General features: G+C 36.0%; 1 pseudogene; it reads left to right on the forward strand.

Annotated features, from left to right (window-relative positions):
* The first annotated feature begins 28,529 nt into the window (after positions 1–28,529).
* On the forward strand, positions 28,530–54,274 carry LOC125079806 (regucalcin-like; annotated as a pseudogene).
* The last annotated feature ends 17,815 nt before the right edge of the window (positions 54,275–72,089 follow it).

Below are 72,089 nucleotides of genomic sequence, written 5' to 3' on the forward strand. Positions count from 1 at the left end.
GGCAGTTTGGGTCAGAACACAGGCCAGGAGCATGAGCTTTAAGGTTTGTACTCTAGATTGTGGGTCTAAGTTAGGTGGAATCATTATCCAAAAGTGGTTGAAAATGGAAAGAATCAGAGGTTTAGTGAATTTGGGAAGGGAATGCATAAACTCCGACACTAAAAACATCACTCTAATCATCAAGCCTAAATGAGGAAGAAGAGCTAAGTATTAAAGTCATGGCCAAACAGTTGAATTCTAGGCAATACTTCAAAAAAAAAAAAAAAATAGAATGTGGATAAAATCAAAGCCAACTGTTTTAAACATGGCTGAAGTCTTTCAAGCTCATTTCTTCCATTGCCTTATGATCTATTTTAAGTGTTTAAGCTGAACTAAATAGAACAAGTTTTGTTGTGTTTTCTTTTGGGATGTTTGTTTTTTTGTTAGAATCACTATAGTGCAGTGCCATCTGTGATGAGAAAGACAACTTTTGTTTTTTCTGAGGTGGGCCTAGAGTTAAACCCACAAAAAGTTAATCACCTCCACCCCATCCACCTTTGAGATAATAAATCCTTGCTACCCTGCTCTCGATCTCCAGATGGCTCATGACCTAGGATGGAGGACTGCCCTTTTATCAGGACACTGCTCACTCTTCCCCACCCAACCCCATTTATGGAATTTGTAAGTAATAACACTTGTGACTTTACTTCCTATCTGCGGATGTATTGAAACTGTGCCTTCAATCAAAAGGACCCCCAAGGTTTTCACTTCTCTAGAGTGGAAGTTCAGATGCAGAAGAAGATACCTGCCAATCACCTCTGGATGGCTTGTGTCTACTTAATCAGCTGTTCATCATCTGTATATTCTTTTTTTTTTTAAGTTTATCTATTTATTTATTTGAGAGGGAGGGGGAGAGCACAAGTTGAGGGGGGGGGGGCGAAGGGAGAAGGAGAAGCAGATGCCCCACTGAGCAGGAAGCCCCATGAGAGGCTCAATCCCAAGACCCTGGGATCAAACTGAGCCAAAGACAGACATTTAACTGCCCTAGCCACCCAGGCACCAACCCCTCCCTTTTTGAAAATGTTTTTAATTATAATTGCATATTCTTAATTCAGTCAGCTCCAGCATCCTAATATATCAAGGCACTAGAATTGTATCCTATATAGACCTACCTGAAGAGCCTTTAACAAAGACAGATACCTGTACCCTAACTCCTGAGATTTTAATTCGACATAAAATCTGCCTTTTATTTAATAAAGTCTTTAAAATTCTTGGTGACATTTTCCCATCAACTATACTGAGAAAAAATGGTATCATTGATAAAGGTATAAACTTTGAGATCGGATTGCCTTTGAACTTTAATTTCACCACCTATTAAATATGTGATTTGGGACCTTTCTAAATAATTTTCATTAACTATAAAATAGGTTAAATAATAACTGCTTCATTATTTTAATGGTGAAGTTAGGTGACATACATGCACGGCATGGAATATGGTTTACATTAATATTATTTTTTAAAGTTTTTATTTATTTATTTGACAGAGAGAGACAGCAAGAGAGGGGACACAGACAAGGAGAGTGGGAGAAGCAGGCTTCCGGCTGAGTCCCTACATGGGTCTTGATCCTAGGACCCTGGGGTCATGACCTGAACTGAAGGCAATGCTTAAAGACCGAGCCATCCAGGCACTCTGGTCTACATTATTTTATAGATAGCTATGAACATAGGTGGATCAACCTTGTTCAACAAAAAATAAGAAGAAAAAGAGGACACATGGAGGATGTAATTCTACCCCAAACCCATATCCTGAGTTTGCCTGATTCCTTTTCAGTATATCTTCTAGGTGTCATTTAGGGCTTCTTATAAACTGGATTTTAGATCTGAAGTTTAATTAGATTATGTTCAACATGTTTGGGAACACTGAAAATTTAATAATATAGGGAAAAATATTTTAATCATCTTTCCCATGTGTTTATTAGCAGTAGGCATTATGAAGTATCTATGAACGATTATAAATCTCACCATCAACTATCACCTTGACTCCTCCTTCCAGAAAAAAAAGCACTTAGTCTCTGATGCAAAACAACAACAACAACAACAACAACAATAATAATAATAGAATTTGGTAACTCCAAGAAAATATTACAAGTTCCATAGAATCATAGAATATTCACCAAATACTTTTTCTTTCCTGTGTTTCCTTGTATTTGAAGTGAAAGGCAAATGAAAATGGTCTTAAGATTCATGGTAGGGGGTTCAAGTGACAAAAATATGTCTCAAAAATTTAGTGTAAACAATTAAGTGGGTGTGGAGTCTCCTTGCTATTCATATATAAAGTGAATTGTTACTTTTGTGTATGTACATTAGCTTGTTTCTACCTAATCATGGGGTCGTGAATGATAATTTCTTAAACTGACATCCACCTTTATAATTTTACATTCCCTGGGTCTCTAAGTATGGAATCAATTTTCTTAAATATTTGGTCAATTTAGTGAGAAAAGTGACACTGAAAAAGAAAGAATTTAAGAATAGTTTGAAATCCCGTATAAGAGTGAAAATGAACTTTTGTGATTTTATCAAGATAAAAAGCTTCTGCACAGCAAAGGAAACAGTCAACAAAACAAAGGGGCAGCCCACGGAATGGGAGAAGATATTCGCAAATGACAATACAAACAAAGGGCTGATATCCAAGATCTTTAAAGAACTCCCCAAACTCAACACCCAAAAAACAGATAATGTGTCAAAAAATGAGCAGAAGACGTGAACAGACACTTCTCCAAAGACATACAAATGACTAACAGACACATGAAAAGATGTTCAACATCACTAGCCATCAGAGAAATTCAAATCAAAACCACTTTGAGATACCACCTTACACCAGTTAGAATGGCCAAAATTAACAAGACAGGGAACAACAAATGTTGGAGAGGTTGTGGAGAAAGGGGAACCCTCTTACACTGTTGGTGGGAATGTAAGTTGGTGCAGCCACTTTGGAAAACAGATCTACCAAAAAATTAAAAATAGATCTATCCTATGATACAGATGTAATGAAAAGAAAGGCCATCTGGACCCCAATGTTCATAGCAACAAATGGCCACAGTTGCCAAACTGTGGAAAGAGCCAAGATGCCTTTCAACAGACAAATGGATAAAGATGTGGTCCATATATACAATGGAATATTACACAACTATCAGAAAGGATGAATACCCAACTTTTGTATCAACATGGATGGGACTGGAGGAGATTATGCTAAGTGAAATAAGTCAAGCAGAGAGAGTCAATTATCATATGGTTTCACTTAATTTGTGGAGCATAAGGAATAACATGGAGGACATTAGGAGAAGGAAAGGAAAAGTGAATTGGGTGAAATTGGAGGGGGAGACAAACCATGAGAGATTGTGGACTCTGAGAAACAAACTGGGTTTTAGAGGGAATGGGGGTGGAGGAATGGGTGGCATTCCTTAATACCCATGGCAGTGGGTATTAAGAAGGGCATGTATTACATGAAGCACTGTGTGTGGCACATAAACAATGAATTTTGGAACACTGGAAAAAAAAAAAAAAAAGAGTGATTTTCAAAGTAATATAAAGGCCCATAGGTGGGCTTCAAATGCCCTCCTGATAAAACTCCAATTGGATAAATAAGCATATCTTTTCCATTTTTACTGGGAAATTATGCATAATTCTATAGTCATCCATTCATCATATTACAAAGATCTACCTTCTGGTGAACTAAACAGTTAATGCTTGCTAAAATATAGTATTCTTAAGCTAACACAGTCAATTAAGTGCTTATGAGTATTTTTGTGTTTTAAATAATATAAAGCCCACTATATAACTTATGTTACCTTACAACAAATATAAGTTTAATAAAATTAGTAGGTTGTTGTTTATATTGCATTGTTTACATGTAAATATATGAATTCAAGTTTTCTAATAGTATACATATTTAACAATTCATGTATGTTTCTTTCTAATTTATTTTTCTATTGAGACAAAGGTATACATGGGATAGATGGTCTTTTGAGTTTGAGAACTGACAGACTGGAACCAGGATATCTGTGGTTTTTTTCTAGACCTGATCATACCTCTATGGGGTAGTGTGAGCCTTTGGGCAAATAGCTTTAATCTCACCCCCTGTAGGAGTCAAATTTTTCACCTGCAGTTTGAGGGGACTGAACTGAATGATCTTTGTTTATTGCAGATTTATATTTCTGTGACACTACAGATTCATAGGAGATGTATCGGGTGAAAAAAAAATTATCAAGATAGCTAATTAGATCAGCCTAATGAGAAACAAAGTAACATCAGTAATGTGTTGTGTTCACAGTTGTGACACTGCTGCCACAAGCTACTTCTCCCTTTTAATAAAACTACTTGATTTCAAGTTCCTATAAAGACAGTGATACTGTGTCTCATTGCAAAAGATATCCCATGTTTAAATCCTGAATGCTAGCGAACAAACCTGGAGAGGAAACATGTAAGAAAGTACAAATGGAAATATCAATCAAAAACAACAACAACAAAAAAACCCCAAAAAACTATACTAGCAACCAAATGTGGCACTTTTCAATTCTCATCAAAATATTATGAACATTAGTAGACATTTTGGCAATCGTTTAATGTCATGCATCTCAAACTGAGGCAACATCCCCAGAAGGAACATTAAATTACAATATGGAGTATCAGCTGGGAACATCAGATTTTCAATGATTCTGTGATGAAATTCTGGACTTCTGTACTCTTAAAATTAAATCAGGAGTTGACACTAGTCAAGTTTTCTTCTTCTTTTTTGGGGAGAAGGAGGGTATGGTGGGATAGATGTTGTCTGTATATATCATGAGGAATGGTAAATTTGGTACTTCTATGCCTTTGGGGAACCCATTGGAGCTAATGTCTCATAGAGAAGATAATGTGCCTCAACAGTTTCAGAGGCTCATCTAGCTTGTCACCTTATTAACCTGTGAATTATTAATTTTTTATTACACAAAATCTACTGCTCCTCAGAAACCAATTTATTTTCTTGTTGAACTAATGCTTGATTGAATATTGGCTTACAAAGATGGGGCCAACTATATAGCTCCATCTCCCAACATAGTGAATTCCTTGATAAAATTTAAAAAAAAAAACATAAGTTCTAGGAGTTATTTATTTTTGTAATATTCTTCATTTAACCATTTATAGAACAGTATGTCTTAAATTCTAATTTCAGTTAGAAACACTGAAAAGCAAAGAGAAGAGAAAACAGAAAGATAATAGTGTAAGTTTGAAGTCAATTTAAAGGAAAAGAAAACAGGGGCACCAGAGTGACTCTGTCTGTTGAGTGCCTGACTCTTGTAATTTGGCTCAGGCCATAATCTCAGAGCCCTGAGACTGAGTCCCGCTTGGGCTCCACACTCAGTGGGGAGTCTGCTTGAGATTCTTTCCCCCCCCCCTGCCCCTCTCCCTGCTCATTCTCTAAAATAAATAAGTAAATCTTAAACAAAACAAAACAAAAAAATAATCTGAAACCAGGGAGAATTTTGATAGGCATGGGATTGTCCCTGAGACTCCACACAGTGATTTGACAATGAAATGATGGTATTCACCAGAGATAAGTCTGTATTAAGTCTAGCTGTCACTCCAAAAGCTTAGGATATACCTATCTACTTATTTTAGATATGGATTTTATATTTGAGAATATTCAAGTGAGTCTAAATTCGCCAATTTTTGTGATCTCTCCTGCAGTGACATTTAAAAATCACATATACACATTTTGAATAAAAATTATTAGAATTGTTGGCAGCTAAAATGAGAATTTTTGGCTAGGGACAAAGCAAAGATATTAAAACTAACATATAAACATTGATCTTTTTTTAATATCACTTTCTGAATTAGCTATAAGATGAAATTCAAGTCATAGGAGAAAATTTGGTAAATCTTGAGGCTTTGTGATATGCACAAATATTTTTTGACTCAAGAGGAAGCATATGTTGTTTTAATAAGTTGTACTCATCACAAAACACTATAACAATATAACTTTTATGTGCACAAAGTCATTTTGGATAATTGGTGAAAAGACTGGATTTAACTTATCTTATATTTGAATGAAATAAAGACATTCATTTTCATTGGTCAAAATGATGAGATCTATAAAGATATGTTCTTTTTCTAGTATTTCATAATAAAATAATTGGTAAAGAATCTTTCAGGTATATATCAATATCATACACTATATCTTCTAGAAAAACACACATAGACCTATACAATGATATATAAAAGTAGTGAGGTAGCAGCTTGAATCAATGGAATTACACAGTTTGAAGACATTTTTAGTCATTCCATTTTTCATAAATACTTTGTCTCAAAAATCTCTTTTTCTATTTTCCCAACGTGCTCTATGGGATGGAAACGATGATAAAATTATTAAAAGAATCAGGAGTTTGGTATAGAGAACAAACAGATGGTTACCAAAGAGGAAGTGGATGGGTGAATGGGTTAATAGGTGAAGGGCACAAACAGTACACTTACCTTATGAGCCCTGAGTAATATATGGGAGTGTTGAATCACTATATTGCACACCTGAAATTAGTAGAACACTGTATGTTAACTACACTGGAATTAAAACGCAATTTTAAAAATCCATAATGAAATAATGAAAAAATGATTTGTGTATTTTTATTATAGGCTAATCTGTAATAAATAGGAGCCTTACTCTGTTAACCAAATGTACAATGCTTTAGCTGGGGAGATTGAGTTTTGGAGATCAAGTTTTTTTTTTGTTTGTTTTTGTTTTTAAGATTTTATTTATTTATTTGCCAGAGAGAGAGAGAGAGAGAGCACAGGCAGGCAGAGTGGCAGCAGAGGCAGAGGGAGAAGCAGGCTCCCCGCCGAGCAAGGAGCCTGATGTGGGACTCGATCCCAGGACGCCGGGATCATGACCTGAGCCGAAGGCAGCGGCTTAACCAACTGAGCCACCCAGGTGTCCCTCGAGATCAAGTTTTAATTGTTAATTTTCTTAAGAAAAAAAAAATCACTGTAGTAGGTAAACATCTGTATTCGGTAAATAGACACATACCATATTAATGAGATAGTGGCTTACAGAGTCATTAAGATATTTTCCCCCAAGTCTGGATAATCTCGTATTGGGGTTAATGGAGAGGATGTAATCAGCCATAGTATCTGGCTTGCTAAAATGTAACCCGGAGGCTGCTGGGGGCGAGGAAGGTTTTGGAGAAGGGCGTAGGCCTTTGGAATGCTGGAGCCTGCCTGACCACTCCTTCCCAAAGAAGCTTTCTTAGCCCAAAGGGCCACCCTGTGATCTAAGAGAGATATGCATTGTCCTTTAGGCTATGTTTAGTAGAACACGGAGATTAGCATATTTTAGCTTCTCATAAACAGATGCCCTAATTTCTAGTAAGACCCCTTGTCACACATCTGGTGCCTGAGAAACACTGATAAGGATTTGTGATTATCCTGAATGACCAATAAAAGTAGGAGTAAAGGGGCGCCTGGATGGCTAAGTGGCTTGAGCCTCTGACTTCAGCTCAGGTCATGATCTCAGGGTCCTGGGATCGAGTCCCACATCGGGTTCTCTGCTTGGCAGGGAGCCTGCTTTCTCCTCTCTCTCTCTCTGCCTGTGTATCTACCTACTTGTGATCTCTCTCTGTCAAATAAATAAATAAAAATCTTAAAAAAAAAAGTAGGAGGGGCGCCTGGGTGGCTCAGTGGGTTAAGCCGCTGCCTTCGGCTCAGGTCATGATCTCGGAGTCCTGGGATCGAGCCCCGCATCGGGCTCTCTGCTCTCTCGGGGAGCCTGCTTCCTCCTCTCTCTCTGCCTGCCTCTCTGCCTGCTTGTGATCTCTCTGTCAAAAAAAAAAAAAAAAAAAAAAAAAAGTAGGAGTAAAGAAGAGCAAAGGGTCTTCATCTCTGAGCGTTGACCCCCTTGCCTCCTCTCTTTCACAGCAGAGTTTAGGGTAATCTTTCATCCATCAGCGCAGGGATTGAGGGCCATTCCTGGCAATCTTGAGCCAAATCGACATGGCAAATATGTAAATTTTTGCAACTCGATGGAAAATATATATTTTCAAGAGTTGGATAAAGGGAAAAATATTTTATTAGGAGCTCACCAAGTGTCAGGCTCTGCAATAGGCATTCAAAATAGAAAGTTAATAAGATACAACTATTATCAAAGAATAGATTTCTTCTGTTTAATATGAGAAAATATTTAAAATTAACATATTTATACAGCAGAATTGAAAAAAAAACTTAAATTTTTAATATAGTACAATCAGTATAATGATAAAAATAGTTTTACACCCAAGTAAAACAGAGCTGATTTTTATAAGCTTTGTCTGCAGAAACAACCCAATGAAAGCTTCAAAGTAGAAAAAAAAAAAAAAAAGCTTCAAAGAAGCAATTATAAGGAGATGATTTTGAAGGCTCTGCTGAACTTCACCAGGAAGATGCCTAGGAGACTGTTTTGCATAACTGGATCAACAAAAGAATTAAACAGCCAAGTAATTTTAGGCAGTGCAAATTACTATTACTACTACTATTATTATTAATTATTATGGACTAGTGTGCTTGGGAATAAAAGCCAAGTAGACTTTTGGGAATTGAGTCTGAAAAACCAGAATGGTAATCTAAATATCTCTGACATGCCAAGGCAGCTGAATCTTAAATGTGATGGGAAACCATTGACTGATACAGAAAGGAATAACAGAATTAGATTTGCATTTTAGAAAGATGATTTTGTTAGTATTTAGAAGAGCTTAAGGAAGGAATCATCCAGTTAAGTCCTATGCACGACCTCATTAGCCTTAAAGATGACAATGGGCTTATTTACAACCATCACAATGGCCATAGAGCGTATCATAAAAAACAACAATAATAATAATCTTAAGGACTCTCTCACATGGTTACACTTCACTCCAATGGCTCATGGAAAAAAATGTGTTGCTTGGTAACCTGTATAAGATACAAATCTCATGGCATCAGCTTAGATGGAGTTAATTATAAAAAGTGCTTTACAGCATTAAGAATTAATATTGGGGGCGTGGTATGATAATTGCAACATGTCTCATAATCTTTATTTTTGTCTTACAATCTTGCATGGGAAGTTCAAGGAATCAATATATCACACAACCCCACCCTAAGCAGTCTTTTCCTCCTCATCTGCCAATCCAAACATTAACTTGTAGAAACAACAACAGAATGGCCTTCTTAGTAGTCAGACTATGGCAGTGGTTTTTCATCAAAACACAAATTATTACTATATAATGCAGTAGACACCTGGTATTCAGTCTAGGAAAACAACGATCCAAAAAGGGAGAAGTGAGAACAAAAAAGAGGGGGAAGTTGAGTAAATGCCATAAAAGATATTAATTTCAGGGGTGCCTGGATGGCTCAGTGGGTTAAAGCCTCTCCCTTTGGCTCAGGTCATGATCCCAGGGTCCTGGGATCGAGCCCCGAATCGGGCTCTCTGCTCAGCGGGGAACCTGCTTCCTCCTCTCTCTCTCTCTGCCTGCCTCTCCGCCTACTTGTGATCTCTGTTTGTCAAATAAATAAATAAAAATCTTTAAGGAAAAAAAAAAGATATTAATTTCAGAATATCAGATTTCAGTGTTTCTTTCTAAAAATAAAGTCACTGTAAACTAAGTGAGCCTTCAGTCCAGGAGAGAGTTGATAAAAGCTGCACTGAGGCGTGTTCTACATAAACAGTCCATTTTCAGGTCCTTTGAATCTTGCACCGAGCTTAAAGCTGTAACAAATGTTGGAATTCTTTTTTTTTTTTCCTTTTTTTTTTTTAAGAGACAGAGAGCAAGAGCTTGTGAGTCATCAGGGGAGAGGGAGAGAGAATCTGAAGCAGGCTCTATATCCAGCGCAGAGCCTGACATAGGGCTCGATCTCAGGACCTTGAGATCATGACTTGAGCCAAAATCAAGAGTTAGATGCTTAACCGATGAAGCCACGCAGGTATCCCAACAAATGCTGAAATATTCTTAAATGGTGGGTAGTGGGAGAGGGGCTGCCTTGGCCCTACTCTTGGTCACATCTGCTCCTTTCCCTCCCACTGAAAGCAAATAACCTACATATTTCCAGATGATAGGTGTCTGACTACTCCACTAAGAATTCCATCACAACATGGGGGCAGGGAGCTGATAGCTCACATCAAGACAGGTGTGAGCCAAGAATCATACTGAAAAATTTCTCATATTACTGACTTTCAGTATTTTGGAAATTACTAAATGTAATGGAAAAAATCAATGAGAAGACTTGCATATAGTTCTAAATCTGGTCTTCTACTTTCTAACTTTGTATCTCTGAGAAAGAGAGAGATACTTGTATATCATTTATTTTGTAGCACAAAAAACATATCCGTAAATCTTAATGTGATTGATTTTAGCTCAACAATTTATCTCTGCATGTATATTTTAGATACTAAGAATGTGCAAAGATATGCTTATAATTAAATGACAGAATTTTTATATCTTTAATATAATGTTGAACCTCAGTTTTAAATATTAATATATTTACTAGTTATCATAGTGATTTCATACTGAGCAAAGGTAAATTCTGATATAAAATAAAAGAACCACAAAAAAAACACAAAAGCCCTCTAAAAAGCATAACTGAAAATTTTCCAAAGCCTCATTGAACTTTGAATTTTCTTCATAATAGTTTCACAATCCATGAAATATTAGGAGTATTCATTCATTCATTCATTCATTTATATGCTTCTTCATTCACTCAGTCACTTGCCAAAATCTTGAGCTCACCATGTGCTGTCACTGATACAAAACTGAATAATATGTTTTCTTTGATGAAAAGCACATTGGCAATTCTGACAAAAGAAAGCTGATAGCAAAAGAACAGAGACAAAAAAAAAATTAAAATTAGGAACAAGACACAAAGAATGTAACAAACAGAGTGCTTAGTACAAGGACAAAAAAGGTGTTCACATGTCAATACATTGTGAGGGTAAACTTTCATATAAAAATGTGTTCAAACAGTTGTTAGCCTTGCATTAACTTAATATAAATGTGTAAGGGAAGTTGCATTTAATTAGAATCTATTAGCACAGAATTATGATTCTCAATTTACTGAGTTTCGAAGAGGTTAAAAAATTTGGCTAAAGTCTCAAAACTACAAAGGATGGTCAACTAGTATGAAACACCCAACTTTTCTAATTTCAGAGCCTCTATCCCTTGAGCACTATAGCTTTTTAAAAAGGAAGTAAGAAATTGTTAGGTGTTTGTCGTTATCAGAAGAATGCACTTAGGTAGAATACATTTCCCTCTGGCACTGCCAGATAAAAGAAGGCTACCATATTGGTTAATCATGTCAATACTAACAAGGATTTTTAAAATGTCTTAAGGGAATGTTTGTCAATGCAAACACTTATGCTTCTGTTACATCTTTGAGTACAATGTGAAAGGTTTCACTTAATCTCCAATTGGGCTTCTGCTCCGACTTCTTTTCCTCTCTCTCTCACCTTTTAATATTCCAGTAATTTTAAAATATGGAAAGTTCATGAAAACAGAGTTCCTACAAATGCTTCCCTCAGTTTGCCCTAATGCTAGCATTTACATAACTGTAGTACAAGGATCAAAACTAGGAAAGTAATATACAGTATTGCTCATGACTAAACTACAGATCTTACTCAAAATTCCCTGGTATTTCCAATAATTCCTTTCTTTGTTATTTCAGGATCCCACGTTGCATTTAGTTTTCATGTCTCTTTGGTCTACCCCAATCTGTGATAATCCTTCAGCTTTCCTTGTCTTTCACAAATGACGCTGATGCTTTTGAAGAGCGCTGGTAGATATCAAATTCTATATTGTAGAATTTATTCCACAATTTGTGTCTGTCTGATGTCCTTTTCATGATTAGACTGGTTTTACACATTTGAATAAGAATACAAAAGATGTGATGTTTCACCCTTTTCACTACATCATATCAGATGTCTTACTACTCATGATGTTAAGCTTGATCATTTAGTATCTTTTAGCTAAACTATCATTCAGTATTTGGTATATCAAGGTATTGTTTTCTGGGTTTCTTCACTGAAAGCTTCTATATTCCCTTTTTTATTAATAAATATCTTGGGAGTGGGGCACCTGGGTGGCTCAGTCAGTTAAGCCTCTGCCTTCGACTCGGGTCACGATCATGGAGTCCTGGGATCGAGCCCAACGTTGGTCTCACTGCTAAGAGGGGAATCTTCTTCTCCCTCTCCCTTTGCCCCTCCCCCTGTTTGTGCTCTCTTTCTCTAAAATAATAAATAAAATCTTAAAAGAAATAAATATCTTGGAAGAAGATATTTTGAGACTATGCAAATATCCTATTTTTCCTCAAAATCTCCATTTCTTAGCATGTGCATAACATTGGATAAGTTACTTAAATTCACTGCCTCAGTTTCTACATATTTAAAATAGAGATAATTATCACATAGAGTTTTATAAATATTAAATAAAGCATCTCATATAAAGAGCTTAGAAAAAATGTTTTGCACATAATAAGCATTCATTGTTTTTCTTTTAAATGTCAATGTTGTACAATCTGAAGGATTAAAAAAAAGTTAAAAAATACAAGAGCACAAAAATTCTGATAGGCCTAGGAATCATGAGCAGTAGGAATCATGTCATCTTTGAAAGATGGAAAGAAAGCTGGAATGGTGGGAGATAGAGCAGAGAGAAGAGAATTCTGAGATGAAGCTGCAGAGTTTAGAAAGGCCTTATAGCAATGCCTTGGCCTAGGGCATTATTTTATCCTAAACAAATATAAAAGATCCTAAGGATGGGCGCCTGCGTGGCTCAGTGGGTTAAAGCCTCTGCCTTCAGCTCAGGTCATGATCCCGGGGTCCTGGGATAGAGCCACACATCGGGCTCTCTGCTCAGCAGGGAGCCTGCTTCCTCCTCTCCCTCTCTGCCTACTTGGGATCTCTGTCTGTCAAATAAATAAATTAAATCTTTAAAAAAAAAAAGATCCTAAGGATGGCCATTGAACACTTTTTTAAAAATTTCTTTTAAGATTTTATTTATTTATTTGGTAGAGAGAGAGCATGAGTGGTGGGGAGGGGCAGAGGGACAAGCAGGCTCCCCACTGAGCTGGCAGTCAGATGCCAGGCTAGATCCCAGGACTCTGGGATCATGACTTAAGCCCAAGGCAGATGCTTAACCAAATGAGCCACCCAGGCGCCCCAGCCTTTTAACAATTTTAAAACCCAGCAGTAATATGGTCTGATACTTAGTTTAAAAATATTCCATCTATAATCTGGGTAGTATTTTGAAAGTACAAAAGAAAACCTGGCAAGATCAGTTAGGATATCAAAATGTTGGATATTGGACAGGAATGACTACAACAGAGATGAAATGTGAAACAAAGCTAGACATCTTCCATTATAATGCATTCCTCTCTTGGCAATTTCTCCTTTACAGGAAAGTGCCAGCTCTTTGCCAAAACTGGGCAACCGGATGTTACCCTGGTATAACTCATTCTGGTTATAGAATGTGAAATGTCTGATTTTTCCTATTTTACCTTCATAGTAATCCCATGGCATAGTACTGTTATTATATGGATTCTACAAATAAGGAAACTGAAGTTCAAAAGGTTAAGTCATCCAATACCATCCAGACCAAAACAATCTAATCAATTACCAAATTTTGTTCATTCGTGTCTGAAGTATTTCTTTTCCTTTCCTTTTCTTTCTTTTTTATTTCTTTCTTTTCCTTTCCTTTTTTTTTTTTTTTTTAAAGAAAGAATTTTAAGCAGACTCCATGTCCTGTGCAGAGCACTACACAGGGCTCAATCTCACACCCTGAGACCATTACCTGAACCAAAATGAAGAGTCAGTTGCTTAACCAATGGAGCCACCCAAATGCTCCTGTATCCTCAGTATTTCTTAAATAATGTCTCCTTTCCTTCATCTCCATGGCCACTAGTTTGGCTTGGGCTTCCCCAATACATCCTCCAATTTTCTTCTAACCTAATTACTTCCAGCATTGCTGTTCTCCAGCCCGTTTCACATTTGAAACCAGAGTAGTTACCCTAAAGATCAAATCTGGGTATCTTCCTCCCCTCCTCAAAACCTCTTCTTGCTTTTCCATGGCTCACAGGGCAAAGAGCAAACACCATAATGCTGATTAATTCACTCAGACCCTCTCCAGCCTCCTCCACAAGCAACCTCTCTCCCCACTTTTCCTTTTATCCCTATCCCTCTCACTTTATCATTCTGTGTGACAACCAGTCACAAGAACTTGCCATTCCTCTGAATGCACCCTACTCCCAGCTGGTGGTACTTGTGCACACTGGTAACCCAGTCCCTGGAACTTTCTTATTCCATTTCTTCACTCAGGCACATCGTTTCATGGGCCTGGATTTATTGATGAATTTTCCTTTTCTAGGAAAGCTTCCATTTCTCAAAAAAACTAAATGTATGCCTCTTAGGTAATCCCATATACCTTGTACTTACACCTATTACTATGGTTAATACTATATCTTCCCTATACATTCTTCTAGGAATCCTATTCTCCTTCCTCTAAATGGTAGCTTCTTCAAAAGCAGGGTAGTGTCTATCTTGTTCATCATTGTATTATTAATGTCTTATATAGTGTACGTTCCACAATACGTGCTAAATATAGAACTCTAATTGGTTTCAACTAGGATGGCTGAATAAGTCATTTAAATAATAAATATACACACAAAATAATCGCAGTGTTGATTTTTCAATAACAGCATAAATAGCAAATACTAGTGAAGTTAAGGAAATTTCAGAAATGTTTAGTATGATAGGCATATCTCTATGTGTATAAATCAATAAGTTGCAAAAACCAATTTAAAACATATTTACCCATCTGAAATAAGATGTACTTTTCTATTTCTCATTCCAATCTCATTCATGAATATCTATACAATGATGACCACCATTAAAATATGATGCGAGGCTCCAATTGTTCTTTTATACTAACAGTTTAGAGAATGACTTTCTGTTAGCTCCAAATTCATGGCTTTCTATTTTTACTGGATTCCCCTTTCCAGATGCAAGAACTAGAGTGTAATCAATCATGGTTACTGATCTTTAGCCCCAGCATTCCATAATTTGGTTGCTAAAAATTCTTTTATTCCCCTGGAACAGGTAGATTATGAGTGTGTTCCTTGGCTCATTGGACATGAGCATGAAGTGGTGTGAACAAGAGGGTAACATGGAGAGACAGCAGGTCTGGCATTAGAAGTGGCAGCATCAGGAGTCTCAGCAGGGGTGACAGCATTTCGAGACACTTCACAAGCATCATGTCATGAGTCCAACCTGTTCAGGTCTCTCCTGCCTAGGGAGGCTGGTTCTTGATTAATATCAAGTCAAGTGTTTTGTCCTTGTAAGGTTTTACTTAGTAAGCCTGAGGTTAAAGATGATTTTTCCTTTTATCTGTGAATATTTTATCCTTCATTTATAGACAGAGGGTCTTTTCTCACACAAGAAAATTCCAGTATGCTAAACCTCTTTTGATTTAACAGTCGTCTACTAAAAAGGATTAGATTAACAAGATAAATTCAGGGGCGCCTGGGTGGCTCAGTGGGTTAAAGCCTCTGCCTTCAGCTCAGGTCATGATCCCAGGGGCCTGGGATCGAGCCCCGCATCAGGCTCTCTGCTCCGCAGGGAGCCTGCTTCCCCCTCTCTCTCTGCCTGCCTCTCTGCCTACTTGTGATCTCTGTCTGTCAAAAAAAAAAAAAAAAAAAAAAAAAAAAAGATAAATTCAGTAAAATTATAGATGAAGATAAAATAATTTATATTTGGTGTCCATATCTAAGAGTGAAATTGAGTTCTTTTTCTAAGCTGGATTTTTAACATGGAAGGAACTGTAATCTGTCACTGAAGCCAGGTGGAGCATGTCCCAAAATTGTCATCTTGATAGGGTAAGTAGCTGTTGTATGATATGCATGAATAGAAGTCCTGTAAGTTAAGATATTAGCTGTGTGATCTTAGCCAGTTCACTCAAATGCTTCGAGCCTGTGTGTGATCTTAGCTACCTGTGTGATCTTAGCCAGTTCACTCAAATGCTTCAAGCCTCAAATGCCTTGGCAATAATCAACTATGTTCCTGTTGCCAGAAACAGACAGACACAGTTTCTCTTTGATGATGGGAGTTTAGTATAAAGCTATGTGGTGAAATGTCATGGAATGGGAAACTGTGTTAGCAATTTTATAATAGCACCAGTTCTGGAATTTCAAAACTAGAATGAGGTAGCTGTGAGAGGAATAGAAAAATAATTAAACATCACATAGGATGAAACCAGTATTCTTATTATTAATACCTATTATTAATATTGTCAAGACATATGATTTAGCTAGGCAAGTTTATCACCATGCAGTAGGACCATCCTCATTAGAGACGGTTTTATACCAAACCATCTCATAGGCTATTGGCTTTTACTATGATCTGTCTAAACAGGTTGCCTTTGACTCACAAATATATTCTTCCTATAATGAATTATGGCCAGAACAGTAGCTTCAAATTCACTAATTGAAGCTGATAGGTCATTGTAATTTGTTCAGAAAAAAAAAAACATTTGGGGGCAGTTTCCTCAGAAAGGACTGAGTATGTTTTCCTTTTGATAAAAGTACCAAACTCATAGGTTGGCCATTGATATTTATATATTTTTATATATACATATATATAATTTTATATATAAAATTTTATATGTATGGTTTATATATACAATTATACATATATAATGCATATATACTTAATTATAAAATATTAGGGGAGATATGAGTGATTATTACATCATGCTAAACAAGAGATTTTTAAGAGTTTTATGTGTTTTCTAATGTATTATCAGCTATAAACAAAGAATCTCATTTAATGGATTAAAATATATTTGATTTTAATTATTAAGATCCCAATTAGAGTCACGTTTTAAGTGAAAAAGATTTTATGGAAATCAGTTATGTGATGTTATTTGCTCAATGTAGTAAATCCTCCTTATTTGTGATTTCTGTATTTGCAAATTCATCTATTCGCTAAAATTTATGTGGAACTCACGCTTCCCTCCCTTCCCCACCACCCCCACACCTGCCGCCCTGAACACATGAGTTACTCTCAAGTCACTTGCAAGCGTTCCCAGAGTAAGGAAACTTTGGAGTTGTCCCTGGGGGGATGCGTTTCCAGCTGAGGTCAAACAAGGCTCTGCCCTCTTGTTTCAGCTCTCCTGGGTGACCAAGTGTCATTTTGCTGTTTATTTATTGCCACATATTTTGCTTGTTTGTGCTTCCTCTTGGTAATTTTTGTTGTTTAAAGTGGCCCTCCTGTGTAGCACTGAGGAGCTAGCTACTGTTCGAAGCATAGGGTGTCTGTGATGTGCCTTCTAGGCAAATACGTGGATCCACTTTGTTCAGGCATGAGTTACAGCACCCTTGGCTCTAGGTTCAATGTTAATGAGTCAACCACATATTAAATAAGTGTCTTTAAGCAGAAACACATACAAAATAAGGTTACATATTATTTGGTTGATGAAAATGTGACCAGAGCCTCACAGGAAACTAATCCCGTATCTTCCCTAGCATAAATGACTCAGCATTCACTGAGTCACTGTTTGCAGTGACTTTTATAGATCACAACTATCACATGTTTTTTAAATTGACTATATTGATTTCATTGACTGTATGTTCCTGCATGGCACAGAATAACAGAGTAAGCAAATAATGATTTGTAGAATGAACTTACCATCATGAACTAAGATTTAAGCTTAATTTATATAATGGCAATCACAGTAATAATAAAAGGAAATTTGGGAAGTGAGATGGAAAGAGCAGAACAAGGTAGGGTGTTGAGAGTGAGGAATGTAACCTCCTCGTCACTGACTGAGTTCCAGGTGAACTTTGTGTAGAACTCAAGCACAGAGCCATGTTTTAAGTAAGTATTTTGCCTGTCTGTCTCACTTAAGAGACCATGGATTTCTTAAGAAAGGGGACCATGCCTCACTTAGGAAATCTGAGTATATACAAAGCCAAGACATAAATGAAGTTGGCAAAATTATGGTCATCATCCATATTGCAATGGCTCTTCTATGCCTTGCTGAAATAATCCCTCCAGGGTTTCTGAGACTCCTAGTAGATATGGAGTCACTTAGCAAGAGCTCCTTAACACTTCTGGCTCACTTGAGTTTCCATGAGGCCAAATTTATTTATTGTTCACTTCTGTGGCTTTGATCCTCTTTCCCTGTGGACCACACCATCTCTTGACTCTGCTAAATTTCCACACATCACTATGGATTCTTACTGACATATCTGATACCAGCGCTGTTTGGTTTGGGCAGTAGTCCCCCCACCCTGGGCACTGTTGATGAATTGGCCCAAACCCTCTGCCACTCTCTGTGTTGGACACTGTTGCTCTATATTCCATGTACTGCTCTCCAGCCAGACACTACACAAACAACTGTCTTCTAGGTGTCAAGGTTGAGTGGTATTCTGTGGTTCGGGAAGTAGAATACACTTCTCATTTTGCTTCTACATTTCATTAAAAAGGCAACATAGAATTGCTCCCTGAATACCAGTCTTATAAAGTTTTCAGTAAAAAAACAAAAACAAAAACAAAACAAAACTCCTTGCTTTTACTCATACTCCCCTCTCACTAGAACTCAGTAGAAGTCTATGGGCCATTGATAATGAAAGAACAAATTATCTATACTATCTAAAAAAACTTTTATTCAACCCTGGATTATGATATCTTGTTCCAGGTCCAAAATGATACAGAATTGTGGTTCAGAGTGTAGGTTCTCAGTCTTACTGCCTGTATTTTAACACTGGCTCCTCAACATAACTGTTGAATGATCTTTGGCAAATTACTCAATCTTCATGGGTCTCACATTCCATATACCTAAAATCAATATTATAATGGTACCACCTATGGTACCATTAAATTAACTAGCATGATTACATGAGCAGTATTTAAAACAGGCATTATTAAACACTCAGTAGGTTTTAGTATTATGTTTCCTTTTAGATATGTCCTTACCTCATACAAATTGATGTGAATTAGACTTACTCCATCAGTTTGCCAGACATGACTAGGTATGTCTTAATAGTAGGTTTGGACACACATATCTCTAAACTTTGAGTACCTAGCAGCTAGCACATAGTAAGTGCTCAGGAGATTTTTATTGAATACATGATAAGTACAGACAGAAGCATCAAAACATACAGAAAGAATATAGATCATTAATAAATACACAATTGTGATTATAGTAAGCAGAAAGACAGGAGAGGTATATCCTGTCCGGTAATAAGCAACGTGCTTTGTTGGTGCTCAATAAACATTTCCTGGGGTGCCTGGGTGGCTCAGTCAGTTAAGCAGCTGCCTCTGCCTCAGGTCATGATTTCAGGGTTCTGGAACTGAGCCAGATTCTCCCTCTCCCTCTGACGATCCCCCTCACTTGTGCTCACTCTCACTCTCTCTCATAAATAAATAAAATCTTAAAAAAATCATTTAAGTGAAAAATATTATCCTTCACTTACTAATTCTTTATGCCATGCACTATTTATTCCTATAGTATGTTCCTTCTCCTAAACCCATTTTGTGGGAAGAACTAAGGCAGAGAAAGGGTAAGCAATCTGTTCAAAATGGTATGGCAGTGTACAGAATGACATGTTGACAATCTGAACATGAAAGCATGGTCTTAATTATATTCTCTCATTCTTTCTTTTTTAAAAAATTACATTCTTAGCAAAAGGAAAAGGTAAATGGATGGAGGAGAATTTAACAAGGGTGCACATGCTCTTGTGTCCACATGCCTGCATTTGTTACCAGAGCCCTTGTTACTTAAATGATTATGGGCATCTACATAATTTTCTGTGCCTCAGTTTGCTAGCCCATCCAAAAGGGATAAACATGATAGATACATCCTAGATTGTTACAAGGCTTAAAGGGGGGGCGGGAGAATATACAGCACAAATTCAGTGCCGGGCACGTAGAAAGTGCTTTATTAAATAGCTGCAATTATCATTATTTTCCTTGTGCTTGATTTTATTTTTACTTATAGTTCTTATTTTAATAACTTATTTGCTCAAAGACAAAGTGAAAAGATGAAATTGCATTAATGATCCATATTTATTTTAAATGTTACCCATTCAAATTGGTTCTAAAATAATTTGGTGGGTAAAAATGTCAGCTTCCGTTCTTTGGAATATGAACTTATCTGAAACTTTTCACTATCTAATTATTTTACAGAAAGGGGGGCTCTATTCAACTCTTGCAGACACAAGTATCACAATAGAAGAAATACAGACATACTGCTCAGGCACTGTTTGCTTTTGAAAGAACTAGAAAAATAAAACAGATTCTTCCAAAAAACCGTTGTATGAGAATAATAGCAAAACCTGAAGATGTCTCTTATTATGGTCATGACTGTTCTTACAATGGCACCTTGTATACATAAAACACATTTTGCAAAATAGACTTAAAATATAAATAATATCTTTTCTTCTGTGAATTGTACAGAACAAGAGAATGTTAATTATCTGTTAAGTATTTTGATCATTTCTCTATACATTATAGACATCAGCAAAGATGCCGACCTGCAACGGATAATTCAAGATACTTCCTTATTTTAAGCAGTAGGGCAATTGTTCCAAGTTGTTCTGAATGTGGCCTGCAAAAATGAGCAGTTCTTCCATGAAAGATCATAATTATTTCTGGGCTACTACTGGGAAATTGTGCCATAATTAATATGTTTTGAAAATATAAGTTCACGTATACTTATAAAATTTTGTATAAATACATGTTCCTATTTAAATTCAAAATTCTCATTCTAAGTTGAGAACTATTTTTTTAGAAACTGCAAGTCCTTTTTAAGCCTGCAATTAAGAGTTCTCATTATACCTAATCATCAAGGTCTCCACAATCACAGTCTTTTAAAATTTGTATATAAATATATATGTTTTCTTAGAGCTCTGTTCATATCATTAGTTGTCAGTTGTGTTCAATAGTTTTCTCCTATTCCCCTAAGAGCACTCCAGGGAAAGGAGCCTGTTTTTTTTTCTTTCTTTCTTTTTTTTTTTTTAAATTTCGATTTTATTTATTTATTTGACAGAAAGAGACACAGCAAGAGAGAGAACAAGCAGGGGGAGGGGATAGGGTTAAAGCAGGCTTCTCGTTGAGCAGGGAGCCTGATGTGGGGCTTGATCCCAGGACCCTGGGAGCATGACCTGAGCCCAAGGTAGAAACTTAACGACTGAGCCACCCAGGTGCCCCTGATTTTTTTTTCTAAGACCTATCCTCTTGTTTGGCATTTGAGATGTGTAATAGCTATTGAAATGAAATCAACAATGTTACAATTAGTTCATTTATGCACAATAGTAAAGTTATAAAAATTGAGGAAAATATACGTCTTTAAAATACTGAACATTTGGGGGGTGGGAGGTTGGGGGCACCAGGTGGTGGGTATTGTAGAGGGCACGGATTGCATGGAGCACTGGGTGTGGTGCAAAAATAATGAATACTGTTATGCTGAAAAAATAAAAAATTAAAAAAAATACTGAACATTTCATGATAATTCTATATATATTTATATTTACACTATATTTATTCATATATATATTTAATCAACATACAGTTACTAAAAAGTAGGTATGTTCTGAAAGCTGATGTCACCCTATGTCTTGGTCAAGGCACAGCTAATATGAAGGCATATTATTGATCTGCTAGTTTTTTTTAAATGATTTTATTTATTTATTTGTCAGAGAGAGAAAGAGAGTGTGAGCACAAGCAGAGGAGTGGCAGGTGAAGGGAGAAGCAGGATCCCCGCTGAACAAGGAGCCTGATACAGGACTCGATCCCAGGCCCCTGGGATCATGACCTGAGCCAAAGGCAGACGTTTAACCGACTGAGCCATCCAGGCATCCCTGATCTGATAGTTTTAATGGCAAATATTCCAAAAACATTTTCCGGAATATTTTTTCTCTCTCAAGGTATGGACATCCTCCCTGATGATCAGGAGACACTTCTGGATGAATAAATATATCAGCTAACTTAAAGTCATAATAAGTGATACAAGAAAAGAACAAAGCAAAGTAAGGAAACAGAGTGGTGGAATTGTGGTGGGTTTTCTATTTTGTTTAAGGTAGTCAGGGAAGGTCTCTGTGAGGAGGTGATATTTAAGTGGAACCCTGAAGGAGGCAAAGAAAAGAAGGAAGTCAGGTGAGGAGGAAGAAGAACATTCTAGTGTAGGAAACACAAGTGCAAATCTCTGAGGCAGGAAAGAACTAGATGTGTTTTAAGGAATTGCAGGAAGTTCCATGTGATCCAAACAAAGAATAGCTGAAGCAGAAGGAGTGCATGATTAATATTAAATCAATGAGGCCTTGAGACCTGAATTAGGAAGCTGATTCTTTTCTAACTGTGATGGAAATCACCAGAAAATTTTGACTATGGAAGTGGTATGATCTTCTCTAATGTTTTAAAAGATGACTCTGATGGCTACATAAGGAGACTGGACGAGTTTAGGAAAAAAAACAAACAAACAGACAAGGTTAATTTTCAAGTTCTTAGTTGTAAGGTCCTATAGCATATCAGGCTATATGTTTGAGAATCAACTGTAATAAAGCCAAACAGAATCGCACAGAAGGAAGATCGAAATAGAGAAGGAAGGTAGTTATAAAACTAAGCATGAGCGACTCTGGCATTTACGGATAAGAAGAGAGACTAACAAAAAAGATGAAGAAGGAGTGGAGGATGGAGGATAAAAACGCATTGGAGAGAGGCATAGAGTAAGCCAAGTGAAAAAAAAGAATATTAAGAACAATGTCATCAAATTTATTGAATACTACTAAGAGGTACAACAAGGACTAAGATTTGATCACTGAATTTGATAAATGGTTATTATTGATGATCTTGATTAAATAGATATAGAAAATACTAAATATTCCATTCATAGGTTTTATATAAAGGGAAATATATAAATGGAGCTATAGAGGAGATATGTAGTCAGTGAAGCCATATTGTTGAATTTTGTTTTCTGTGATTATGTGTTTTCTAAAACTGAAATTTGTTGGAAGCTTTTAAACTTAGAGGTTATGGTTGATGCACAAAAAGTATGGCATGTGTTTTAGATTTCAGAAAGAATTTATAGATGATTTTTATTAGAACAAAAATCATAAGCCAATTTATTCTGGACACTTGAGTAAGATTGTACACAACAATATTCCTTTATGATCTACCTTTTAAGAAAATAAATGTTCTTAACACAAATAAGCATTCTGGTGTAGAGTGGAATTGAAAAGTATTCCATATGGAAAAGAATTACTGCAGGAATAAGAGAACACCCATCGTGACAATAGCTGCTATCCTAACCCAGCCACAATTTTTTTTTTCACATAACTCAAGTTGTGAAGAAGGTCTTACTTTTCCTTACAACACTAAAAAAGAGTTTGCCACCTGCGTCTCACCACATATCTGTAAATAACAGATTGCACCAATTATGTTAGTGTTGTGTTGCTGTGCATTAAAATAAAATGCAGCAGTGGGAAAGATTTATAGGCAGATTCCTCCTTTAGAATTCTAAAGCTGATAAGCAGAGAGGTATGAATTATTAAACTAAATAGAAGCTTTATAGAAAGGCTTGTAATCAAGCTTTGCTTGCACAAAACAAGAAACCTGTGACTAATTTCAAATAATGTTGTTTGCCTAACAAAATGGGACATTTAAAGGTCAACTTTATAATGAAAATCTGATTTCAAGGAAAGAAAACACTTACTTTAGTCTTATATTTCACTTAGAATAGACATCATATTGAATAAAATAAAGCACAGTGTCACAGCTAGAAGTTAAATGTTTCTGATGATAGTTTACAATGACTTTAAATATATGATAGGGTAGCACCTGAAAAAAAAGCCTAAAGGTTAGAAAATCAAATTGTAAGTTTAGGTAACCAAAGTTAGATAAATGCCAGTTTTTATCTTAACTTTGATTTAAAAAATACAAACTTCCAGACAATTGTGATCTTACCTTAGTATGATTATCCCCTCTTCAACTTTCTCCTAGGAAAAAATAAGTTGAGGCAGTTAATTAATAATGGAGATTAAAAAAAGGAGCTCAGAGCAATCTGAGATTTCATAGCTTTGAGTATTGCATTAGGTATATTTATCTAGGAAAAACTTTCCTCTTTTTCATCAATGCTACAACTTAATTCTCTTTTTAATTTAATGTCTGGAACAGACAATATTAATTACTTTTTTAAAGAACTCACATTAAAAAAAAACTCCTCTTCTATTTCTGATTTCAGAAATGGAAGAGGGCATGTTACAAATCATACCACATACAAAGGATCATAAGGGATCTTATATCCTCACAACTAGGACAATTATACACACACAAATTGAACAACTTACAAGAAATGAATAAATTCCTAGAAACATACAATCCCCAAAACTGAATCATGATGAAATAGAAAATTTGAACGACCAATTATTAGGAAAGAGATTGAATCAGTAATCAAAACCTCCCAACAAACAAAAGTCCAGGACCAGATGGCTTCTCTGGTGAATTTTAACAAACATTCAAAGAATTAAAATACCAATCCTGCCCAAACTTTTCAAAAAAATAGAAGGGGAGGAACTCTTCCAAATTCATTTTATGTGCCCATTATTACCCCAAAACTAAAGCAAAACTAGGATGCCACATACACACACACACACACACACACACACACACACACACACACACACAAAAGAATTATAGGCCAATATCACTAATGAACATAGATGCAAATATATTCATTGAAATATTAGCAAACTGAATTCAACAATACATTGAAAGGATCATACACCATGGTCAAGTAGAATTTATTTCAAGGATGCTCAAGAGTAGTTCAACATCCATAAATCAGTCATTGTGATACATCATACTAATAAAATGAAAGATAAAAATGATACAAGCATTTTAATAGATGCAGAAAAAAATTGATAAAATTCAACATCCATTTATGATAAAAAAAAGTCTTAATAAAATGGGTATAAAGGGAATGTACCTACACATCATTGAGGCCATATTTGACAAGCCCACATCATATTCAACAGTGAAAAGCTAAAAGCTTTTCCTTTAAATCCAGAAAAAGCCAAAGATGCCCATTCTTTCTACTTTTATTCAATTTACTATTAGAAGTCCTATCCAGAGCAATAAGGGATGAAAAATAAATAAGAGGCATCTAGAATGGAAAGGAAGACCTAAAACTATCACTATTTGCAGATGACATGATACATAGAAAACTACAAAGACTCCAACAAAAAACTGTTAGAATTAAGAAATGAATTCAGTAAAGTTGCAGGATACAAAATTAACATGAAAAAGAAAAATTACTGCATTTCTGTACATTAGTAGTAAACTATCAGAAAGAAAAATTAATAAAAACAAATCCCATTTACAATTGCATTGAAGAGAAAAGAAGTGTAGGAATAAATTTAATTAAGGAGATGAAAGACCTGTACATTGAAAACAGCAAGACATTAAAGAAAGGAATTGAAGAAAAAACAAATAAATGGAAAGATATTCCATGCTCATGAATTGGAAGAATCAATATTGTTAAAATGTCCATACTACACAGTTAATGCAATCCCTGTCAAAATTCCAGTGGCATTTTTCAAAGAAGTAGAACATCCTAAAATTTGTATGGAACCATAAAACAAACAAACAAACAAAAAACAGAATAACGAAGAAAATCTTGGGAAAGATGAACAAAGCTGGAGGCATTATGCTCCCTAATTTAAAAATACATTAAAAAGCTATAGTAATAGAAAAAATAGGGTATTGGCATAAAAACAGATATGTAGAACAGAATAGAGAGCCCACAGATAAACCCATGCATGTATGGATAATTAATTTATGACTAAGGAGCCAAGAATATACAATAGGAAAAGAAAGTCTCTTCAATAAATTGGAAATTAGCCACATGCAAAAGAATGAAACCACCACTATTTTATAACGTACACAAAAATTAACTCAAAATGGGTTAAAAACTTGAAATTAAGACTTGACATCATAAAATTCTTAGAAGAAAACAGAGGTGATAAACTGTTTGACAGAGTTTTGGCAATATTATTATTATTTTTTTTAATCTGACACCAAGAGTAAGAGCAACAAAACCAAAAATAAGAAATTAGAACTATGTTAAACTAAAAGTATTTTATACAGCAAAGGAAATCAACAAATGAAAAAGGCAACTTACTGAATGGGAGAAAATATTTACTAATCATATATCTGATAAAGGGATAATAATTAAAATATATAAAAAATCATATAACTCAGTAGCAAAAGAAAAAGACATTCTGATTAAAAATTAAACAGACAATCATATTAAAAAATGGGCAGGAGATATGAACAGACACTTCTCCAATGAAGACATACAAATGGCTATTAGACACATGAAAAAATGTTCACCATCACTAGCCATCAGGGAGATTCAAATTAAAACCACATTAAGATACCACCTTACACCAGTTAGAATGGCCACAATTAGCAAGACAGGAAACAACATGTGTTGGAGAGGATGTGGAGAAAGGGGAACCCTCTTACACTGTTGGTGGGAATGCAAGTTGGTGCAGCCACTTTGGAAAACAGTGTGGAGATTCCTCAAGAAATTAAAAATAGAGCTTCCCTATGACCCTGCAATTGCACTACTGGGTATTTACCCCAAAGATACAGATGTAGTGAAAAGAAGGGCCTTCTGTACCCCAATGTTCATAGCAGCAAAGGCCACAGTCGCCAAATTGTGGAAAGAACCAAGATACCCTTCAACGGACGAACTGATAAAAAAGATATGGTCCCTATATACAATGGAATATTATGCCTCCATCAGAAAGGATGAATAGCCAACTTTTGTATCGACATGGATGGGACTGGAAGAGATTATGCTGAGTGAAATAAGTCAAGCAGAGAGAGTCAAGTAACATATGGTTTCACTTACTTGTGAAGCATAAGGAGTAACATGGAGGACATTGGGAGATGGAGAGGAGAAGGGAGTTGAGGGAAATTGGAAGGGGAGGTGAACCATGAGAGACTATAGACTCTGAAGAGCAAACTGAGGGTTTTGAAGGAGCGGGGGATGGGAGGTTGGGGGAACCAGGTGGTGGGTATTGGAGAGGGCACAGATTGCATGGAGCACTGGGTGTGGTGCAAAAACAATGAATACTGTTATGCTGAAAAGAAATTAAAAAAAATTAAACAGAAGATCTAAACAGACATGTTTCCAAAGAAGACATACAGATAGTCAATAGGTGCATGATAAGACTCTTGATATCATTAATCGTCAGGAGAATGCAAATCAAAACCATGATGAGATATTACCTCATACCCGTTAAAATGGTTATTAACAAAAAGACAAAAAAATCACACATGTTGACAAGGATGTAGAGAAAAGAGAACCCTTGTGCCCTATTGGTGAAAATGGAAATTGTTGCAACCACTATGGAAAACATTATGGAGGTCCCTTGAAAAATTAAAAACAGAACTACTATATGATCCAGCAATTTCACTTCTAGGTATTTACCCAAAGTATACAAAAAGACTAGTTTGAAAAAATATATGCACCCATACATTTATTGCAGTATTATTTATAATAGCCAAGATATGAAAGCAACCTAAGTATCCATTGAAGATAAATGGATAAAGTCGTGTGTGTGTGTGTGTGTGAGTGTGTGTGTGTGTGTGTGTGTGTGTGTGTACATACACCGTGGAATATTATTCAGCCATAAAAAAGAATGAAATCTTGTCATTTGTAACAACACAGATGGATCTACAGGGTACAATGCTAAGGGAAATAAGTCAGGGAGAGAAAGACAAATACCACATGCATCCAGTCATATGTGGAATTTAAGAAACAAAACAAATGAACAAAGAAAAAGAGACAAAAACCAAGAAAAAGACTCTTAACTACAGAGAACAAACTGATGATTACCAGAGGAGAGGTGGACAAGGGAATGGGTGAAATAGGTGAAGGGGATTAAGAGTACACTTAACAATTATGAGCACTGAGTAATGAATAGAATTGTTGAATCACTATATTGTACACCTGAAACTAGTACCACACTGTAGGTTAACTATACAGGAATTAAAATAAAAATAAAAAAATAAAAATAAATACATGTCTTTCTTCCACATAGGATATATCCTTATCTTTAAATTTATGATAGAGTATTTTGGTTGTTCACATTTAATATAAATTGATGTATTTACATTTATAAATAACATCTTATTGTTTATTTTCTCACATATTCTATGTTCTTTCCTTTCCTTTTTCTACTAAAGTATCAGAATTTTCTCATTTTCTCAACTATTAGGTTGTTATATTTTCCTATTTGTTTAATGGTAATCCTAAAAATGTACAATATGCACTCTTGACTTACTAGCTTCTCCTAAAAATAAGTATTATTATTACTTCCCAGACAATTGTATAACTTCTTTCTTTTTCTTTTTCTTCTTTCTTTTCTTTTTTTTTTTTTTTTTTTGTTTTGTTTAGAGAGAGAGAGGGAGAGCAAGCACCTGTGGAGGGGTAGAGGGAGAGGGAGAGAGAGAATCCTAAGCAGGCATGTTCAGCATGGAGCTGAAGCAGGGTCCAGTCCCATGACTCTGAAATCATGACCTGAGCCAAAAATCAAGAGTTGAATGCTTAACTGATTGAGACACTCAGGCACCCCAATTTTATAACATTTGGACACATACCTCTTTTTTTCTTCCTCCTACCTTTGGTGTTACTATTCTCATACATTTTATTTCTACATTTATTTTGAACTCCATTGTGCATTATGATTATTGTTTTCTACAGCCAATATTTATTTAGATTTACCATTAGTTACCCTTAGTTACCATTAAATTTACCATAGTTATCATTACTGTCTCTTTCTTTCTACATTGCCATGAATCAATCTGGCATAATTTTTATGTCTGAAGAATTCATGTTAGTATTTTTTAGTATGGTATTGTTGGTGATTAATTTTATCTCTTTATTTTGTTGCTTTTCTTTGTACTTACTCTAAGTGAAATTTGCTGTGCTACTTGGATATGTGGCTTAGGGCTTGACATCTTTTTTCAATGTAAAAAAAAAAAATTGTAGCCATTATCTTTTTGAACATCAGTTCTCTCTCTTTCTCTTCTGGTAATTCTTTTGCTAAGTTATAAATTTTACAATTTCTTGTATGTCTCTTGTACTTCTCTCTTAATCTATCTTTCTTTCTTTCTTCTTTCTTTCATTTTTTGTTTTGATTTGTTTTCTTTCTCTGTGTTTCAGTCTGGATAATTTCTACTAACATGTTTACCAGTCAGCTCTTCAGTTTTTCCAGGATGCTCTTAAACTCATCTATAATTTCTTATTTTCATAGTATTCATTTATTCAGTTCTAAAATTACTGTTTGATTATTTTTATATACGGAATATATATGTTCCAGTAATCTGGTAAATTTCTCCATCTTGTCATTAATTTTCCTTGATATATTAATTACATTTATTTTAAAGTTCATGGCTGAAAAATTCAGTATCTGGGCCATCTTAAAACTGTTTCTGTTATCAGTTGTTTTTCCCAGTCCTTCTCTTAGATTGTCTGTTAGCATTTCCCCATGTGCGGGACACTGTGTTATAAAACGCAATAGAGGCTTTGGATATCATCCTCCAGAGAACATTCACCCAGTCGTGTCTCAGGCTACTTTCTGCAGTAGGGGAAGATCACCTTAGTCCACAATCAGCTTCGTTAATTGGAGCCTGCTTGTCATATGGATCAATGCTTGTTCTTTTCAGGTTTACCCTTTCCAACTTGCCAGGTCCTGAACTCCAATTTATTTTCAGAAAATCTAAATATTCAACATTGTGAGACTGTCAAAATCCCCATTAAACACCTTACCCACTTTCCACTAGGATTTTTAGCATCTGTCTCAGTGTATAATAAGAACTGGAAAATAATGCAAGGAGAAAGCCAGACAATGTCATGTTCAACCTTCTCTGTACAGCTCTTTTCTTGAGGATCTTGGTTACACAGGTTTTGTCCGCTGAGGCAGCCTGGCCAAATTCCATTTTTCTGTCTCTGTTTTCTGAAATTGTCAAATGCTTCACATTTGTATGCATCACATTGGTTGTCCTCTACCAAACTTTTTAGCCAATCACTCTATGCCATGCCAGACTTAAAAAGGGCCTTAAGGAGAAAAGTGAGATGGGTTGTTTGCATTCATCTCAGTAAATTTCCCCTCTTTCAAGAGTTATGGCACCTCCTGTCTCAGATGCCCCAGAAGCACTTGCTGTCTTCACCTTATGTGTAATTTTTTCTTTTTTTAGTTTTGTTTTGGGCTTTTCCAACCTTTCTTATAATGTAAAACTTGCAATAGTCTAGCTCTTGGTCTGGATGGTATGTTCAAAAATTATCTTATATATATAAATAATTAAGTCATCTTAAGAGAGTGTCATGCATATTGTGTTGTTAATTTATAATTATGATTAGTCCAAACTGTGCAACTGAACTTCAAGACAAAAAGTAAAAACCCAACCTCCTAAACATCAGGCAGGGCTTTTAGGTTTAATTACTGCAATCCTAACAATCACAGAGGGCATGTTGCATATGTTGTAAAATTACAGAGTTCTAAAATTAAGAGTAGCCCTGATTAGAATAGCTAGAATACATCTTACATGTCCTCCAAAAGTATACAATAAACCACATTCTCTTTACTATTTTATCGATAGTAAAGACAGGCCTGTGATTAGAGTCCTATAGCTTCATATGAAATCAATGTCCAATTCCTCTAGAAAGGATTTAATTTGTGTGCCAATCTCAGGAATTTAAGAATCGATCAGGACATTCTAGTGAATGAAGAATAAGCCGATCTCTCCTCCTTTTCCCCCATAAACACGCACGCTGCCTAAAAGCTTTGAAAAATGACATTAGAAGAGAGAAACTTGGATGATTGTCCCATCCTTTGCATAGTTAAGGATTTGTTTACTATAAAGCATTCATGGCTTTCCATATGTGTACCCAACAGACATTCAGCATTTTTTAACTTTGGAAAATGTAAAATGACCAAAACTACTAGATGTTTTGGAGTCCTTTCAAGTAAAATTGTACTTTAATAATAACTGTATCATTTAGATATATGAAATGTTAGAACATTTATGTAATAGACAAAAGCTTATTGAACCTAAAAATATTCTTGATACTCAGTACCCCAAACTATAGAAACAAAATCCCTTCTACCTTTTGTAATTAGGGTAAATGAAAGTGACTGTGTAGAAGAATGATAAAAGTCAGTGCAGAAGCACTGTTGCCTCCTTATTTATCAATATTAATTTCATGAAAATTATAACTTTTTACCAACTGGTCCAAAACTTTGGAGGAGAATAGTGAGTCATATCATCAATGAGCTAAAACAACAGTGTACACACACACATATGTATAGGTAATTAGTAAAAACATACAATTTCATAAGACAAAGTGTAGAATTCTATATAGAATTAAGAGAAAAATATTATTCTTATATTCAAACTACTTACCTAACATTATATTTTGGCTTATATAAGAAAATTTTAAGTGGAACATCTTAATATATTTTGAGACATTTTTTATCAGAAATATTGTAAATACTGTCAAAATGGGTTAAAAGAATAGTTTAGGGCTTTAAAAACAAAAGATCCCTCCATAACAAATGGATATTTAATTTTCCCACAAATTGTTGGCAATTTTGCACTTATACTTGGTTTGGAAACAAGTATTTCTAGCTCCAAGTGGAACAATGTGCTGAAATGAGGAGATGATCTGTCATTTTTTAAAAAAAATAAGTGCTCTTTTTTAGGTTGGATGCCAAAGCACTTTGTTAAGATGTTTTTGTTTTTGTTTTGTTTTTAAGAAGGGCAAAACCTCTCAGATTTTAAAGCTTTTGTCGTACTTTCTAAGGATTTTTTTTTTTTTTGGTACCACTTTTTGTTTAAACCTTGTTGGAAGTTGATCCACTAGAATGCTATCTAGCCATCAAATCCATGGAATTAAAAATTTTAGTCTCTTGATTAGCTATAAATGATAGTAAAAATAAGGACCATATGCCAATTACTGAGTGAATTCATATTAATTAACCTCCCCTTCCCTTACATTCCCATTGGATTCCTTTAAATCTATATTCTAACAACTAATAATTTCAGCTTCTATCTACTTCCATTGGATTAAAAGCTCCACAAATGTAGTAACAGTACTTCTGTGCTTTGCACAAAGTAGTTGCTAATTAAACATTTATAGGATTTAATTAATCAATATTTTTGTTATAATCTAGTTTGGATAACCCAAAGAAACAGTTGATACAATTACAAGGACAAAAAGGCATTCCAAATTCCAGTGTGAATTAATCCCAAATGATTTCTATTGACACAGATTCATAAAGTAGTCTGAAATTCTTAGAGGAAAGGCTTTCTTAACTTACACATTTGTATACTTGTCCCTTACAAGTTCTGCTATATAAGGCCCCAAGTTTCTGATTATGGGTTTAATAAGAGAGCTATGATCATTGATTCATAGGCAAAAGTTGTGGACTAAATATGATTTTACCCATATTACCATTTTTTCAAGTACCAAATAATGAAAAAAATATATTTATTGTGCCATTAACATGTGCTATACATTATTATATGGTTACATAATTAACTTAATTCATTTAGAGAGATGGTTACTTTGATTAATACATGTTCTTCTAACTGGTTTCAGAGAACTTTTGGATCATTAATTTTTCTATTGATGGATATGAAAATAATATAAATGACTTCAAATAATATGCATGACAAAAAGAAAGGAATCTCATATTCAATATATTGGAAAGTACTAGAATTGTCCAATGGCTGCTATACAATTTGAGGTACATGAAAGAAATACAACTTCTTTCAAAGAAATTCATTTTTTAAACTTTTTTAAAAATTTAAATTCACTTAATTAACATATAGTGTATTACCATTTCAGAGATAGAGCTCAGTGATACATCAGTCTTATATAATACCCAGTCTAATATAAGACTGAGTGTTCATTACATCACTTTCCCTCCTTAATGTCCAAGAAATTCATTTCCTAAAACCTAAATCGCTATGTTGCAGTCTTTTATCCCTAAAGTACAGCTGAGTAGATGCCATAAGCTAAGTTAAATAATTACCAAGAAGAAAAAATTCAGTTAGTGGGCACCTTCTAGAATAAACTGGATTGTATTTTTCTTTTCGATAACCCAACACGAAAAGAAATCCAAACAAATATAAGTCTCTAAGTAATAGTTACCTTAAATCAGAAGCTTTTGAGTTTAGACTCCATTTGGTATGTCTTGATTTCTTAAGGTAACTATGTATCAATTAAGACTTATCCATCTTCCAAGCAGAAACTGCTTCAAAGATTTTTTATTCTTAGGGAAGGAGTGCATGAATCACTAATTACAAAGCATTTCTCAGCTTTCCCACTTACTTTCATCTTGTGAGGAGATTAATAGCCATCCTTGAGACAACAGCTGCTTTCTATTCATCAAAGAGAAGCCATTGGCTGGCAGCTCTCCTAGAGGACCAAGGGAAGATAGTCCATGGACTTAACTGCATGGTTCATAACCTGGATGTAGAGACAAAACAGGGAGCTTCGACCTCTGTAGATTCCCCAAGATTGTGATTGATTTTTCCCATTTGCTTAATATACCCATCATATCTTTAATTGTATCCTGCTCCTTCTGCTTTCTGTGTTTATGGTCTAAAACCACAACAATCCTACAGAGAGTTGTGCTTCACATTGCTTTCCTGAGAGACCATATCTAAGCAGTATAGGAGCTGGTTTTATTGTTTTTAGCAGTGTCTTTCATCCTTCCTGCTATTTCAAAAAAGAAATTAATTTCTCATTCTCAAGATGATGCAATCTTAAAAACTGAACATTAGAGAAATAATTTAAACTATATTCTACAGTCAACCTTTTTAAAAAGATTTTATTTATTATTTGAGAGAGACAGAGAAAGAGTGAGCAAGTGAGTGAGCAAGAGAGAGCGCACCAGCTGAGGAATCGGCAGGCAGAAGGAGAGAGAGAAGCAGACTCCCTGCTGAGCAAAGATCCTGATGCAGGTCTTGATCCCATGACTCTGGGATCAGGAATGGAGCCGAAGGTAGTTGCTTGACTGACTGAACCACCCAGGTGCCCCTCTACAATCAAATTCTTGCTAGAAATTTAGTTGTAATGCCTGTGCTATAATCATTTCAAAATATAGTTGTTAAAAAGAAATTCAAAAGAAGATTCTGGGAAGAGGGTATATATAGTAGGAAGCACCAGAGATCGGTCACCCCACCTAGACAAAAATTATTACATGGCAGAATCTGTCTGATGTAAGGAACTCGTGACTCTATTAAAGGCTTGCAACCTCCAAGGGAAGACTTAGTAAATAGTGGTTAATTTGGGGCAATTTAGGCTCAACACAATAATAGTCACCCATTATTCCCCACTCCCCTGGCCAGCAGAGCCACTTCCTCTGCAAACACCAGCCTACAAGAATATAAATGAATGAATGAATGCATGAACAATTAAACAAAAAAAACCCAGGCCCAAAATGGCATGACTTAGGTTAGGATCCCAAGTGAGTAAACCAAGACTTCATACCTAACCTGACTGCAGTTTCAACCTCCCAGAAATGTGACCTCTGATGTGTCAACATGGGAATTTCCTGGTCAGCACTAGGAAATTACTGATAATTACTGATAAACCCCTTAGGAAGGCAACTGTGCCTAAAACAACACATTCTTTGCTAATAACTCCTTTTTTCACTTCCTCTCTGAAAGGCCCCCCAATAATAGGTCTGTGATCAAAGGAGCGAGACTGATACAAAGCGAAAGTCAAGCAAAGCTTTATTTCCCGCCAAGCATTGAGAATCAAACCTACCGTTTGGGGCCACCTCTTACAGAGAGCACGACCCCTCCCAGCCTCACAGATTAACTTTTATAGAGCAAAGGCCACGTGGTTGAGCCTGGCCACACACAGGTGGCCAATGAGATTGTAACACAGAGAAAGTTGCATAGTTATGCTAGGTCACACACGGGTGGCCAATTGAATTACAATTCACACTATAGTAGCTATTTGAACCAGCCTATCATCTTGGTCAGAATTGGGCCCAAAAGGCACCCAAAAGGCAGGGCCCACACTCTTTGGTAGCTAGGGAGACAGTGTGCGCACCCCACTGATTGGATGTCTCCACCTAGCCCTACTCATCCCTGCATTCGGGCTCTGTTATCTCCACCTGGCCTGACCCACCCTTGTATTTGGGCTCTGTTATCAGGGACTGGTCGACCATATTCTACTGGTTTCCCAGACTTGCTTTTAAGTAAGTCCCCTGCGGGGAGGCAGGGTCAGTTTGAGTTTTACTGCATAAACAACGAAATGGCGGTTAAATCCAAGATGGAATTGCTCTGGCTAAGTAGGCCCTTACACTCTCTACCTTTAAAAAACTTTCCTTCTCTGTAGCCCTTTGATGCTTCCTCTACTTGCTGGATGGGATGCTGCCTGATTCATGCATCGATTAATAAAGTCAATTACATCTTTAATATTTACTCGGTTGAATTTTTTTAAACAGTATATACTTGGGCAATTATAAAATGTAATCCCCACGGTAACCACATCAAAGGGCTTTCATAGGAAAGAATTCACATAGGGACAAAGGTTTTTTAACCAGATAGATCTAAACTTGTTCCAAGTTTTTAACTGGATAGATCCAAGCAGATAGATCCCAAGATTGTTTGGGATATATATGTCAATCTCTTGGTTATTTTTTTCAATGCCTTCCTCATTGGTGATTCCTGAATATCTTACATTCTTCTACTACAACCAGGTAAGTATCATCTTCTCAATTTTTTTTTTTCCTGGAAAAAATTCCCAGCACAAAATTTACCCAGTCAGCAAAGAAGGGCAGTCATAGAACACAACATTTAAGCTGTTTGGGTGCAAAATTAATGCTCACTTGCTCTCTGCTTCTAAAGTAAAAATGGAGTTTCTCTAGCACTTACCATTACATCCCCATATTATTGGGAAATTAATCCTGAATTTGCCAAAAGGGGCTAAAAATATAGGTAACAGGAAAAGCCTGGTAAATAGCCTTTGTAACTCAGATTCGAAGAATTAACCTAGGCAGAGAGGTTTGAGAGGACCTTAAATTTCAATAGTTTCTTACCTGCCAAAATCTAACAATTGGAGAGGAAAATGTAATGGAATTGAAATAGTTTGTGAACTATATAATACAGCTAGGGGGTTCAACCATCATTTGCTGGCATGTACAAAAAGATGGAAAATGGAAGTTAAAGCAAAGACTTCTAGAACACATAAACAAGAATTCAAAAGCCAACTAGGAGCCAGCTTTCCGAAGGTCACTAGCACCAAGATCTCCCCCGTGACAATGTATTCCATGAAGATTGAGTTTTGCCAGAGAACTGCTGGTGCTGTGAATCTCCAGTGCAGGAGGTAGCATCCAACTCTCTGTTCTTCCTAGATATTCCTGCAAAAAAGGTTTGCCAGTGGGACTCGCTCAGCAAACAAGTGCAGCAAGTGAGTGTGGATGCCCCATCAGTTCTGTGGCCCTTCACCAGCCAGGAGGCGATGTAGATCACCACCATTAGAACAAAGTTCTGCACTTTGAACTGGGTAGATTGGTCTGCAGTCATCCTGGGCACAGTAGATAAAGACAAGAAAAACAACTGAGTCAATGACAGGAAGGTAGATCTTGCTGGGACATACTTTTGGGGGCAACCCAGCGGAGGAGACAGCCCCAGTCATTCTGGAGCCCCACCAGGGGTCCCTGTACTACCTCTTGCCTGACCACCATGTGCACAAGTACTTTGATCAGATGGACATCTCCAGTGGGCTGGATTGGTCCCTGGATCCCAAAATCTTTTGTTACATCCATAGCCTGTCCTACTCTCTGGATGCCTTTAGCTATGACCTGTAGACAGGAAAGATCTGTGTAGGCCTTTTTATTATTCCTCTTAATACTGCTGGTATTTTTTTCACACGCAGGTAACTAGTAAGCTACCTCTTCTTCAACTCCTACAAAAAGGTCTTTCTTTATTTGTTGAATAGAGAACTGTCTGATATTAAAAAAAAAAAAAAAAGCTGTTTAGCCATAGAACTCAATCTGGATGTTAACTATAATTTGGAAGAAAACATTTAATTTTAAAGATCCATTTTAAGCATAGTTGTATATTATCCATTTGACAATATGGAATGCTGTCTCCTAAAAATTAAAGAGAAGATAAAAGAGGATGATACAAAAAAAGTTTTTTCTTTACCTCAATTATTTACAGTAGAGGTGTTACAGCTCTATAATCCTATAATCACATTAGAGTAACTCAAGACTGAAATTACATATACATATCTGCTCCTACAGTAAAATTAATAACATTATTGTATAAAGTCTCACAGATGGAGAACTTGCAACAGAAAGTCAAGAAAAACACACCTTCTGTGTCATTTATATAATTCTTAGAAATACGCAAAAACTATTCATGGAAAGGAATATCAAATAAGGTATAAATTTTCATAGATTCAGATTCTATCTGTTTTATCATATATCTTTGATGGTGAATATTTGAAATTCAATTCTATGTGATTTATCTGCTATAATATATATATATATGTATATATATATATATAATGTCATTTTAAATTGTGCTTGGAATTATATAGTGGGATGTGTATTTCCTGGTTTTGGAATCATAGCTATATGGGCAGATTTTAATAATCTATTTCTATGAAATAATTTGAGTTCATTTTTTAAAAATATTTTAAACAAGAATAACTCATATGTTATAATAAAAAAGAAATATTGGCTGTGTGCTGTCTGATAAAGGAAAACTCTATCCCAAATGGATTCTAGACCCTGTCTGCTAGTACAGAATTAGCTTTGTAACCACTAGCCTTGGACCCTCTCCCCACATTGACTAGAAAGTACTATATTGAGGTAGGCATCTATTATAGTTGTAGGCTAAGGCAAAAGTGAGAGAAATTGTAATAATATCACCTTATAAGACAGCATTATACTTTAGAGATTAGAGAACATAGCTCCCCCAAACTTAAATGACTTATTTGAAGATAATCAGTTTTAGCTTTGAAAAGAAATCATTTTATCTCAAGCTTTATTATAGTCGCCTTTTGCAATTGCATGTGTAGACAGTAAAACATGAAATTTTAACTCATTCTAGTTCTTCTGTAAAATGTTAATGAGAAATGTAAATATGTTTGTAAAAATTAAAATTAAAATCTCATATATTCAAATCTTCCTCTCTTAAGATAGAAAGTTTTGCTTAAATATATATATATATATATATGTGTGTGTGTGTGTGTGTGTGTGTGTGTGTGTGTGTGTGTATACATATATATATTTTTTTTTAGGATATTTTCTAATTTTCTTTTTTCTTTTCATTGTCCGGGCATAATTTTATCACTGAATCTATTATTGTAGTGTATTCTCCATTGGAATACAGTGTACAGATTGGCCAAAAGTTCTTCCTAGAGCACTACACTGAGCAATTTTTTCCTAGAATTCTAGTTTGAAATACAAAGGGTAGTGGGTCAGTAATTCAAAAAGGAGTCTCCGAAAATACATTTTTCAAGCTCATCCACCTGAGAGAAAATTTCATGAGTTACTAGAATGACATGTTTGGACCTAATTGGAATTAAGAAAACAATTGTTAAGAGGAATGTGTAAGTTTATTCACTTCTTTGATTTTGTTTCTCTGAAGGGGGTGTTTTGTATGTAGACATGAAGTCAATTGGTCCCTGTCATCTGATTAAGTTTGAGCCCTTCAGTCATGAGCAATGTCCACTGAACTGCAGATTTTCATCAGAGAACAAGGTCTCCTGTGAAGACAAAGCATGATGAATAGTTTGGTACTGTTACCCTGAGGAGCTGACCTTGGCATTGGTGGGACCCAAATTAGTATAAAATCCATAGCTCATCTTTCATTAAATATCATTCCTCATGGGTCACAGCTTTGCCCAGATGTTTGGCAGCTAAGTGAAATTTGAAACAATCTCTTATCTTTAGCAACTATGAAGTCACCCATATAAAATTTTTACAAACAGAGAATTACAGGGGGAAAAAAGGGTTAATCTAAGGTTATTTTTCTTTCTTTTTTTCCTTTCTTTAGTACTCAGCTCCTTAAATAACTCCACTGTAATATCACCAATTACATGATTCATGGCATATGATTTTAACTTTCTTGGTTGTTATACAACAAAAACAGAAGATCTTGCAAATAGATTCCATTATACTTGAAGTGGCCTTTACTTAATAATTTTTTTTACAACAAATTCTAAGAAGAAAATACTTACATAGCTTTTATAAAACTGTTCTGGTCGATCTATCCTCAATGGTATCCTCTATTTACCTTCTAAATGCATCCTAGAGAAATAAAGCTGGGACAATTTTATTTTGTCTGTGTACATGTATTATTCCTTTCTAAAATCATCTTTGTGTTAGTCCAATCTTAAAATGTAATTAGAATTCTGGGACATATCTGCACTGCAACTTCTATGGTGAATCAGTTTCTTTAATCCTTTGGGATAATGCATGTATTTTTCCTTTTCAAACAAAACATGTAAATATGATATACATACTGTTTCAAATACCAGTACTACAAGTTAAAGAAAAAGTCTTTACTGATATAATTTTGGACTCTGTTAATTATAAATTGTCCAAATTTATTCTCATATATCTTCCACTTATTCTTCCCAATTCCTACCTACCCCCGTCCTAATAAAGCAGAGCTGGCTAAAATCTTGGCTAATCAAAAGAAATATGCTTCAATCCATAACCAGGAAATCAAGCTTCTTTCACTAAATTCAACTGAGATGCTATGCCAATACAATATGAATAACCATTTGTTATCCCAATTTTTCCTCTCAAACTTTTTCCATTATAAGTTCTATACATTTGAGATAATATCTTAATGATGAAAAACCCACAGAGAGCCTAGTAAAGTTTCTAATAGAGAATAATACTTTTGCCCAAAGCTCTGAGTTAGGGATTAACTTTAGATTTAGATTTAGTAAACTTCTCTGTGCATAGATCAGCGTTCCAAGTTAAAAACATATATGTATGTTTATATATATATATTTTTTTAACTGTGCATATATATATATATATATATATATATGATACATCATGCTAATCTCCTTGCATCATCATGCTGAAGATGCAAGGAGAGTTCAACATGGATCCTAAGTCAAGGAGGGGAGGAAATGCTTTCAGACTGTGATCACAACTTTATTGAGCATGCAGTCAATTTATAGCTTCAGTCTAGCATTTTAAAAATACAAAATAAGGGTACCTTGATGGCTCAGTCTGTTAAGCATCCCAGTCTTGATTTTGTCTCAGGTCATGATCTCAGGGTCATGAGATCAAGCTCTGGGTGGAACTCTTCACTGGGTGTGGGGCCTATTTGGGATTCTCTCTCTCCTTCTACCTCTGCCTCCCACCCCAATGTACACTCTTTCTCGCTCGCTCTCTCTCAAAAAAAAAAAAAAAAAAAAAAAAAAAAGAATACACACACACACCCTTATATAAAATAGAGTAAGATAGGATATATTAAGATACTGGGTTATATGACAAAACAGGTGGAAGAAAATAAGAGATTGGGATAGGACAGAATAGATGAGGGTAATGGTGGAAGGTTAGAATGGAATACAACAGAATAGAATCAAACTCATTAGAGCAGCTTGAATGACAAAGGCAAAGATAAGTATATATATACTGGATAACTCTGTAAATTTTTTTTTTAATTGAAAATATCAGTCAAAAGAGTTTGGAAGCTACCATTGTGAGTAAAAAATAAATAAATACAAATAACCATAATATAAATAAGAAAGTGTTAACAGTTTTAAAAAGTTGACATAGGGAAATTCAGAGATGGGAAGAGATTTTATCACTTAGGAAAATGTGAAGATTATTCAAATAACTCTGTAGACTTTTTGTGACTAGAAAAGACTTTCTTCAGAGAATAAAGGGGAGAATGCAGGCAGATAGTTGGAATGAGATATGAGGTGATGGCTCTGTGAATACTTCCTTAAAAAAAGTTTTTTTTCCCCTAAAAACATCAATAATGGCAAATATATATATATTATACATAATATATAGTTAGATATATGTAATTATATCTATAATTAAATATATGTAATTTATAAATATGATAGATATATAATATAAATACATCTTATCTATATATAAAATAAAGATTTATGATTTGGTAAAATTTGTACTTCTTTAAATTTTAGGTCACTTTAAAATAATAAGGCTATTGCTAAAAATAACTCTGAGTTTTCCATTCCTAGCACGTCAAAGATATCATCCTAGGTATTTTCTGTCATCTAACCGGTAGGAAGTATCACAAGGTAGATATTCTTGTTCCCACTTCAGAGAATGAAAATGAACTCCAAGAGGGTAGGGAATTTACCTCTTGGTCTGCATATAGTTTATGAGTGACTGAGCACAGAGTTACTCCAGGCCGTACTATTCTGAGCTGCTGGTGTAGAAGAACCATCACTTTCTCCTAACCCTCAGAAAGTATAATGATATCTGACTAGAGGAAATTTTTCACTAAATTTATGCAGATGCTTCCCTATGAAGCGTCTTTCAGGTATAAAGAAACTTTCAAAAATGTGAGTGTTGCCTACACCATCTAAAGCATCTCACAGTAACAAAATAATCTGCGCCCTTTTCTTTTTTTCCTTCTTTCTTTCCTTTTCTTTCTTTCTTTCTTTCTTTCTTTCTTTCTTTCTTTCTTTCTTTCTTTCTTTCTTTTCTTTCTTTCTTCTTTCTTTTTTTCAGTCAATTTATAGGTTCAGTCTAGCATTTTAAAAATACAATATAAGGGTACCTTGATGGCTCAGTCTGTTAAGCATCCCAGTCTTGATTTTGCCTCAGCTCATGATCTCAGGGTCATGAGATCAAGCTCTGGGTGGAACTCAGTCAGATATCATTATACTTTCTGAGGGTTAGGAGAAAGTGATGGTTCTTCTACACCAGCAGCTCAGAATAGTACGGCCTGGAGTAACTCTGTGCTCAGTCACTCATAAACTATATGCAGACCATTCTTTCTTTCTTCCTCTCTTCCTTTCTTTCTTTCAATAGGCTTTCCAAGTTGTTCAAACCAATGTGAACTTTCTGGATCTGATCCAGTGATCCACAATGCACAATACAAGGAATAAAAGTTTACCCTCACTTTTCTCCAGATGGATTTCTGGATATGAGTTTCATCTCTTTCAGCATCAAATGCTAAAACCTCCAGTAATCACAATGCAGATGTACAACAAGACAATTTTAGCTACAGCCTCATGCATAAAGTACAGCTTGATTTGTATGAAAAAAGTTTGAAAGAAACACATTGGGATGCCTGTCTATTTACATTTTAATGGGATATGGGTCTGAGGCTATATTTTCTATTATATGGAACTAGTTTCCTTGCAAAGCATTGTGAATACTGCTGACATTTTGCCTTCGTGGCTCTCAATCATTCAAATATAACATTTGAGCTTACATAATCTTCCAACATATTTAATTTTGTTCTGAAGTTCACAAAATTAGCCCCTAGAGTATAAGTGCAACATGTAAATAAGTGTTTTACAAAATGCCAGAAAGAAACGATCAATGCCAATAGAATGAGAGAGTATTTTAAGAATTTTTATAACTATTTACAGAGCAGTTGTTAAAGAGCAGCCTGATGGCAACCCAGTCTTTTCTCTTGCATTATGTTCCTTGAATCTGAGGGAAATTTAAAATGATGATGTAGCTAATATTTTTTAAATACACTCCACTCCAGTTACAGCCTTTGTTTTTTTCTTCAAAATGATATAAACCTATAAAATCCCCTTTCATCTAATCATGTTTCACTTTACCTGATAACATTTAAGAATTCAAACAATTTTTGTATTCTACATCTGCATAACTTCTCCACGGCACTTGAAGCCTTACTATGTGCTCTCTCTTTATTACTTCTTCTTCACATCTCCCAGAGAAATTCAGTCTTGAATTAAGTGCTTATCATTACCTGAATACCTTTATAATTTTCTTATCTATATTGTTTGAATGTTTTAATATTATTTTTAGCCAAGGTAGTATTTTATGCATACATATATTCTGATACATATATGTGTATATACATATACACACATATATATAGTAACTTTACCTTGTGTTTTTAAACAACTAATTTCTAGGATCTGTCCATATTGAAGCATGCAGCTTTAATTTACTTATTCTAATCCATGTATGGTATATTATTACAGGAATATTCCTGATATTATTGAGTTCTCTTTTTGATGAGAAATCAATTTTTTCTAGTTTTTTAGTAATGTTAATGCACATTCATATTAGTGAATAAACAAAATGGAATTGCTGATTCGAAGACTATATTAATGTACAAATTAACTAGATATTGTTATATGTTGGTGCTAAGTGGGGTACTGTTGTAACAATACCAAAGAAGTGTGGAAATAGCTTTGAAATTGGTTAATAGGTAGGGCCTAGAAGAACTTTGCTATAATTACACACACACACACACACACACACACACACACACAAAGAGCCTAAATTGCCATGACTAGTCTGTTAGTAGAAATATAGAGGTTGAAGACCCTTCGTGAAGGCTCAGAATGAAATAATGATCATGGTAGATTAAACTTATGTCACATATGGATGTTGAAGGCATTCTCAGTGATGCTCAGATGGAGCCATCTATCTTCCTCTCTCTCTTCCTTAGTTATCTGGGTGTAGTTAATATAATCACAACATTCCTTATTAAAGGGAACCAACACACACAGATTCCAGATATCTCTTCTATAAAATTAAGGAAATATTGGATCTACTTCTCTCAAATTAAAATTTTAGGTTTTCTTTAGAGACATTTTATTAGCAATTGGAAGACATTGCGGAGGGTAACAAAATTAATAGCATCAATAGTATCAAAATTAATAAGAATAGAGAGTTATAAGTTTCTATATAAAATATTATTTATTAAATCATACATTATTTATTGATGAGATTAAATGTTGAGACCTCCTATTACTTACATTCTGGTGGAGAGAGATGGAAAATAGCAAACAAGTAAAATTTATGGTGTAATAGATGAGGACTTTATGGAAAAATAAATTAAAAAATAGGAAAAGATACTGCACGGTTAAGGGACTTGTTTTTAACTGCATTGTTTAATAGAATGGTTATGACAGTTTTCACTGAAATATTAGCCTGGATTTCTTCCATGAACAGGAAAGGTATACGAATTCATGGAAGATATCCAGATTAATATTTACTGTTCTGAAATGCATTTTCCAAAATGCACTGCAGCAGATAATTTTTCTATATGTGAGAAAGACAAGATATATGTAGCCATCTGGGGGAAGAGCATTCAAGTGAGAGGGAACAGCATGTGCAAAGACCTTAAGGCAGGAACATGCCTCCTCTATTTGAAAATCAATCACCAAAAAACCATGGTAGCTTAAAGAGAAGGAACAAAGGGCATAATAGTAGGAAATGAGGTCTGAGAACTAAAGCAATGAGGCAAATCCTGAAGAACTTTTGAGGGATTCACACAACTTGAGCTTTTACTCTTGGTAAGTTAAAAAGTGTTAGACAATTTTGCACAGAAGGGGGACACAGTATGATTTATATGTTAACACAAGCCTGTACAAGGGCAGGGGAGGAGCATGGAAACCAATATAAAGGACATTATTTCATCTCTGTGAGAGAGTGGCTTGGGCCAGGGTGGTAATGGTGGAACAAGTGACCAGCCAGATTCCATGTGCATTTCCAATAAGATTTCCTAATGATCATCATATAGGGTAGGAGACAGAAAGAAATCAAGAATACCTTCAATGTCTTTGACCAGAGTCAAAGGATAGATTTGAGGTTTACTGAGCTTAGAATGATTGCATAAAATGTAGGTTTAGGGAGAAAACCAAGATTTCAGTTCTGAACAGCTTGTGTCCTTGACACCTAAGTGAGGATATCAAATATGCAGCTGGAGCCTGAAATTTAGCAAAGTGATCTAGAATAGACTCTTTAGTCCTTAAAAGAGCATTTTTCTAAAGGGCATTCCATATTCTTCAAAGTCTGTACCAGGTTAATATATCATAAATACCCAGCGTATGTAATCAAAATTTCTAGGAAATGTTGAGTTAATATAAACAGGTTTTCTTACTTTAGTATTTCTCAGAGTCATTAATATGCTAATGTGATTTTGATATATAAAAATTAAGACATAATATTTAGAATTTTCCAACTTTGTTCTATCTGGACCCTCTCTTTTCACAGAAAATTTTGGGGGCTGTTGTCTTGAAAGGAACATGGTACACAAAAACTGACAACTCTGAAAGTATTGTTCTTATTTTACAAGTGAGTAAATCAAGGATAGAAGAATTTGAATATGGCTCAAGGTCACATAATTGGGATTCAAACTCAAATCAATTCATTTCATTATTTAATTGAACTCATGAAAAAGAAAGAAGGGTGGCAATATAGGTGCATAAGATTTTCACTCTACAGATTGGGAGAAGCCAAGGAGGACAAGCAAAATGCCCAAGGACTCGATATGAGATCCTGAATGGAGAGAGCAGAAAGTGATCGTCTTAAGAGGAGTAAGCCAGAGCAAACTGTTTGATTCTACCTAGTTCTGGCTTCAAGTACTTTAACTGATAATGACTCTATAACTCAGAATAGCATGGAGAGGTTGGAGAATACCTTTAAATTAGCATGCAAAATATTCCTCTAATATATATATATATATATATATATATATATATATATATATACACATATATATATATACACACACACACATATATATGTATATATACATACATATATATATATATATATATATATATATATATATATACAAACTCTGTGGATTATCGGAAGTTTCTCCTACCCCAAGTTACTCTGTGTCTCTTCAGCCACAGTCATCCTGAGATGTGAATCAACAGGATAAATTGTATCCAATGAGATAAGGATCAGATGGTGGCAGAGTGGTGGGAAGTAATAAATATCCTTGCACCTAAAGAAAATAATGAGCCATTTGAAAGGAATTTTTGTGGAAATTGCTGTTCAATGGTTTGAAATTGTCTCTGAAGTTTGGGTTGCCAAATGAATTGAATCTCAAATATGACCTGAGGTTCCATAGAGGTAGAAGGACATCAAAATGGGCTCCAAACTGAGCCCCCCACCCCCAGTGGCTCTTAACTGTTGCTAACCACCATTTCCATAAACTGTAAATATTTATCTTGAACTTCTGGCTATTGCTAGTGTACTTAGTGAAGAAGGATTATTAAAATTGTTATTCATAAGCTAAAGTTTAGCACCTTACTAACATTTACTGATGGCTTTAATTCCATATTCTATAAAGAAGATTAGCTGATGTGCAATGTTTGGCAAGGCAACAGAACTGTATCTGTGCATGTATGCATGCAAGCAACAGAAATAACAGGATAGCTAACTTGCTGTTTAAGTTATAGGAAGCAATATCTTCCAAATTATATCATACTTTTGAGAGAGTGTAGGAAAAGCAAGAGCAGCTTAACTCCTATAAAGCCACTAGTTGAGGCAAGGGTTAAAAAGTTCCGTAAACTTAGAGACAAACCCTTCTGGGAAGAAGAGGTAACAGTGTTAGTGGATAATGGTTGTCTGGGCAAAGTTAGAAGTAACACTCTAAAAGCCTGCTTGCATAATTATTTCTATTCTCCAAGAGCCTTGAAAGAATGTCAACCATGGGGAAACGTATGCTGTGATTGTCTTATGTCCACTAAAGCGTAAGGATCACAAGATAATGACCATGGGACTGAAGGATGCTTCCCCACTCCCAACCCTCTCACCCTTTAGAAAAGTGCCTTTATAAACCCGGCACATTAACCTTCAGGGAGCAATCTCTCTCTTTCCTGGCTGCTCCTTTGGATCCAAGCTATCTCCAATAAACCCCACTCCTTTCTTTCTCTTGAGTTCCGTGTTCATTTCTATGACCTTGAGACTTAAGAACCTGGTCGTGGGGGCCCAGTAACACTACTTTTAACCCCAAGACTGTTCAGACTCTCCAGGATGGTTAGGATAACTGTTATATTCCCCACCCATCTCTTTACTAACTCTACAAATTCATCTGACCTTCTAAATGGTTCCAGGTTCTATTTCCTTTACTATCGTGATGAAGTAAGGAATCTACTCTAAAAACATACTCTCCGGGGCACCTGGGTGGCTCAGTGGGTTAAGCCGCTGCCTTTGGCTCAGGTCATGATCCCAGGTCCTGGGTTCGAGCCCCACATCGGGCTTTTTGCTCAGCAGGGAGCCTGCTTCCTCCTCTCTCTCTGCCTGCCTCTCTGCCTACTTGTGATTTCTCTCTGTCAAATAAATAAATAAAATCTTTAAAAAAAAATAAAATAAAAAAATAAAAACATACTCTCCAAAGGAAGTTCTTGACCTATATGAGATGATGGATATTGACTGCTAGAGGTGAAGAGAGGCAGTCTTAACATTGCAGTTAACAGTGGGAGTTTTGATGTCAAGAACATGTGAGTTTAAATTTTGACTTTATAATTTATGATCTGAGACTTTTTAGGAACAGGATAGTTACTTTACTTCTTTATGTATCAAATTTCTGCCTTGTAAATGCCAATAAGAACAATTGCCTCATACAGTTTTGGAGTTAAAGGAGAGAAATCATGCAAAGCACTTAGCACATTATACAGGAAGCAACTGGTAGATGTCAGCAAAGGAAGAAATCTTGTTTTACATGGTAAATTTTGAGATTCTTGTGCAGCTGTATTTGTTGGTTCTATCTAAAGAGAATTTAAGGCACTTAAATGTATTCAATAAGCTCATGAAAATTTCTATGAAAATGGCCCATTTAACATATCTCATCTCAACCCCAGATAGTTTCCATTCCTAAGTCAAAGATCATGTGGCCCCGATACGAATAGACATTTGCTTCTAGATTTTGACAAGGTCAACATCCTATAGCTCTACCAAGGGGCTGCACAGCCTGAAGAGAGAAGCTATCCCTTACAGCATCTGTGTCCATTGCAAAGTCATAAGCTACCATGGCAAATTTCAATAGAACTTGTATTTTCCTTCCTGAAAGATAAACAGCAAAGAGGTAGAAAACAATGGGAAAAAATTATAGTTACGAGTATAATAAAATAAATAAAATTTAATTTGCTGTGTTAAAGAATCAGAGTCAAAAGTTAATTTTTTTTAAAGATTTTTTATTTATTTATTTGACAGACAGAGATCACAAGTAGGCAGAGAGGCAGCCAGAGAGAGAGGAGGAAGCAGGTTCCCTGCTGAGCAGAGAGCCCGATACGGGGTTCGATTCCAGGATCCTGGGATCATGACCTGAGCTGAAGGCAGAGGCTTTAACCCACTGAGCCACCCAGGTGCCCCTCAAAAGTTAATTTTAATAATGATGCATCTGCTTTTCTCAGTATGACACAAATAAAATTACTATTATTTTATTTCTGCCAATTTCAAGGCAGTGGATAGCTTTGGGTTTAGATCTAAAGAAGTTGGTAAGACTTAGCTTCTAAAGGAAATGATTAGTAGGTACAATCATTTTGGTTTACTTGTTGAAATATTTATTTAGATATTAATTAAATCCCATGCTTAAGGATAAAATCAGAATGGGTCCAAGCAAATGGCCTAGGAACGTATATGCTTAAAGTTAGAGGGAGGTGAGCAAGTCATAGTCAGGGAATATACAGAGAACAAGGTTAAGACAACACCAGACCAGACGAAGATAAAGCAGGATCAGGAAGGATTGAGTGATAAGTGGCCTAACTCTAAGGTAGTAGTCAAGAAGAAGAAGGAGAAGGAGAAGACATATCTAGAATAAAGTGTACAGGGAAAATCAAAATAGTTGTGAAGAACAAAAAAGGAAAAGAAAAAAATGTTAATAGAGTTAATTTACATATCACCCGTATAAACTTTGTATGATTCCTGATAAGTTGAGAATCAGTTCTAATTGTTAATTAGCTTTTAGAGATGAGTAGGTGTGAAGATGTGAGGTTAGCTGGATGGCACCAAGGTTATCATGAAGCAGAAACAAAAAGGGCATGATAGCAAAAACAGGACTGAGAAAATAATTTATAATTAATTATAGAAATGATTCAATTTTTTAAAATTTATTAAAAGTTCCCATAAATATTTCTTTTAACTTTGTGTACTTAAGTAAAACAATGATGTGATTTATTAATAAGGTGAGAATTGCTCTTATGACTTCTATACAAATTTAATCAGAGAAAATGGCTTATATAATACAACTTTTCACTGAAACTCATTTGTATTATTTTCTAGGGACTGTATCAATTAAGTGAAATGCATGCAAGAACACTTGATCAATATAAACCAACGTTAAGAACCGAGAGGCTAAAAAATCATTCATGAAAATTGAAATATGTACCAAAATAGTTTGCCATTGAGACTTAGCTGAACCCTGTCTCTGATTCATACACACTCTCACTACAACCTCAATATTGATCTGATAATAAACATTTCAGTTGAAACAAATCACAAATCATTGGTATTATTAAATTATTGAGGGTAAAAATCTAGCAAGCTGCCTCTACTGAATTATGTCAGGCCTTAAACATCTCTTTATCAGGTTACTATTGAATAAGGTAGATGGTGTACATGCCATACATCAGGAGACAGCCAATGGCCTTCAAGCAGGTGAGATATCAATCTTCTTATTTTACACTGAGACAGGAAAGTCTCAGAAAGATTAATAGGTTCAAACCCTCCAGCCTATGGGGCTTGAATCTAAGTAGTATTCCTAGCTACTTTGATCAGGTAGATCAAAGAGATTTCTCAAAGCATGGCAGCATGAGGTCAAAGAACTAAATAGACACAGATAAAATAAATAACAATGTATAAAATTTCTTTTATTCTCCAATTTTTATTCTAAACTTCGGCAGAATCAATCAAAGGAAACTCTTACTGTGATAGTTCTTACATGTCATAGTCAGAAATGGCTTGAAGTTAGAAGAGAATTCCATCTCTCAAGTTGTGTGCCCTTTTTTCGTATATACTGACATTTTGTTGCAGAGAAATAAAAGTCAATATCAATATTGAACATATCTATCCATCACTGCAAATGCATCTTGTTTCCTTAGAACAAGCACTTCCTAAACAGCATGAAATTGGGGCCATTATTAGATGAGATATTCCTTCACATAGAGGAAACATGAATATAAAAGAAAACACTTATCTAAATATGATGTAGAAGCATCAATGGATTGTTTACATGCTGCTAGCAAAGAATTTTGGGAGGGGAAGCAAAATAAACAAATATTAAGCAAAATTTAGGGAGAACATAACATTAGGATATAGAAAAGAGAAAGAGGAAGAAGAGAAGAACAAAGATGAAGATGTTAAAATAAAGAGAAGTACAAAGGGAAGAAAAAAGAATAAGATGCAGAAGATATTGAGAGGGAGAAATTGGGGGGGGAAGAAATATCAAGCCAGATAAGGCAGACATAGAATTTGAAGAATATTTTAAGAAACTAGAATTGGAGAATTATTTAAAAAGTCATAGACACAGTGTCTTCTAAGACCGAAGACCATGAAGGAGAATGTAAAAAAGTTCAAGCTGCGAGTTTCTAATTCACTGTCAATTAAAAATAATAAGATATAGTAAAAAAGTTTCAATTACTCATGATATTCTTTAGTTAAATCTAATAGTAAAACTGAATGAGGTAATCCAAGCAAACTTCTCAGAAGAGTGCTTGACACCTAGTAAGTGCTTGATAATTGTTGGTTGTTAGTATTCTTTAAAATCTAGTTTGAAGGTTTGCCAGACTGTGAAGAACCAAGGTAGAATATATTTGAGGTCTAATAAATTCTAAGCAATAATCTGCATGCTAAATGATAACTCTAAATGTTCTTGCAACCCATGATACCTTTTAACCTTCTATGTTTTTCACGCCCCACCCCCCACATCATATAGTTTCAAGATTGAGGCAAAAAAAAAATTTTTTTTTTAGATTTTATTTATTTATTTTAGAGAGAGAGAGAGAGAGAGAGCTTGAGCAGGGGGTAGGGAGTGGTGGCAGAGGCAGAAGGAGAAGCAGGCTTCCCACTGTTCAAGAGCCCTAGGGGAAGGGTGGATCCTGGGACCCTGAGATTATGACCTAAGTCAAAGTTAGATGCTTAACTAACTGAGACACCCAGGCACCCCAAGACTGAGGCAAAATTCTTAGTTTACATCTATCTGGTGGTAGAAAGTATGTAAGTTTTTATTTGTTACGTAACGTAAAGAGTTATATATACACTATCCTGAAATCAGCCTATCTTTCACAGAAGAAATCACCAAAATCTCTGGGTAGGCCTAAGTGACTCTATATAGCTCTAATAGAATCTTTTCTTCATATTTTAAAGATTTCTTCAAGGAAATGGGTAACTTCTATTCTAAGAGGGTATTTCTTGATAGGACTAATGTTTGAGTTGTTTTTCCAATGGAGGTGAAGGAACGTCTTTAGAGTTAAGAATTATGCAGGTATTCTAATGACTGTTATTTTCAGCAGTACCATTCACATTTTGTATGTATCAATTCAGACACAGGTGCAAACATTTGCTTGTCAATTATTAACAATCAGTGAGTGTTCTTCAAGCCCCATTTCCTTACAGAATTTTAAATATAGAAAAGAAAGAACTAAAGGCAAATAGTAATTTTCTTTTGTTACACAGGTAATTCCGGGATAATAAAATACATGATAAAATACAATTATTACTAATGAAATTATCAGCAAGAAAAGTATAAGCCATTTTAGAATGGAGAACTGCACTGATACCACTGTGGTTCAAACTCTTCAAACTTAAATGCAACATATTACTTCCCCTATTGGAGTTCATTGAAACAAACAGCACTCGCATCTTGTTTGTTCGGCTTTTGTGATAGCTCCAAAATAAAAGATTACGGCTTTTATTCAACTAAACAGAATCTCTAAGTAGATGTTTCCTTGTGTTTACCTATGAAGTGTCCTGGAATCACATCTTATTCTGTAGGTATTTAGCAACACTTTTTTGTGTTCTGAATTATCAGGTGCTGTTTCAGTTTTGTCAGTGCAAAAGGCAAGGAAACAACTTTTAACTGACACTGTGAGGCCATCCCGTTGCTATTTAATTCTCACAACCACCTTGCAATGTGAGAACTTTGACCCTTTTAACATGTGAGGAAATGAAGTCTGGGGGTTAGTGAGTTTCCCAAGGTCATTCCATGGTCTTATTGATTCCAGAGTTCTGATACTTTTTTTTTTTTTTTTAAGATTTTATTTATTTGACAGAGAGAGAGAGATCACAAGTAGGCAGAGAGGCAGGGAGAGAGAGAGGGAAGCAGGCTCCCTGCTGAGCAGAGAGCCCGATGTGGGGCTCGATCCCAGGACCCTGAGATCATGACCCAAGCCGAAGGCAGAGGCCCCAACCCACTGAGCCACCCAGGCGCCCCGAGTTCTGATACTTTTAACAACACCACGAGCAACAGACAAGGTCATGAATTAGCACAGAGTCTTACAATTTAGGACTCAAGCTTCTTAGTCTTTGATATATTGCAACTAACTAATAAGCCTTTTTATCTTGGCTTTATCACCAAAAATCACGCTCTCTTCGTTTAAAATTGGGGAAGTTTTTTGTAGTGTCTATAATTTATTTTAAAGTATATAACTTAACTATTGCTGAATTGTTGTGTGTGTGCAAGTTAGGTTAAAGGATAATCCAGGCCAGCAAACATGCTGTAAAGAAAGCAGGCAGGGGCACCTGGGTGGCTCAGTGGATTAAAGCCTCTGCCTTCCACTCAGGTCATGATCCCAGGTTACTGGGTTCTAGCCCCGCATCAGGCTCTCTGCTCAGCAGAGAGTCTGCTTCCCGTCCTCTCTCTCTCAGCCTGCCTCTCTGCCTACTTGTGATCTCTGTCTGTCAAATAAATAAATAAAATCTTAAAAACAGAAACAAAAAAAAAAAAAAGCAGGCAACCTGTCATCGATTTCTGAATTCAAATCCACGGTTTTGCTAAGCAGCATTAATGAATGCTCAGAAATGAATTTTTATCAGTAAAGACAGCGTTCTGTTGTATGGTATAATCAATGTTAGAGATGGGGTATCCCTGCTAAAATTAATGGCATTCAGGTTATTTTGCATGAGAAAAGTACTTTAGAGGCATCCCCCAGATTTTACAAGCATAGGGTAAGAATCCAGTGAAGCCTTGAGCCAGCACTCTCAGAAAAGGATCACAAGGTTTGATCCCTGAACAGTGCCAGTGATCAACTGTGCACCATTTCTTGATGCCACATGTCAGCTATAAGGCATAGAACTTTGCCTATGGAAATTAGTTGTACCTGCCCCCAAGTAAACTTTTAAGTAAGGTGGGACTGGAGATCCCAAAAAGACAAAGTACAGAGACTTTACCAACAGCTTGCTAATAAATATTTGTTTCATAAGCATCTGTTTGAGGGAGGAAATTTGTTCTCAAGTCTTGCATCTTAACCAGGGTCATGGAAACAGGGACATAGTTAAACCTCACCAGTCTCAGAGATTTTTGGCAGCTACCATTTATCTAAAAAAGAGAGAGAGAGAGAGAGAACTTCAGAGAGACACAGGGTCAGGTCAGATTGTCTTGGGACAGTGAGCAACAGTGTGTGCAGTGACCCATGAAATGCTTTGTATATATTCAGAAGCCAGAATCCACATGAAGTCTTTTGGACTTGGAGAGAAATATAACTGCATTTTTTTTTCTTTCTTTCTTTCTTTTTTTTTATTTGACAGACAGATCACAAGTAGGCAGAGAGGCAGGCAGAGAGAGACAGGAGGAGGAGGCAGGCTCCCTGCTGAGCAGAGAGCCCGATGCGGGACTCGATCCCAGGACCCTGAGATCATGACCTGAGCTGAAGGCAGAGGCTTTAACCACTGAGCCACCCAGGCGCCCCTATAACTGCATTTTTGTTTCCAGGCTGTAAAGCGCAAGTAAGTTTACTATTTAAATATCAACTTTGTGCTTTCTTTTCCTTTCTTGTTTTTTAACTGTGTGTGTGTGTGTTTAAAAAAAGCGACATTTAGTTTATACACAATGTTATATTAGTTTCAAGTGTCAAACCCTTCCTTCCTATTATTCCCTATAATAGAGTCATACTCAGACCTCATAAGAAAATTTACTGACTAAAGGATTCCTTATCACTTCTACTTCCTTACAGCAGCGCTGGAGTTTTCTAATTATGACAACATGGAGAAGGAAAACGTCTGTGCTGTCAATGCTGAACAGCAGCTCTCCGTAAGTGAAGAAGCGAGCCTTCAGATACTTTAAATATTTGAGGGATTAAATGAAAGTTTGGTATTGATGTCTCCTTGAGTAGTCCTTTGGGAGGCTCAGGAGAGAATCTGGGTACATGCAACATAATAAATGGAAATTTAAGAAAAAGAAGAAAAGAGGCATTTATTGTACATGAATTTTAATAGCTGTTACAGCCCCCAAATAAATGGTATTGGAAACACCAGGAAATCTCTCCATTATATCCCATAGGCTCAGCTCTTGATTCATAAGGACATTCAAAGTGCATTAGCCTTAAGTTACACCAGTGAAGCAACTTACCAGTCTCACCTTGGTTGTGGCAATACAAGTCTTATCTCACAACATTCTCAAAGCACAAATACCTCAATCACTCCCTAAATGGCTTCAGAAAAGTCCTAAACTCTTTAGCATGATATACATAACCTTTAAGGATTAGATTGACTCCACACTCTGTTTATTTACCAGCCCCTCCAGATTTGTAAACTTTCCCCTTTCTGCAGCTCAAGCCCTAGCACTCTAGCAATTCCCTATACCGTCTAGGTCATCAAGTCAGGGTGTGTATGGTGCCAGCTGGCGAAGAGAGACCACCACTGACCACCTGGTCAGACTAAATGTCTACACCCAAGCTACTTTACTATGTCACTAATGAGTAAAGGCGTGAATGAGCAAATGAGCAGGGGAGTAATAATACCATCAATGTTCTTTTAAAGCTTGGCATGCACAAGTACAAAAATACTCCTGGTCCCCTGCACTATGGTTTTTGCAAAATGAAATTAAAATTTTTACACAAATCCATCTATATTACCTTTAACAGTGATGCCAACACACATATGAGTTGTTGTTTTATTTTTTTTAAGCACTCTGTTGGTTCTGCTTCCAATGACTTCTAGATTCTTGCTTTCACTTATAAATAAGAGAAAAGTTCATCACTGTGATCGTGTTTGGACTACCTTTATCAAATGTTTTACCATATGTTTGGGATTTGTTCTTGATATGTTCTAATTTACCATATGTTCTTGTTCTCACTAAAACATACCCATTCTTACATACCAAATCCACAGAGCCCCAACATACAGCACTATGGTTTATTCTTAGTTACTTGGCATGTTCCCACACCAAAATATATTCTGCTGCAAGTCTGGAAATTTCTCAGTAAGATAGTTTTATCAAGGTCATTTATAAGAAAATCTTAAATGACATTGTTCATATTACTTAATCTCTAAGCTACAAATTTAACATTTTTTTTTTACCTTTGAAGGTTTCTCCAAGCATACCATAGCACTCTACAAATTTAAAAAACTGGGAAAATGCATAGAAAATGGCCACCAAAAAACTGAAGTATTATCCTAATACAAAATATGATCGTTGTCATTATGACTATATTTAATCTCTACATTTTCTTCAATCCAGATCTATGAATAGGCTCAAAGTGCCTCAATTCTTCAAAGCTCCTCATTTCAAGACATGATAAAAGTAAGTATGTTACATTCCTTGGACTCTCCTTACACATATCCGTACTGACCTTTGACAATTTATCAAGCATAGGTTTCCAGCTTCCAGGCTAGCCGAACTCCTCTTTATCAGTACGTATGTAAAAATCTTTTCTGAGATTTTTCACGTAAGAGTCACGATGACTAAAGGAATGAGGTCAGAGCAGGGAGAAAAGTGGGCTGAGAGTCAGAAGTCCCGAATTTGGTTTCCAAACCTGTCATTTTCAGTTTCTGTGCAGTCATATTTCTCAGCCTCAGTGCCCTCGTCTGTAAGCTGGAAATAATGATGCTAAACTAATTTCTGGACTATTACAGACACACACACACACACACACACACACACACACACACACACGTGTGTGTGTGTGCGTGTGAAAATGTTTTGGGATCTGCAGTATAGAAATACTAGTTTTTTGTTTTTGTTTTTTTTCCTTCAAGCTCAACATAGCTTAGAAACTGTGAGGCTTCACCACAGGCCATCTGAGTGATATATCAAATTCATTTCCTTCTAATGAAAGTAATCACTGAGTGGTTAATATGTGCCCGACTCTGGGCCGAGCACTTCACTTGCATGATCTCACACAAAACTCATTAGAGACCTGGAAGAGAAGTATGATGATCCTCATTTACATCAAGAAAGCAGAGTCACAATAAGCTTAAGTAATTTGCCCAAATGTTGGAACTGACGTATTAAAATAAATCTAACCGTTTTTGGTTTTTTGTTTCTATTTTCCCTTTCTGATACACATGAAGACACTGGCTTCCTTTGACAAACCAGGAGAAGTGAAAAGTAGATCTTTGAGAATAGAAATGACTATTTTTAGAAATAAAAGTCATTTATTGGCAGTGTAGAAAGACAACATAGGAATGAAAAGGAATTCAATGTCTTGCTATAAAAACATACAAACAAGAAAACAGGAAGAGGACTCAAGTTTCTAAGATTCAACTTGCAAATGTGGTCATCACAGACTCACAAATCTCAGGGTTTGCAGGTCTTTAGGTTACTAGTCCAGCCCCACCCTTTTTAGCTCCTAGCCTCCTCCCCTTGGAAACATCCTCCTGAAATAGGCTTCTAGATCACTCATCTTCAGCTGCTCTGTTTCTCTCCCCAATACATGAGGAATGGTATCACATGGGTACAGTAAACACATATGGACTTGAACGGAGACAATGAAAAAAAAAATCTCTGACTTGTGATCCATTCTTGCAAGGATAGTTACTTTTCTTTTTTTAAGATTTTATTTATTTATTTGACAGAAAGAGAGATCAAAAGTAGGCAGAGAGGCAGGCAGAGAGAGAAGGGGAAGCAGGCTCCCTGTGAGCAGAGAGCCCAATGCCGAGCTCGATCCCAGGACCCCTGGATCATGACCTGAGCCAAAGGCAGAGGCTTTAACCCACTGAGCCACCCAAGCGCCCCACAAGGATAGTTATTAAAACACGTCTTTGACTTCTGATTAAGTGTTACTTATGTCACTTTGCTTTAAAATAACGTAAAAACTTCATCTTTTTCTTCATTTTAAAATGAAACCTTCCCAAATTTTAGTAATTCAAGCTATGATAGTAGCAAATGCCTCCAATATAATAGCCTATCATGATGTTGATGGTAGAACTCTCTTCTGCCCTAGATTTCTGCAACTCAAGTGATAGGTGATACCATTTTGCTTTGGATCAAAGTGACATGAAACTTTACTCAAGCAAACATAAATAAAAATTAAAAATTTACTTCTTCATTTAGTCACCAAGTCCTGAGACATGGCTTACTTCTGGTATGATCTGATTCTGGTACATCATGGCATTAGAACCCCAACTTCTTTCCTACACTCTTCTTTCCCATCTTTTCTCTCCCCTTGGCCCACTTTATTCTCAGACTGCCACCTCCTCACACTATGCAGTTTCACAACGCGCATTCACTGTTACACACAGTGATCACAGAGGATGAATATTTCACCCCAAATTCCTAGGAAAGACCCAGAAACTCACCATCCTGGGATCAGTTCAGGTCATGTGCCAAACAGGAGCCAATCACTAGACCTAGAATGGAATGTGTTGATTGGCTCAACTTTGATCATGTGTTAAATACCCACAGAATACAAATCAGAGACCCACCTCCCCGCACCCTACCAAAAAATAAAATAAAAATAAAAATAAAAAAACAAAACAAAACAAAAACAAATGAAGAAGCTGTTGGAAAGGGGGAGAGGAAGCTAACCCCGGGAGTATAGCCTGAAAAGTTCTCTCTTGAGAACTCTCTCTGAAAAGCTCTCCTTCCCCTTTTAAACAACCAGATAGAAAATTCTCTCCTTTCCTAAGCTTATATATTTTTTTTCCTCATAGATTCCACCCATTAATCTACATTCTTCCCTTGCAGATCCATGGAACAGGTTGTATCTGGCTTTTGCTCTCTGTGGCTGATATTTATCCACAGGATATCTTATTCTCACAGTTTACTCTCTTGAATAGTAAAAATTTAGCGTCTAGTATTTTTTATGCACTTAAGTAAGGATATCTCAAGAAAATAAACAAAAAGTGTATTAATACTCAATTTATCTGTTGATTTCCAAGGAAACCTAGTGATTTATGAGGGCTTATCTTAATGTTTCATAGAGAAAAGGTATTTCTCACATGAGTATTAATCAAAACATATTTAGTATTCTGTAGCTTATAGGACAAATTGTAATGAATGTGACTGGCCTCCTTACATCTGGATGGGGAAAGGCAGACTTTGTTTAACTTCTTTAATGCCAGGCTAATGGAGGCATATTGGAGCAGCTGAAATCCTTAGACCTTGAGTGGAATGATTTTAAGGCTCTAATTCTTCACAACAGGAAATCAGAGAAAGTGTTGTTAGATTTCTTTTCAGTTTATTGAAAGACCTTCCCACTCTGCAGGAGCTTAGAGATATGACCAGATTCTTGCCTCTCCTGGGACCCCAAATGGCATCCCTTTGGATAAATGTTTCAAGATAACCCACCATAGTTTAATCATTCTTTTAAAGGGGTGGTGCCTTTCCCACATCAGCACTTTTCTCATTTTTCATGGAAAAGAACTCTCTCTTCTTTTTCTGTAGTAGGAGGGGAATAAGACCTTAAAGGGTACAGGAAACAAACTTAAACCTAGGGGGCTTCTTACAGTGTTGCTATGGATTACACTGGATATTAACCATGAGAGAGTATTTAGAATGACACTCGTGGTTTTTCTTCATCCCCAACCTGACAAATGCGACACAAGGCATTTTATTTCTAGTAAACAGATGGTGTGTTCCAATTAGATGTTAGTACCTTTTGAATTGTGGTAGGTCTACTAGAAGGGAAATTTGTGGTGCCTCAACCATGAAAATAAAACTCCTCTCAATTTGTTTTTGAATGAAATACACTTTTTTATTCCAACTATGGGTCGAATCAGTGATCAGAAATCAGTGATCACACACACAATACTTCCAATTAAATTGGCAAAGTGTGTGTGTATGCGTGTGCCCATGCACACACACACACACACACACACACACACACACACGATGCTTTCAATTAAATTACCAAATTATTGTAGGAAAGATTCATAGATTCAAAGATTATATTAGTCACAGCACTTACTGAGAACAACAATGAAAAACTAAATCACATATTAGGGAAAGAAGAAACATTACAAACATGAGTTCTAGGTGTTTAAACGGTTATAATTGGGAAAATAAACAGATACCAGCTGGACAAGTTAATCTTTGAAAACAGCTGGTTCAATCTGGAATATGCTGATAACTGCCTTAAGTGGGCATTTCATTGTTATCAGGTTAGAATATGATTACGTAGAAAATTATATAGCTGTCACATGTCTTTTGAATTATCTATTTTAAAAGCTTAGTTTTTAAAAATAGGTAAGATGGTATGGACATCTTTTTCCATGAATGATTAATAATTCACTTAAATATTAAAATTTCAGAGTCCTAGAAATGTTTACTTATTTCTTCCTCATAGTGACAGTGAAATATATATTATAATAAAGTTAAGGTGTCAGATTCCCTGATGAAATGACATTCTTTACATTTATGAGTGTTTATTTAAGACCCAAAGTACATTATTTACATACATACTCTGTAGCCACAAATTAGCATTTCATCTAATAACATGAATTAAAAGGTATGTATAAGAAGTCCTCTTTTCAGTATCATGAAACTAAAGATGTGCTTCTGAGAGTTTTAGCTAACCTGTATGGAAAATCACATTTCTGTCGGTGAACCTACTAGGTATTACAAGTTGAACTGTATCCTCCAGAAAGATGTATTGAAGTCTTAACCCCCAGTACCTCAGAAAATTATCTTATTTGGAAGGAGGGTTGTTGCAGATGTAATTAGTTAAATAAGGTTAAAATGGTGTAGGGTGGGCTCTTAATCCAACATGGCTGATGTCTTTTTAAGGAGAAGGTCTGAAGGCACATCCAAGACAAGTAGAACTGTGGAGGCAGAGATTGAATTTAAGTCCCAGCAAGCTAAGGAAAGCCAAGGATTGCTTGCAACTGTCTACAGAAGAAGCGGCAGAGAGTAGACTCTCCCCTAGAGTCACTGAGAGATCTTGATCCCTCCAACACATCGATTTCAGACTTCAAGCCTCTGGAACTGTGAGAAAATACATTTCTGTTGTTTTAAGACACCCAGTTTGTCATACTTTGTTATGGCAGCTCTAGGAAACAAGTACAGATTTTAAAGCAATAGGACATTTGTTTTACAGTTCTTGAGGCTGGAAGCCCCAAATAAAGGTTTTTTCCAGAGTCACACTTCTTCCAAAGCCTCTAGGGAAAGATTTTTCTTTTGCCTCTTCCAGCTTCTGGTAGCCCCAGATGTCTCTTGGCTTTTGGAATCATAACTCTGATCTGCTTTCTTACATGACCCTCTTCCCTCTGTATCTCTGTGTCTTCCCATGGCATTCTCCTCCCTGTGTCTCTCTTTTCTTATGCGGATACCAGTCCTACTGGATAAGAACCCACTTTAGTTCAGTCTGAATTCATCTTGATTACATGTGCAAGTATTCTATTTCTGTATAAGGTCACATTAACAGAAATGGGAAGTAGGACTTCAACATTTCTTTTGGTGGGCCACAATTCAAGCCATTACAATAAGCAAGGAAATCTAAGATTAAAATGTAATGGAAATAGATTAGGTCCCAATTATCCATAGAATTTCAGTGTATGCTCTTCAACATACATCCCTTTTAAAGGTAGCATAATCTGTGGGGCACCTGGGTGGCTCAGTGGGTTAAAGCCTCTACCTTTGGCTTGGGTCATGATCCCAGGGTCCTGGAATCGAGCCCTGCATCAGACTCTCTGCTCCACGGGGAGCCTGCTTTCTCCTCTCTCTCTGCCTGCCTCTCTGCCTACTTGTGATCTCTGTCTGTGAAATAAATAAATAAAATCTTTAAAAAAAAAAAACAATTTGGTTCATGAATTCCAAAATTTCTACATTCCCAGAATATTATTCTTTTGAATCAACCAGCTCAAGAGTCAAGATGCTTAATTTTTTCCACATGAGATCATCCTCTCTACTATCAGCAGCATTGGCAGGATAACATTAGAAGTCTACAGGAACATTATTTGATATCTAATCACCATCAACCCTCCTCTTCACACAGCCATCTGATTTCTAAGAGGTAATACTCAGGTTTATCTTTCAATCCTGTGATAATTATTCTTCAAGTTAAATGCTGACAATTTCTGATGATCAGGAATAATGGAAAATAATAATTATAATAACAATTTTAAGGTAATATCACATGAAAGAGATATTCCAATTCCAGAGATTGGGAAACGTGAGAAGAAAATGTGCCTAAGAAATAAAAAATAAGGTTGCTGAATATTTTTAGTGAAGGAAATCAAATATCACAAAAAGTAGTCTATTCTGTAAATAATTATTCCTTTTTGAAAACTTTCCCAATTATTGAGTAAACTCTGGCCCCACTGCTTTAAACTGTCTCTTGCAGTTTTGCCACTTTCTATTTCACCCAAACAACCTTGCTTTAAAGTAAATTCTACCTCCAATGTGGGGCTTGAACTCATGGATCCAAAATCAAGAGTCACAAGTTTTACCAACGGAACCAGCCAAGCACACTTTCACCTAAACAAGTTAATAGATCTTCCAAAAGAAGGCCTTCCAACTATTTTAAACAATTACTCAGTTTCTATCCTGGTCTCTCAAGACTCTTGTCTCAAGGTAAGCATGTTCATTTCTTCAAAAATATTCCTCGTATCAGTTCTTTTATTTTTTTTAAAGATTTCATTTATTTATTTGACAGAGGGAGATCACAACCAGGCAGAGAGGCAGGCAGACAGAGGGGAGGGGGGGAGCAGGCTCCCCGCTGAGCAGAGACCCGATGCAGGGCTGGATCCCAGGACCCTGAGATCATCAGCTGGGTGGAAGGTAGAGGCTTAACCCACTGAGCAACCCAGGCGCTCACCTCATATCAGTTCTTAACTAAGCACTTACTGGATGAGTCATAAGTGGCCAGGAGCATGTTAGACAAAGGGGAAGCAAGTCTTGACACAAGTGTGTGTGTGTGTGTGTGTGTGTGTGTGTGTGTGTGCGCGCGCGCGCACGCGCGCATGCATGTCTGTGCGTCCCTGTGAATGTAGGTGTTTCCATGTGCCTGTGCACCTCCCCAGGAGCATGGAAATGACAGTGCTGATGCTAGGGGAAGAGGAAGTAGAATATTCATGGAGAGAGGAGAGCAAGTTTATGAAGTCCTTGGTGCAGAAGGTGTTGGTGGGCTTCAAAAGCAGATAGAAGTCCTTCTGGCACACGCTCACAAGCTTAAGATTTAATTCTAAGACCAATGAGATGCCAGCCTCTATTGACTAGCATTAAAACTGTGGCATAGCTTTAAGTCACCTGCCTGTATTTTTTTTATCCTGTATAAACTCTTTCGATTGTCAACCGTCTTTTTAAAATGTGACATCGAAATCTGAAAGCAGGAGTGCCAGTACTTTTCCTGAACATGGTGAACAGAATGTGATTCTCACTGTCTTGCACTTATAATGTTGGAACTGTTAGATAAATCTTGTTCTGTTTAATTTCTTCCAGTTTGCCATACCAGACACTTGAGATCATTTTGGATTCTGATTCTTTCATTCCTTGCAACCCAAACACTCAGTGTCTCCCCTCAGCTTCCCACCACCTACTGATGTCTTTTCATATGTTCAACTCATTGATTAAAACAATAAAAGTAGAACAGGACACAGTTAAAGATCAGGTCTGCAATGTCACTCAAAATTCTCTTGTGTGCTAACATCAATCAATAATTCAATATTTGGGGGGCAAGGCCACTCAAAGAGTTGTAAATTAGTCAATTTACACTACCACAAATTCATTTATCTTCATCTTTTTTTCGAAGACTTCATAAGGAAACTTCATAGAACTTACCATATGGTATAATTACATTATTTATTTTGTGAATACATTTTTTTTCCTGTCCTTTCCACTAAAATGTGAGCTTAATAGAAACTTTAAAAGTTGATGATATGATTCATTTTAGGGGGAAAAAATGTGCTATCTCAGGAAACTTCTTCAAAGGGAGCTTCCTTGAAACTAAGACTTGTTCAGTCTGATGGCACTAGAACAGAATATTTACTTGAGGCAGTCGTGGAGGTGTGCCACTAAGATCTCCTCAAGAGAGACTTCTGCAGGGATGAGCCCAGAGGCTGAGGTTCCATGGTATTTTCCATGAACTGAGGTGTTGTTCCCCAGCCATTAACCGGGCAAGGCAGGGTCCAGAACTGCACTATTTCTGCTCAACATAGGACTCCTCCACTAGGCAATCTTTATTTAGGGTCTCCCTATCATTAAGTCCCAAATTTTCTCAGAGCTGTGCTACTGTCAGAGGTTCCTTCAACACAAATTTTCCTCTTTCCTTCATTTACTCCATAGGTCGGGTCCACATTGAGGTCTGAAATTCTCCCTGCCTGCTAATTGACAGTTCTTCTCTTTATCCTTCATGGGCAGTCCCTCATTAACTTCTCTTTCACATCTAAATCTATCCTATTACATGCTTCTCAGAGCAGTAGACTGATGCAAATATCTTCTAAAAGATTCTCAGGATTTAGATCAGTTAGTAGTTAATTAGACAGTTAGGTAGTCATGGCCAGGGTCCCCAACAGGAAAATATGGAGTCAGGACAGCTAAGATGAAACAGCACTAACATCCTGTTGTACCTTCGACAGGACAACACTAGCATTTTGCTTTGTAACCTTTGCAAAAATAACTTCTGCAAAATGTCCTAAAATAAGAAAATTAAGCATAAAACATTTGTCACTATCACAGGCAAGGGGCAGTTAAGACATAAGCCCCCAGATGTCAGCAAAAAAGACCATCAGCACATAAACATTAACCTAATATGTAGACAGATAATGTGACCAAAGCCCTGATGGGCACAACTCAGCACATCTCCATTGCTTAAGCTTGTTCTGCAAAAGAGCTCATATAAAACCCTAAACTTAGAAACTCCAAGGGCAACCCTCTCGGGAGGACTCCTTCTCCAGGAGCTTTATACTCTTGCTCATTCTCCCAAAGGGTGTGACCAAGAACCATGGACACTGAAGTCAGAGAAATCCTGCAACAAGACAACCATGCCTCCCAGATCTGCTTACTCTACTCATTGCCTGAAGTCTAAGTTTCTCCTTTAGTCAATCGTCTTCTGGAAGTTCACCCTTGTCCTCTTCAATAATAATTCACCCATGCATTCCCTTCATTGTAAATCTTTCTGGGGTACTCTCTGGCTTCCTAAAACATGATCATCCCAACTTTCCCATATGTTAACCAAATCTCAAAATATTACTCTTTAACCAAAATGTGGCTTTAGCCAGGGAACACTTCCTTCTTAACCACCACCTCAAATGCTTTTTTTCTTGTTTTTACACAAATTGGTAGGATAATTGTATTCTTTGTTCTTTATTTTTATTTCAGAAAACGAGAAACTTCTACATTCTTTTACAAAATAGCAACAACAATGAAACAAAAGAAAACTCTGTTTATCTGATATTCACAGAGATAACTAGGGATACCAGGCTCTTCTCTTCAACCACAGACTTCCCCATCTCACTTCTTGATTTTAATGAGTGACCCCACTGATCCACTGAAAATTTTAGTTATCAAGCTTGTTCATCATTTTCTTTTCTCTATGAGCTCCAGGTGGAGCCATAAACTCCTTTGTGAATAGTCCAGTATTCTAGTCTCAGTTTATTTACTTCCTCACCATCAACCATCCATGACCTTTCCCCTCCCCAACACACTACATTTCCAAGGTCAAATTTTAGAATTTATCATCACCGAATTCTATCCAATGTCAAAATTCTGAGAACATGCATTCCATTCTATCACCACAATTCCCTCTCTCTCCTCATACTTACACAAGTATTTCGTATACTTACTCAAGTATAACACCCAGTGCTCAGAGCAACACATGCCCTCCTTAATACCCATCACTGGGTTACCCCATCCCCACCCCACCCCCTGTCTGCTAAAATAGTTTTGAACATATAATGACCTCTGCTTTATTCATATCATCAATTTCTTACTATCAACCACCTTCTGTCTTCATTTCCCATTTTATTCAGGTTAGTCTGTGAGTCATCATTTGAATTACACCCAAATAAATAACATAACCTGGATTCACACTAAAATCATAATTTTGTGTGTCAAATAGGACTCTAAGCACCGGTTGGTAATCTTAGTACTGTTTCTTAAGAAAGTTTATATTCCCTCCCAAATTTCCCATATTACCCTGCTTTCTACACCACATCCCTATATCAGTTGATGATAAGAATTCATATTTTGATGAGATTAAAAATATCTAACAGGCGTACCTCTATTATCCTATCTTTACCTAAAAATGTAACTGCGCACATCTCTACCTTCACTGACCATTTATATCCAACCAAGTGCTTTTACTTTTAAGATTTTTTATTTATTTATTTGACACAGAGAGAGAGAGAGATCACAAGTAGGCAGAGGGTGGGGGAAGCAGACTCCCTGCTGAGTAGAGAGCCCTATTCGGGGCTCGATCCCAGGACCTTGAGACCACGAACCGAGCCGAAGGCAGAGGCTTCACCCACTGAGCCACTCAGGTGCTCAACAAAGTGCTTTTTCAAAGGCGAGTTGCTCAATATTATAATCTTTCTCCCATTTGCTCTCGCATTTTTAAGAACTTTGAATCTTCATCTAGACCTTATTAATCTCACTATCTTTTTATATATGTTTAATCAGTACATAAATGCATGCTAACATCACCCTAAAGAAAAACACATGAAAGAAACTACTGACAAATACCTGCTTCCAGTTCTCCCATTTTTATGCCCTCCTTCAGTGTCAAAGGCTTTCAAGAGTTTTATAAAAACTTTACCCACATTCTCATATCCCACTCACCTTTTGACAAGCTGCAGAGCAGTTTCTGTTACCGACAATAAAATGAAACAGCTCTTCACTTCACCAATGACCTTTAGGTTTACAAGGCCAGGTTTTAAAGCAGAACTCTTGGCTCTAACAGACAAGTGTAGTAGCAGATACATCTGTTCTTCTGGGTGACTGCTATGGAGTTCTTGGTTTCTTCATCCTCATGTAATAGATGCCACATTTAGTGAGGCAACAGCTCTAGTGTATCATCAAGATGAGCTTGGGCATTTTCTCTGGTTAATCTCTTTAAGGCTCTCACACATCCAATCTCAATTCCATTAACTTCCCAAAGATACTGTAAATTACATACATTTTTTAATAAATCGCTTTGGCTTAAATAAGCAAGCCAAAATTTATTTATCATCACCTGAGAACCCCAATCATTAGAATTTCCACAATACTATACTCTCTTGATTGTTTTCTTAGAAATGTAGTCACATTTGGTCTCCTTTCAAATCTCCTTCTCTTCCCCCATTAGGACTATAAATGCATCCCTGTAGGTCCTTACTGTTTTTTTGTTTTGTTTTGTTTTGTTTTTTGTTTTTTTTTTAATGCTCTGTACATATTTTTAGGTAATTTTGCCCTTTACTATGGCCTTAAATCTCATCTAGATATAGTCTGGACATTTAGACCAAGCTCCTCTGAGCTCCAGGATGATATAACAGGAGACCATCTCAGAATCTTGCTAAAGCCCCCAAATTAAGAAAAGTAGCCAATACACATCTCCATAATATAAAGATATGATAGAGAATATTTTGTAGCCAAAAGTTCCATTACATGCTACCAGACTGTATTTAAAAGAGGGATTAAATAAAGAGGGAAAGACTGAGTTATGAATTGCAGGCACAACAGACGAGTGTCAAAATGTTTCTCCTTCTCCATGTTGAAGAGAAGAGAATAGTTTCTCCCTCTTCATGGCAAATACTTGTCAAAAAGTAAGACTGGCTTTTGCCCTCTGGGCTGGATATATGCGGAATTGTGAAATCATGAGGAATCATGAGGAATCAATGTCATCATAGTAAAAAACCAAGGATTATTTTGGAACGAAAACTTTTATCACTTATAGATATTTTTCTTTTTCTTTTTTCTTTTTTTTTTTTCTTTTTTGCCCTGTAACTAGTTTCATAAATACTCCAGTTGTGAATAGTCGGCCCACAGGTATTTTCATTGTAAATGCTTCCATGTCTATGAAATGTGCTTGTTTAGTTTGCTAATGCAAATTAAACATTTGCTCATAAAATGAAGGTAAAGAGAATGCTTTAGAGTGTTTTGTGATTTTTAGATGTAGAAAAGGAAGATAATGTGATAAATAGACTCACATTGTATTTGGATGTGAATTTTAAACAAAGCTAATTTTATGCATAACATTTGTTCCAGAAAGATTCTATTTACAGAATTTCTGTGGTTAGCAAGAAACTATCTCACCTCTATCAGCTTACCCGATGAAAATATGCAGTTATGCACATACTTAACAAAATAATATCATCAATAATAGGTAATGTGTTATATTTTTCAAACAGATGGAAACTCTTCCTTTTGAATTTTAATTCTGAGAGTGGCTAAGTGGGCAGTCATTACCAAGTGAAGACTGCTGAAAATCAATAATTTGAATTTCTAAATGTGTACATCAATTAAAACCCCAGTGAGAAGAGAAAAAGCCTTTGGACTGATGTAGGATTTTTAGTAAAATTGCTTTGCATGGCATTCTGCTATGTCCTATTTACTTGAGATAAGCCTTCTAGGATGCAAGTCAAGAATAGAGATGTGCAGCCTAGATGCAAAAACAGAATAGGAACAACAGGAACAGCAACTACGATAAAAGATTGCAGATACCACGGAAAGTCTTTGTACAGCAGCGGCTTGAAACGAGGGAGGACAGTCAGTAATCTGGCTTTTCTCAGAGCATTTGGAATACTCTTCAGACTTTGCATCATCTTCTGAATGAACATTGCATGGCATAGGTGGTAGCCATATTATCCAAACCCACTCCTTTGGGTTGGCGTGTGTGGGGGAGGGGAAGTTTGGGCATCATCACAGAAGCGTGAATATGGGGAGAAAAATCTTTAGTGGATAAAAGCAAATGATTTTTAGATTTTTCATTCATCCATGAAGAACTTTATTAAGGACACTGGTGCTACAAAATTGGGACTCTCACAAAAGTCACTTCAATACCACCCTCACTTAAACTGGGGATGACTGTTAACATTACTGAATAAATCATTTTCTGCTAAGAAGCAAAACATTTCGAGTGATATTACAGTTGGTTCAAATACTCAATGGCAAGGAAGAGATCAGCAAGACTATGTAAACTGTATTTATAAAATACGATTTATACATCAGGGCCAGAAAAAAAAATTATAAATGTCACACTTTGTAAAATATGGTTGGATTTTTTTTTTTTTTTAACTGCAAATAGGGAAATAACTTTTCACCAGGAGGTGCCCAGTCTGCAGTTTTGAAAACTCACCAAAGGTAGGACACAGCATTTTTAATGTCAGAGAGGATTTAGTGGGAGATTTTTGATGAGAGAGGAGTCACCCTACTCAAGGTCTCTTTGTGGGAGACCGTCTCGGTAAATAGCAATCAAAAAGAACCACCTCTCAATGGGCATTAGGTCACTGATGTGGCATGAATCATTCATCCAAGGTCTCCAAAGTCCCTGCTGCCCTGGGGTTGTAGGACTTCTTGGTGAATAGGAAATGAAATAAGGTTCATGTCTGGTTTTTCCTCTAATGCCCTATTGAGCTTTTGCTTGGGTAGGTTTAAGCCGTATTGCCTGGATGCTGTTGAAGCGAAACAGAAACTGCTACAGCCTGTACAACTGTTTTCTCCACGAATAAAGAGAACAGTTCTTTTTTTTTTTTTTTTTTTAAGAGAACAGTTCTTTTCTGTTGGTCAGTTTTTTATCTTTCAAAAGCACAATAATGATGTGCAAAAAAAAAAAAAAAAATATATATATATATATATATATATATATATTTGACTGGTACAGAAAAGGAAGAAGATAATAATACAACCAGTAAAAAAGAAAACAGCAGTTTTAGGGTACCTTTCCTACCTTTCTGATGAGCCAATTTTTACAATACCTGGCACCACTTTGTTGGAATAAATGACTTGACCAAGCTGAGTGACAGCCAGTAGCTTCTTACCTTTTGCTCACCAATTGGATTTAGTACTTTGACACTAGCTCAGGACTGGGGCTAATATTAGGCACTGTTAGACAAATGCCAATTCCATGGGATCTCCAGAGGAGTAGAGATCTAGGTGTGTCAAAAGTACATTGGGTCATTTTTATGCACCACTTGGCCTAGAAGAGCCTAGGGATCAGAGTGAAGTGCATTATAAAGAAAGGGCTCCTTCTTTCAATGTACCCATGACTTGGGTAAATTGCATGAGTCATATAACGTGAATGGTACTCCTGAAGCCTTTGCACCAATTACATCTTATAATAACTATTTATCTAGCACATCTGAGGAATGCACATTTAACAACTGAAGAAGAGAAAGTTTGCCAAGGAAAACAGATGCTAGATTGCATAATTTATAAAAACTTATGTATTCATTATTCCTAATATGGTAACTTCTAAGTGAATGATGTCTCTCTCATTAATACCATCTCTCATATTCCTTTTATTCATATTTCTCCAGCCCAGCCTCTCTATAGTTCAAACTTGTACATGGAAAATAATAACTTTTATAAAAATGACCACATTTCCAATCTACTAAAAGTAATCCAAGTTTAGAAAAATGAAGCAAAACTGCCAAATCCTACTGAATGGATGAAGGATCATATTTAAAAACCAGATTGGGCAAGTAGGGTTCTCAATTCAACTAATGTTTCAGATTCAACTGGTGTTTTAATTCAACCAGTACCTCAGATTAAACATGTGAATGTTATTTCATTGATGTTGGATATTTATTTTCATAAAAGACATGAGAGTATTGTCATGGTGATAATTATTATATTTTGTACAACAGGGAAAACAGGAAATAAGAATATTGGCTAGTTTCCAAAAGTGCTCCAAAATAGGATGAAAAAGCTGTAGGTGGTTTCACTCCTTTAACAACTAGAGGATCTCCCTTTAAAGGATTCTCACCTTCAAAATTAGAACAAAATGCCTAATCTCTGGATATAAATAGGACTCAGTGTGAAATCACACACTGCTTCTGACGTTATACAAAGACCTAAGTGGTATATAAGATAAAACAGATGATGTTGGAACTAAAGTTCTGATATAATTATATTAATATATTATTCAGCTTATAATAATGAGACCTGATGATAGATTTATATATATAGACAAATATAAATATAATATATATCTATATCTAATATCTATCATCCTATAAAGCTTCTGAAGATGTTGACCATTAAATGAGGCAAACGCTTGATTTTTCAATGCTATGCTGCTTGGCAGAAGTCAATGATGAGAACATCTATGAGAACATTCTCTATGCTAAACCCTCCCGATGTTTGGTCCATAGTTGCATCTTCTGGAAATGGCAGAAAGCCAGTTGGCTCAGAATCAAGCAAAGCCAGACCTGACTTCTTTGAACATAAACAGTGGATCCCATCATTTTCCAACAATAAAGGTCCTAGGGTAGGTCCCCACCATGCACAAAATCAGATGGTCTAGCTACTGAACTCAATTTTTTGTGTGTGTGTTCCCCACTCCACACTACTCTTCTCACATTCAGCCTGTGAAAAGGGAGATGTGCGGGAGGCAGAGCAGCATCTTTCTACTGGAGTCCATCCCCATAATATATTCAACTATATCCAAGCCTAAGCATACTTTCCATGGGATGCCAAGAGGAGAGAAAGCACTATACCCTGCTGACTCTTCTGTCTCTGAGTTTAGCCTATATCAAGTGATGTCCTTGGTTTCCCCTTTGAAAAGAATCTTAATAGTTCAAATTTAAAGAGTGTGCATCTCTCTCGCTCTCTCTCTTTTTTTCCCCCTTCTGTGCCATGAATCCTTAAAAAGGGAAGGAGCCCAATGCAAATGCTGCATCACACAAAACTACTCAAATTTGGGAGGGCCATCTGACCTAGTAATTATGCTGAAATTGGTCTTAAATAATTTAAGTAAAAATAGATGTAGGAGAAACATAGAGATATTGGCTGTGACTTTTACAAAAGTAGAAACTGGAAAAGAAGATTACTTCTGTTAAATAAAAATAAATTTGTTTAGTGTATCCGTTTAGCACTAGCCATAACACAAACATTTCTGGTCACTGAAGGTAAAGAGCTAGATAATTATGATAATGGAATCCATGTAGCCATTACATTTCTTGTTTTAAAGAATATCAGCTCTAGTAAAATTTATACATATACATACTGCAAAATATAGATTTATATACTTGCTACTAATTATGAAATATATATTTACCAAAAGCATAAGAACAATGGGGAGTAAATATACCCAAGTATTAACAATGACATCTCTGGAATGGTGTAAAACTCTTTAATTTTATGTGTTTGTTTGTGTTTTCCAAATTCTTGATAATAACCACCTATTACTTTCTAATTCAAAATAACATTTTAAAAACTGCTAAGGAAAATAAATTTTGTTTATTTATTTATTTGTTATTTATATCCACATCTGTGAGTGGCTTGTTTGAGTCTGACATTGGCAGGATGGCCTAACGGCTGAGCATAGATTCTTTATGATTTGCAACCTGGGTTCAAATCCCATTTCTGCAGGTACTAACTATGTAACCTTGTGAAATTTAAGTTGACTTCACGGTGTCTCTGTTTCTTCATTTATAAAAAAGAAAACATTAAAGTATTTGAGTATTAGACATGCAACCTTGAGAATAATAATTGACCATAGTTTTCTCATTTGAAAATAAAGGAAATAAATGTACTTAAATTCACAAGATTAAATGAGTTAATATTCATAAAGCAGTCAGTGGCC

Source organism: Lutra lutra, chromosome 10, assembly GCF_902655055.1.
Source record: "Lutra lutra chromosome 10, mLutLut1.2, whole genome shotgun sequence".
NCBI classification, from domain to species: domain Eukaryota; kingdom Metazoa; phylum Chordata; class Mammalia; order Carnivora; family Mustelidae; genus Lutra; species Lutra lutra.